At 38.7% G+C, this 72,089-nt stretch overlaps 2 protein-coding genes and 4 long non-coding RNA genes across 6 annotated transcripts; all 6 read right to left on the reverse strand.

The window, feature by feature from the left end:
* Positions 1-27,693: 27,693 nt before the first annotated feature.
* LOC128526507 (uncharacterized) lies at positions 27,694-29,737 on the reverse strand. The gene is made up of 3 exons (XR_008360812.1): positions 29,519-29,737; positions 27,925-28,020; positions 27,694-27,833 (listed from the first exon to the last, which is right to left on the reverse strand). It is a non-coding gene; the product is annotated as an uncharacterized LOC128526507 (long non-coding RNA).
* Positions 29,738-29,789: 52 nt separating this feature from the next.
* LOC128521924 (uncharacterized) lies at positions 29,790-31,818 on the reverse strand. Its single transcript, XM_053495571.1, has 4 exons — positions 31,807-31,818; positions 30,794-31,445; positions 30,511-30,602; positions 29,790-29,807 (listed from the first exon to the last, which is right to left on the reverse strand). The coding sequence occupies exons 1-4, from the start codon at positions 31,816-31,818 to the stop codon at positions 29,790-29,792; spliced, it is 774 nt and encodes a 257-aa protein (XP_053351546.1).
* Positions 31,819-32,718: 900 nt separating this feature from the next.
* Positions 32,719-33,969, reverse strand: LOC128526501 (uncharacterized). The gene is made up of 3 exons (XR_008360808.1): positions 33,882-33,969; positions 33,590-33,790; positions 32,719-32,804 (listed from the first exon to the last, which is right to left on the reverse strand). It is a non-coding gene; the product is annotated as an uncharacterized LOC128526501 (long non-coding RNA).
* A 24,848-nt stretch (positions 33,970-58,817) lies between these two features.
* LOC128526496 (uncharacterized) lies at positions 58,818-61,243 on the reverse strand. Its single transcript, XR_008360804.1, has 4 exons — positions 61,142-61,243; positions 59,561-59,656; positions 59,325-59,469; positions 58,818-58,907 (listed from the first exon to the last, which is right to left on the reverse strand). It is a non-coding gene; the product is annotated as an uncharacterized LOC128526496 (long non-coding RNA).
* A 10-nt stretch (positions 61,244-61,253) lies between these two features.
* On the reverse strand, positions 61,254-62,553 carry LOC128526498 (uncharacterized). Its single transcript, XR_008360805.1, has 3 exons — positions 62,398-62,553; positions 62,115-62,206; positions 61,254-61,321 (listed from the first exon to the last, which is right to left on the reverse strand). It is a non-coding gene; the product is annotated as an uncharacterized LOC128526498 (long non-coding RNA).
* Positions 62,554-64,054: 1,501 nt separating this feature from the next.
* LOC128521940 (putative ferric-chelate reductase 1) lies at positions 64,055-65,561 on the reverse strand. Its single transcript, XM_053495572.1, has 4 exons — positions 65,517-65,561; positions 65,236-65,327; positions 64,944-65,144; positions 64,055-64,159 (listed from the first exon to the last, which is right to left on the reverse strand). The coding sequence occupies exons 2-4, from the start codon at positions 65,323-65,325 to the stop codon at positions 64,055-64,057; spliced, it is 396 nt and encodes a 131-aa protein (XP_053351547.1). The 5' UTR covers positions 65,326-65,327; positions 65,517-65,561.
* Between the last annotated feature and the right edge of the window lie 6,528 nt (positions 65,562-72,089).

Below are 72,089 nucleotides of genomic sequence, written 5' to 3' on the forward strand. Positions count from 1 at the left end.
CAGTTTTAGGTCGTGCTTCCAGGGTACCCGCTTTGTAGATCCAATTAGCTAAACCAAGCCGAGCCCGCAATGTATTCCAGCGCATCATCTATTCGCGGTAACGGATAAGAATCCTTGCGCGTCACCTCGTTTAACCGCCGGTAGTCAAAACAAAACCACCACGACTCGTCCTTTTTACACACGAGCACAACCGGTGAAGACCACGGTCCGGACGCTGGCTCTATGACGCCCGAGTCGGCCATCTCACGCAGCTTCTGTTTGGCGATAGCTTGTTTAGCTAATGGAAGCCGTCTCGGATGTAGCCAAGCAGGAGCTGCATTTCCTGTATCGATCGTGTGCTGCATCAAATTGGTATGAGTGCACTCGCGCTCATCTACCGCGAAAATGTCCGCGCACTCGTGTAAAAGGGACTTCACGGTGTCGGTCTGTGTCTGCATAAGCTCCGCCATTATTCTTGCTTGGTCTGCTACCGGATGTTTACATGGCGGGACCACCGGAAGTTCCGCCCCCCTGGTGCATGCTACTAACACGTCCGGCTGCGCTTTGGGCACTAGCAACATGGCTAACCCGAAGTTACCACACAGAGTTCCGTCAGTGAGATTCAGTTCCGCACCCCACCTTTCCAAAATGTCCAACCCCAAGATACAATCATCCTCAATGTCTGCCACAAAGAATGGATGAGAAAGAATGATTGCATTCGCACTGTGCAACAGGCCGTATCTCCAGACAGCTCCCTGACACGGTGTGAATGTTTAAGGCCGGGTTCGGCAGTGTACAACCACGCTCGCCTTGTCCCAATAATCCCCAACTCAACAGCGAAACTGTAGAGCCAGTGTCTATGAGCGCCCATAGTGAAATGTTGTCCAGGCCACAGTTCACATAGCCCCCCGCGCGATTACCTACATGTCCTGACCGGAAGTTAAATCCAGCAGTTGGGGAAACAAAGATGGCTGTGGGAGGCGGCCTTCCCCTCGGCGCCCCCCGGAGCTAGTGTAACGGCTGTTGGGGTACGCTGCCCTCTGGCCTAAGAACGTTGCAGCGGTAGTCTGACAGTCCCTGGCCTCGGCGTCGTCGCGAAATCTCGGAGGCTTGTCGCGAAGCTCCTCGCACGCTGCCTCCTTACGGCCACCGGCGCCGAACCGGAAGTGGAGTGACTCCCGCAGCTTTGCCCAGTCCTTCCGCTCATCAGCCCGAAGGTCTTCCAGCACCCAGAGTGCTTCGCCCTTCAGCGAGAGGGCCACCCGGACGGCTGTTTCCGCCGGAGACCAGCCCGCAAAGTCAGCGACTAGCTCTACCTGGGCGAGGGACGCGTGGGGTTCGACGGCACCGTTGTAGGAAGGCAGGTGCAGCTGCAGGTCGCCTTGCTGGCTGCGCTGCGTCACCGTAGGGAACCCCCCCGAGGTCCAGTGCCGGGATCTTCTACTTGCCGCTTCGCTCCGGTCGCCGCTCTTTGCTCGCGCTGGCCCTGTCAGGAAGGGTTTTCTTCCTCCTCAATCGCTTTGCTAATTGGAGGTATATATATATATATATATATATATATATATATATATATATATATATATTGGAAAAGGTTGGAAAAGGCAGGAAACGGCAGAAAACGGCATGACCGGCGCGCAGCTGTCAGCGATTTCTCATACTGGCTTTTACTGGTGCGATTTCGAAAATGTAAGCATACAGGGTGATTAAGCTCACAGATCTAGGTTAAGTCACGAAAGGAGGGTCCTGGAATTTGATCGAGTGCGAATTATTTTTTTGTTTACCCAATTGCAGTCAAATAACCGCTGCTCGGCGCTTCTAGTGTTAAACTGCCACATCTGTCTCCAGTGTTGAGTATGACCTTGTATAATATATTTGTTTCTTCTGTCTTTCTAGATACCTCCAGTGTGTGCTCTTTATTTGAGTCTGTGGCACACTCTGACTCAGATTAGATTAGATTAGATTAGATTCAACTTAATTGTTCAACTTTACACATGTACAAGGACAAGGCACTGATGATACTGTGATTCTGTCTCCTTCACGCTCTGAAAGGAAAAATCCATGGCCTGCTGTATTTCCAGCCACTTTCTCACATAACAAAGAGCTGGCTTTGAGTCAAGGGTAATGAGATTTATTTAGGAGATGGCAACCTACTGACATCACCCAGTATTAAAGCGGATATCTTGGAGCGCCCGGCAGAGGCCATGTTTTGCTACACAGCATACCCCAATGATGCCCAGAGATCTGCAGTAGCACAGGCACTAATAGAAAAGCATCCCTGTTTGAAGGAGCCTGGATCTTTTAATGGAATTTATGGGTGGCAACAAAGCCTAAAATACAAATATGGAAACTACCCTACCAAACGTAAAGCATTGGGAAGCCCTAAACCCCTGATAAACTTAATAAAATGCAAAAAAGGAGATGATAGAAAACCTGCTAAAAAATAAATAGGGCAGAAGTAAACTACCTGCCTCAGCACCCTACTGGTGAAACAGACAGCAGCCTTGAAAATGTGAGGCTTGACCTACAGCCGTGTTTCTCAAAGTGTGTGGTGCACCCCACTAATGGGGAATACAGACATGACAGGTGGGGCGCAAGGAACAGGAGGGAATTAGTGGAAAATAATAGGAAAGTACTTATGCTAATTTATGCTTTTCTTTATTGAAAATAAAGATTGGACACTCGAAACTAAACAATCACACGCAAAGAAATGGATCATTAATACAAGTAAATTAAAATAACATCAGAGAAAAAGTGGAACCATAGTGCAACAATAACGGTTTAACGTCGGCATGTTAATTGCAGAGGAACAATATATAAGGAAACATTCGGTATTATTTATGTAATTTTATTTATTCCAATGTGTATGCTGATGTTTCTGTATTTTTGTTAAACATTAATATTTTATCAGGCAGTACTAGTCTGGCATTTCTAGTTTCCAGTGTGGCAACAACAAGGGAAGATTAATATCGTTTTATGCTTTTTGTTGGGATGCAGCATTTTGAGATGATCCCTAAATCATTTGTTGTGCCGTAGAGAATAATTGTGTTTATGCTTTTAAACATGTATAATTTAAGGCGGATGTAGCTTAAAGACAATGTAGAGAGGAAATATATGTGGGTATATTAAATTCGGAGATGCGAATATCAAACTAACTTTACCGCGGACACAAACCGGGTCAGTAGCGTACTGTGTGTAGTGAGCATAATAACGTCAATGGATACATTTGTTACATGGACCACAAAAAAGCAGGCGATTCAGCAATATCAGCCTAATCAACCAAAAAGCCAGCCGAAAGGAAAACATAATGAAGCCTATGTTGTGCTTGGATTCATGGTGGGGATGGTGAGGGCAGAGGAGAGCCCATGTGTGTTTTGTGTCTTAAACCGCTGGCAGCAGACAGCATGAGACCCAACAAAGTAGGAAAACACTTAGAGACAACACACCCCAGTCACGTTAATAAGCAACTCGACTTCTTTGAAAGAAAGCTCTAGATAAGTGACGAAGTAAGTCTGTTATAACAGTTGCACATGTATTTCATCTGTTTTGAACTTAGTGTTATTTGATCTTATTGGTTTAGAAATTGATGTTTCAATAAATAGTAAACTTGGCTGATTTCGTTATCATTTTGTTGAAAAGTGGGGCTTGAAAATTCGCCACATTTAGCTTCAGAAGAATGGAAATGGTTGCCCAGTCCGCAGATGTGGCAAAATTAAAAGAAAGATGGCCTTCCCTCTTTGAAGGCCAGCTTATGTATCGATTTTCTTGGGCTGTAGAACGAATAATTTAAGTTTTTATTATTTCTTATGGGAAAATTAAATTTGGTTTACAAGTGTTTTGGAATACGAGCCTGTTTTCCGGAATGAGTTATGGTCATAATCCAAAACACTTGTAAACCAAATAAAATTTGTCCGATAAGAAATAATTGAAACTTAAATTATTCGTTCCACAGCCCAAGGAAATCGATACATAAAAATAATTAATACAAAATATGAAGTAGAAATAAAACAAATTAACCTGCACTTTACCTTTAACCCTCTGAGGTCCGAGGTGATTTTGGGGCCCTTGAGATGTTTGGACATGCTCTGATATTTGTGCTTTTTTCAGCTACTTATAATATATTACTTGACCAACCTGTATTTTTCTTGTAATCAGCACAAACTGTTCTACAATAATACGTGACCAAAATGAATGTGTTTGAATTTTTTAGGAAAAAAATATTATGTGTGGTTAGTAAGTTTTGTGAAAATAAAAGTAGCTTAAATAAGCCAATGAAACTCATACAGAACATTTGTTCACAAGACTTTTTGAGAACTGGGCTGGTGGACTAGTGTTTTTGCTTCAAAATGATGTGAAAATTATCTTGTTTACTTGCTAACAGAAAACAATATAGTGATTAACATTTTTTAAGTCACTTTTTGAGTGTAAAGGCTCTATGCGAGAAGGCGTGAACTATCATTACTAATGCAGTGATTCACACCTGAGAACAAAAAGGCCTGCATACTGATCTGCATAATGAGCCATCAGACAGGTATGTGACTGAGAGAGGAGAGTTACAAGAAAGAGTCTGAGGACAAAATAAGGTATATATTTTCAGTGTTAAGGTCATTTGAGAATGTATTTGACACAAAAAAACTTGAAGTTAAACAGTTTATTAGGCTTAAACAATTAAAGCTGACTTTTTAGCTGCATTACTGCAGTCACTCCAAAAGAAAATATAGCTGTTATAACAAATTACACATAAATTAGATGTTAAAATATAAAAGTGTAAGAACAGTGCAAAAAAAAACCCTGATGACGCCAATAAGAACTTAAATTACACTTTCAGTTTTAATCGTACAGACAAGATCTATATATTAATCGAATCTGTAAAGTGTCTACTTTTATTTGTATGCACACATGTTAAAAATAAAACTTTGTGCATTAATAAAATAAAGAAAATAAACAGGGTGCGCTGTCTGTCGCTTTGGTCTGCGTGAACTGCAGGAAGAAACACGTCATTAAAATGAACTGAAACTCAGCAAATACTCCACAAAGAGACACAAAATACATATCTATAGAAAGCTTGAACTGTCTACTTTTACATTTACCAATCCAACTCGAAATAATCTGTTTTTATGTAATCTGTATAAAAGTAAGGAGTGGTACAGATTCTCCTGTATCGGCTCATTACCGCTGATGTGATCCCGCCTCCCTGTGCGCGCGCTGTTGATGAAAGGTTCATTTCCATATAAACAGCGCGCGCATTGTTTCGTTCAGATTCCGCTTCAGTGTGTTTCTTAATCTTTCCCTATATATATATATATATATATATATATATATATTTTTTTTTTTATAAAATCGCTATTACTTGACCCTGAAGTTTAGTTTAGCACACAAAAAAACTTAAAAGTCCTTTCTGGTAAGGCCTTGTTTACACGGGCGTTAAAATCGAGCGTTTTTTTTTTCGTTTGTAGCGTCCGGTAATCGCGGATCAAGCGGCGAGTGTTTTCTACACATATGAGTCAATGGGAGTGTTCACACGGGCTTTGGTGACGTGCGTTTGTCCGGCTGCGCGTTTATACGGCATTAAAAAAACGTTACATGCAGCTTTTTCTTGGCGTTCAAAACCCAACGAACGCAAGGAAACCGCTTCTAGTTCGTTTTCTGCGCGTTCATTTTACGCTTCGGAGGACCGGATATATCCCATGATCCTACATGCTATACATAGGGAAATGCGGAAAAGGGCAAAATAAAAAAAAAAATTGTTGAAAAACTTACGCGGAAATTTTTATTTCTTCATAAACCACAAAAAAACTTCCTTTAATCCGACGTTGTGCAGTCAGAGGGTGAACCTGGTAGTGGCGCGCTTTCATATCCAGTTCCCAACACACTGCCCCCACAGGTTAACACACAAACTACAATTTGGGCTGCAGGCTGACGTTAGACAGAGACAAACCAACGCCGGTGTAGAAGTCAATCAAGCGTCACTACAAAATGCAACATAAACGTCTAGGACGTTCAGAGCACGTTCGTTTATCCAAAAACTTAACGCCCGTGTGAACAAGGCCTAAATCAACTGCATATGTAGTTTAATAACAGCAATTCATTAAAAATGAATATACATTGTACAGTACAAGGTAAACACGAGAAAGATTACAAAATGAAAAAACAAACAGTGTCTTCTTTATAAACAGCTTATACTGTGCGTCGAGATGCTGAAATCCCTTGCATGTTGCCCCTCAATTTTGTGCTTCCATTTCAAGTGGAGAGATATTTGACCGACAGCCTAAACAAAAGAATTGTAGGTGTGATCACAACCCCCTCCGAACGACCGTGCCATCAATCACTGACCACCTCAGAAGTTTCCTCCAGTGTATGCTGATGTTTTGCAAGTATTTTTGCAAAACTATGGCACTCTCTTGAGAGGTGGTTGGAATGTGTTATTCATTCATTTATTCTATACAAGGGCACTAACTACACAGATCAAACTGTTACCTTATTGTATTCTTATACTCATCACTGTGCTTGTTGTAACTGAAAAAAACGCTGCAACTGCTTCAGGGGAGGTGTGTGTGTGTGTGTGTGTGCGTGTGTGTGTGTGCGCTGCAACCTGTGCATGAATACGCACAGCCGAGAACAGAGACATGAGGGACATCTAATACCGTATTGTGTAGTGTCCCTTTCTCAGCGGATTTTTCTGCTACCGCAGATCAGTTTATCAACTTGTAATATATTAATTTTAGGAATATATTAACATGTGCAGACATTTAGTTGAGGGGGCGCTGCCCCTCTTGCCCCTGAATAGAGCCAGCCTCGATTACACACACACACACACACCTACACACACACACACACACTCACATATATATAGCATGCATCTTTATACATTTGGAATCTGCATCTACATTTTCTGTTGCATGTATAGAATTAGTTTTAGCTGAAACTCATGATCAATGGTGTTGGGGTACTTATGTAGTGATAATTAGTTTCTGCCAAAGCAACTAGCCTAGCCTAGCCTAAACTACTGCCTAGCAACACTGAACGAACCGAGGCATAATGGTGGTGTTTGCTTCAGTTATGACATAGCATAGTATATTATCTGCTGTGGTAGATCTGATTTATACAAGTTTAATATTGTTTTAGCGATAATTTCACGGAAGCGAGTTCAGAACTAAATCGCTGCTCCGAGACGTTCAGAAGCTTCAAATAGAATGAACAAACTAATAAATTTTCACCATACGATATAAAATTAAGTAGAGCTTTCCTTTTTGTTATAGTACGAAGCCCCTAGATCATAGGTCGGCAATTAGCGGCCCCCGGGCCACATGTGGCCCGCAAGCAAAAACATCTGGCCCGTGAGATTGTTTAAACTAGATAATGAAAATAAATAAATGATATTTTTTAAAAAATCGGACTGACAGTCTCAAAAAAAGCTCTTTGTTTGGAAACCTCATTTTTCAGAACAGAAATATTGCAATCTATCTAAATTCTTATTTGTTATATCTGGATACGAGGGTGAATAAGCGCATCAGCGAGGTGCAGAGCGAACGCTCAACATGCAAAAACAAATGACGTCTTGTTGTGCTTTGCGAGCACCCAGGGGTCCGTTCTTCGTCTGTCTCTAACTCAGTTAGCTGGATTTGATTGATGTGAATTTGTCCTGATCTTGGATTGTTCCGTTCTTTGATGCGCTTCTCGCATTTGCTGTCATAGCAACATATCCGTAAGCTTGAACCTGCTCGGAAACAGGTTTATTTCATGTAAACAGGATTTAGCCTGCGCTCCTGGTGGATTATGATTGGTTGAAATGGTGAGGTAACATCTGATTGGTTAAAAAGCACGACTGACGCGGACTGACTCACGTGGGAAAAGAAAAGTATCTTGCATATATCCTTGCATCTTACACATTTATTTTTCAGGGGTTTGTCATGAATATGCAAATAAATAATTATATATAATAAAAATAAATATTTTATAATGATAAATTATATAAATGAAACTAATTTTATAACAAACAATATAAAAGTATACATGTATTTCAAAAATATTAATATTTCTATTTTTTCATATACAACATATTTATTTTCATATTGCTTATTTTATTTCATTGTCTCATGTAATTTGTAAAGCATTAACCTCTAAATTTATGTTCTAATATAATATTTAATAGCGATTATGTGGGGGGGCAATCCATGGCAGGGGGCATTTTTGCGCATAACACATGTTACAAAAAAAAATGGAGCCGCTCTTTTTCCATTTCGTTAACCAATAGCAGGGCTTGTGATCAGTGAGTAGACAACTCAATCCAGCCATACTAATCATCAACAACAGGTGTGCTCGAAGAACCAAGCTAGCCGGATCGTAATTAGCACGATGATCTCATCTTAGATGTGTCAGTTTATCTCGGATCTGTCATTTTACGAGCGCCTACCATTCATCCTCCCCTATTAATTTAATAAATTAGCCAATGTTTTGGTCGTGGCCCGCCATGTAATGGCTTGGAAAAAATCTGGCCCAAGGCCAAACTTAATTGCCGACCCCTGCCCTAGATGGACAAAGGAGGAGAAAAAAACGACAGAAAAAAGTCATGCCAAAAACTTTGGGTTAGAATGCAAAACATGACTTGTTTTTTTTTCTGCCGTTTTCCCCGTTTCCTTTGTCCCCTTAGAGACTCTGTAGTAGGTTTTTTTCAGTTGAATATAAAAAAAAGATACCGCTGATTATCAACGCGGGAATGAATGGCGCATTGTCCAAGTGCAAGTTGATCTGGGAGCTAAACTATTTGCTCTTGGTGAAAGCGCCATCTAGCGATCATTGTGTGTCAGCAGCAGCTTCCCATTCAAAACAATAGGCGGTCAAATGACCGCTGAACCGCGTTATAAGTAAGTGACACTGGCGCGGCGCTTCTAGTGTTAAAAAAAGTACAAATAAATTCCAACAGATAAGTGTTTCTGTTTGTGTGCGCAGGCGCTGTGTGTGTGTGTGTGTAAACAGCTGCCATAAATCAACCTCTCTCTCCTGCAACACTGTATAGTTTAAGCATAGCTAATGACACTTGTGTGAGTGCATACTTACGGAAACACTGCTGTAAAGTAAAACATACAAACAAATGAACCTGCACTTTACCTTTGAAAAGAATTGCGACAGAGCACAGTTTCTGTGTAGGTCAGAGAGTGTTTGTGTGCGTGAAGCAGAAAGGGGGTGCTTCTCTCTCTCTCTCTCTTTCACACACACACACACACACACACACACACACACACAAAAACACATCAGCTTAGTTGTAATCATTTGACGCTCAGCGTCAAAACAAGAAGCGCATGCTTACTCTTGATACATGATACTCGGTACTAAGACAATGCTCGTTTTTTTAATCAAAATTGATTAAAAATCTTTGCTCTTTTTGCGGAACCCTCGCAAACCGCATTACTCGTAATCCGAGGTTCCACTGTAAATGATTTATCACTGACATACTGCTCACTCAGTTTTTGTTTAAAGGTAAATTATAGTGAATAAGCTTGTTTATGTGGTGCTAGACACACTTTTTGGTGAATACATACTGAAGATCCACCCCACATGTTTTATGGAGTATTAGATTGCATAAGAATGAAAGGTTGCCAATTCTTTACACATCTTGAGTCAAACAATTGATGTATTACAGATAAATGAAGAATTCCAAAGGTGTGCTGCAGTTCCACTAGAATCAGTGTTTATGTCCCAGTTGGACAAGTACATCACAAAACTTCTTGACCTGTTTAGTGCGAAGGGTGGAGCGGCTGGTCAACGCATCAAAAACTTGTTATTGGAACTGATACAGGTGAGGCAAAGGTTGTAACAATGTTGCAGATGCATATTAACACAATAAGTACTTTATTGTACTACAGCTCCTAATTTATATATAATATAAAGCTTTGTTGAATACATAGTACAAAACCACACTGATAATGACATTGTCTGTTTGTTATTATATGCAAGATTCATTTTTTTCATTATTCACTTACCAACTATAGGATCCGAGTACCTCTGTGGTGAAGAAGAGAGACGTGACTCTGAGATGCCTCATTAAATACATGGGTGAGAGTGGGCAAGAGCTCATCTCTGACTACTCTGTAAGTATTGTTTAAAGCATAGTTTGACTTTTTTTGGGGAAAAGCACTTATTCCTCAGAAACTATATCAATCTTATGTCTGTCTGAGTTATAGTATGGAGCTGGTCTTGGGGATTGGTTAGCTTGTCTTAGAACAAATACTGTAATTGGGTGGAAATAGCTAGTCTGGCTCTGTCAAAAGTTCAAAAACATACCTACAAACACCCAAATGTATGCGCAGGAACCAGGATCCAAAATTAACCTTTTGGTCTTCCAGTTGCTTGTAGACTTGATTTAAAAAAATACTGTCACATTTCTCAACTGCAGTTTCACAGAAGTAAAATCCTTGTTTTATATTAATGCAGGAGTCATAATCTTCTTATGATATAACTGTAAAAGTGACATTTTCAATACTTTTTTAAAGTTAAAATGTGGACAACATTAACATTAAAATTGATTACAGAAACTTAGTGCACCCAATTGTTTGTATATGGCAGCTGTTATAGAGTAATAAATGTTGGAAATGTGTTGGATACCTCTCTTTTCTTGTTAATTAAAGTTATGGCAATGCAAACTAATTATTTCAAGTGGATTGAAGAAATGATTTGTCTAAATTAATAGAATAAATTAATTAATTAAAATCAAAAAGTTTAATTTTTTATTTTAAATGTTACTTATTTTAACTAAGTATGATTTGGACAATATGCTGCTCTTTGTCACAATGGGTAAACTCAAATGTTTTGCTTTATATTGTAGACTCTACTTAATTTTTTAGCATACAGTAAAATAAATAATACTGATTTTTACCAACTCAAAATAACAAGAAGTTCACTAAACTTACAAAAAGTAGTTGGAAAATGTTGCCTTAATTTTTTTGAGTTGAATCTAAGTAACAGTTTTTATAGTGCATGCACAACAACAACTCCTGCTGAAAACGCTGGTCATTGTACCAGTACTCATACCCTTAGACCTAAGCGTAATGCTAACAAACCTAGTTGGTTAAATGATTATTTTCCTTAGATCTGATGTATTGCCTGCACTGTGTCTGCATTGCTTGAGTTACTACGTTGTGTTATCCTGACTCAGTAAGTTATAATAATACAAAATTGTTACAACCTGTACCACTGCGGTTACTGAATATGTTTACAGTGTTACATTAGGGGGTTAAAAGCACCTGATGACTCTTGCTTTCAGATTAATAATTAAGGAGTTAAGCAATTAGTCTTGCTGTTTAGTTACTCCAAGGTATGTTCTTAAAAAAAGGGGAAAATGTTGTGTTCACGAATAACATTGCATTGTGACTACTATTTTGAAAAGAGGATTCTGCGCTGTTGTGTCTTTAAATGTAACATGGTACACAAGCACAGTTTGAAAGTTAAATAAAGCAATGACTGTTCACTATTATTGTCTTGTCTGTTTTTATTAATTGTACTGCGAAATACCACAATATGCTTATTGGTTTAAGAATTTTTCTTTATGGAAGTTAAGTGTTTTATCAAATTGCTCATTATTTTAATATCTAATATAATTTGCAGAGGTGGGTAGTAGCGAGTTACATTTACTTAAGTATATATATATATATATATATATATATATATATACACACACATACACACAGTGGGACCTTGGATTACGAGCATAAATCGTTCGGTAGTGGGCTCATATTTACATAGAAACACTCGTAAATCCAAATCTAATTATTTCCCATAAGAAATAATGAAAACTCAAATTATTTGTTTCACAGGCCAAAAAAATAAATGCATAAAAATAAATAACACAAAATATAAAGTAAAAATAAAACAAATTAAACTGCACTTTAATTTAAAAAACGTTTAAAATAAATCCAGACAGATGTGTTTCTGTTTTGTGAATGCAGGCGCTGTCTGTGTGTGAAGCTAAAGTAAGGAGGCCCCTCCCCCTCTCCCCCTTACTCTCATCTTACACAGTTACCCTTTCTTCACGCTTTTCACACACACGTGTGCACACAACAGAAACACTGTTTTATCAGAAAAATAAACAAGAAATCTCTCTAATGACACGCGATTGAAGGACACACTAACGGAATCACTGCTCTAAAGTAAAAATAAAACAAATTAACCTGCACTTTAGCTTTGAAAAGAATCATGACAGAGCAGTGTTTCTGTGTGTGTGTGTGTGTGTGTGTAGGTGTGTGTGTGAAGGTAAAAGTAGGAGGGGTCTGTGTGTGTGTGTATGTGTGTGCGTGTGTGTGTGTGTGTGTAGGTGTGTGTGTGTGAAGGTGAAAGTAGGAGGGGTCTGTGTGTGTGTGTGTGTGTGTGTGTGTGTGTGTGTGTGACGAGCGTGCACACAGACACAAAGAGCAGGCTGAGCCTCGAGCAGAGAAAGAAAATAATTTTTTTTAACCTCTCTAATTCAATTCAATTTTATTTGTATAGTGCTTTTAACATTTGTCATTGTTGCAAAGCAGCTTGACACAATCAAAAGAATTAAAGTCTGTATGGATTGTGAATGTGTGTAAATCAAAATGGTCAGATCGTCCCTAATGAACAAGCAGAGGGCGACAGGGGCAAGGAAAAACTCCCTGAGTTGGTAATTAGAGAAACCTTGAGAGGAACCAGACTCAACAGGGAACCCATCCTCATCTGGGTGATAACAGAAAGAGGGAAAGAGAGAGAGGGGGAGAGAGGGAAGATAGAGAGGGGGAGAAAAAAACAGGAGAGGGGGGAGCAGAAGAGGAGAGATAACAGTTAGGTATGGTCACAGTCACATAATTTATAAAGTGAATGTATATTTAGTTTAGAGTACAAGCAGAGACTCCGGCAGGAGTAACTATAACAGCTTTACTTTTAATTATTAAAAGGGAGAGCCAGAAGGGAACACAGACATGAGGGGGAACTGAGATTTAAAGCGACCAATCACCTTACCGTCAACAAACCTGAGTGATCAATGAGAGTGGGGAAGACAGCATCTAAACATACCAATTCACCATAATACTCTACGTCCATGAGTCCCCCAGATCTGCTCCTTTACCTAAGGCTAATCTATTTATAAAAATGCTTGGCTAAATAAATAGGTTTTTAGCCTGGACTTAAGTCTCCAAGTTATTAGTAGTACAAATGAGCAGTGTTGGGTGTAACGTGTTACAACGTGTACGTGTTACCCACTTTTCACCGTGCGAAACCGTGCAGGTGAAAAGTGTGGAAAAGTATTCTAACTAGTTACTTTTATCAGAAAGTAACACTGTAATGTAACTGATTACTTTTTAATGACAGTAATTTTGTAATGTAATTAGTTACTTTAAAAAGGAACGTTCCCGCAACACTGCAAATGAGTAAACAGACCTTTTGGTAAACGAGGTTTATCTTCTGACGTGGATTGTATCTGCAGATCCTCTAAATCAGACGCTTGAACACAATTTAGTCATGCGCATATTAGTATTGTCATTAAATGGTCTCTACACCACTACCTTTTCTGCTGCATCTGCTTTTCTGAAATAAGATCTGTTTTGTTAGTGTGAGCATCACATTTACACTTTTTAAAGTTCCATGTGCTGTCACCACTGCAAATTACTGTTAGCACCCGATAATGAAATGCCTATCCGTCTACAATAATTTTATATCTGGATTCTGCAGCAGCACTTCGTATTGATCAATCCTAAGGGATCAAAGTTGATTATTAGTTGGTAAAGTAGCAGTGTCTTCTCCTTTGCCTTCTGTAGAAAGGAGAGGTACAGGGTTTAGAACTATATATCTTTTTATAATGAAAGCAATTTAGCTTAGTATCTTAACCACTCTGTTAACGGGGGACAAGGTGGCCCTAAGAACAGCAAGGGCCAGACTGTCCCGGGCCATCAGAGATGTAAAGCAGGCACACGCCCAGAGAATCCACAACCACTTCAGGGACAGCGGTGACACATGGCGCATGTGGCAGGGCATACAAGCCATCACCAACTACAGGACATCATCATCTGCCTGTGACAGTGACGGCTCCCTTCCAGATGCGCTGAACAGCTTCTATGTACAGTTCGACATGCAGAACAACGTGACTCCAACGTGACTCCTCGAACAATTCCCCTCCTCTGAACAACCAGGTGCTGTGTCTCACAACGGCTGATGTGAGGAAAACTATACGCAGAGTCAACCCACGTAAAGCTGCTGCACCAGACAACATCCCAGGCAGAGTGCTCAGAGAATATGCAGAACAGCTGGCAGATGTTCTCACAGACATCTTCAACATTTTTCTGAGCACTGCCATCGTTCCCACATGCTTCAAGTCTACCACCATCGCCCCCGTGCCGAAGAAGTCTTCAGTGTCCTGTCTCAATGACTACCGCCCTGTTGCACTCACACCCATCATCATAAAGTGCTTTGAGCAGCTCGTCATAAGACACATCAAGACCCTGCTGTCCCCCTCACTAGACCGACTGCAGTTTGCATTTTATTGAAACCGTTCGATGGACGACATCATCTCCACCACACTCCACCTGGCACTGACACACCTGTACAAGAAGGACACTTACGTCAGAATCCCGTACATAGATTTCAGTTTAGCATTCAACACAATCATCCCCCAGCCCATGATTGAGAAGCTGAGCCTATTGGGCCTGAACACCTCCCTCTGTAACTGGATCCTGGACTTTCTGACCAAGAGACCCCAGGCAGTGTAGATCGGAAACTAGGGGCCAGGGGTAGCTCAGTGGTTAAGGCATTGGACTACGGTTCGGAAGATCCCAGGTTCAAACCCCACAACCACCAAGTTGCCACTGTTGGGCCCTTGAGCAAGGCCCTTAACCCTCAACTGCTCAGATGTGTAATGAGATAAATCTGTAAGTCGCTCTGGATAAGGGCGTCTGCCAAATGCCTAAATGTAAATGTAAACTATACCTTCAGCATCACCACACTGAGCACTGGGGCCCTCCAGGGCTGTGTGCCCAGTCCCCTGCTGTTCAAACTGCTGACTCATGATTCTGTAGCGACACACAACTGCAAGCATATTATCAAGTTTGCTGATGACACAACCGTGGTGAGTCTCATCAGCAAAAACGAAGAGTCAGCAGACAGAGAGGAAGTGCAGAGGCTAACGGACTGGTGTAAAGACAACAAACTGTCTCTGTACGTCGATAAGACAAAAGAACAGAGGTGTCAAGTAACGAAGTACAAATACTTCGTTACCTTACTTAAGTAGAAATTTTGGGTATCTATACTTTACTTTAGTAATTATTTTTTAGCCGACTTTTTACTTCTACTCCTTACATTTTCATGCAATTATCTGTACTTTCTACCCCTTACATTTTAAAAATAGCCTTGTTACTCCTATTTTATTTTAGCTTGTCATTAAAAAACAAAAAAAAACAAACATCCGGATAATTCGAGCCATACGGATGGAGCGAATTTGATTGTGGTTGGATGAGAGGTAAAAACATACAATTCCGACACCCTATTGGTTGGTACGCGATCCATCGCACCTGCACATGACGTCACGTCACACACTCCAGCAAGGACGTTTGAATAAAATTGAATTTTTGGTTAATAAGGTTGTGATAAGTAGACGAAGATGTCCGTGATAGAGACTCAAGATTCGAGCGAAATGTCACAACCAAGCACCAGCGAGGAAGGTAACAGCACCATGAAGGTAACAGGTATAATATATATATATATATATATATATACATATATACAGTGGAACCTCGGATTACGAGTATAATTCGTTCCAAAAGTGGGCTCGTATTCCAAAACACTCGTAAACCAAATTTAATTTTCCCATAAGAAATAATGGAAATTATTTTTAAACCAAATCGTAAACCAAATTTAATTTTCCCATAAGAAATAATGGAAACTTAAATTATTTGTTCTACAACCCCAAAAAATAAATACTGTGGCGTGGGCGGGGTTTCGATTGGGACCATCATGCTTTGCGGGAGGGGTTGTTGTGTGTTCACCCTGTTGGGAAAGGCTGTTTTGGTTAGTGGCTACGGCCAGGTGTGTGTGTGTGGTTAGAAGTATGTCTTGTGATTATATGTGTAGTGCCTGTGGATTGTCAATGTGCTGTTTGTGTGAAAAAGTGATTAAAATACTCCCAGCCATTTGCATTGGGCCGCAAGGAAACTCACTCGCCTCTCCAAGTTCCTACGTAGCGGTGAAAAACGCTACAATTGGTGTCAGAAGTGGGATGGAGAGTAGCGGGTTAGAGCGCAAGGAAAGGCTGTTGGTCCTGATGACATACCTGTGGAGGTATGGAAGTGCTTAGGAGAGGTGGCAGTAGAGTTTTTGACAAGTTTGTTTAACAAGATCTTAGAGAGTGAGAGGATTCCAGAGGAATGGAGGAGAAGTGTATTGGTGCCAATTTTTAAGAACAAGGGAGATGTGCAAAGCTGTGGCAATTATAGAGGTATAAAGCTAATGAGCCAGACAATGAAGCTGTGGGAAAGAGTAGTGGAAGCTAGGTTAAGGGCAGAGGTGAGCATTTGTGAGCAGCAATATGGTTTTATGCCTAGAAAGAGTACATCAGATGCAGTATTTGCTTTGAGGATGCTGGCGGAGAAGTACAGAGAAGGTAACAGGGAGTTGCATTGTGTCTTTTTAGATTTAGAGAAAGCGTATGACAGGGTGCCAAGAGAGGAGCTGTGGTATTGTATGAGGAAGTCTGGAGTGGCAGAGAAGTATGTTAGAGTGGTGCAGGACATGTATGAGAGCTGTAAGACAGTGGTAAGATGTGCTGTAGGTGTGACAGAAGAGTTTAAGGTGGAGGTGGTCTGCATCAAGGATCAGCTCTAAGCCCCTTTTTGTTTGCTCTGGTGATGGACAGGATGACAGATGAGGTAAGACAGGAGTCCCCATGGACTATGATGTTTGCAGATGACATTGTGCTCTGTAGCGAGAGCAGGGAACAGGTGGAGGAAAATTTGGAGAGGTGGAGGTATGCTCTGGAAAGCAAAGGAATGAAGGTTAGCCGCAGCAAGACGGAATACATGTGTGTAAATGAGAGTGACCCAGGAGGATCGGTGAGGCTACAGGGAGCAGAGGTAAAGAAGGTGCAGGATTTTAAGTACTTGGGGTCAACGGTCCAGAGCAACGGGGAGTGTGGAAAGGAGGTGAAGAGGCGAGTACAGGCAGGTTGGAATGGGTGGAGAAAAGTGTCAGGTGTGTTGTGCGATAAAAGAGTATCAGCGAGAATGAAAGGAAAGGTGTACAGGACAGTGGTGAGACCAGCGATGCTCTACGGCTTAGAGACAGTGGCGCTAAAGAAAAGACAGGAGGCAGAGTTGGAGGTAGCAGAGCTAAAGATGTTGAGGTTCTCTTTGGGAGTGACAAGGATGGATAGGATTAAGAATGAGTTTATCAGAGGGACAACCCACGTTAGATGTTTTGGAGATAAAGTCAGAGAGGCCAGATTGAGGTGGTTTGGGCATGTTCAGAGAAGAGATTGTGAATATATCGGTAGAAGGATGCTGAGGTTGGAACTGCCAGGCAGGAGGTCTAGAGGAAGACCAAAGAGGAGATTTATGGATGCAGTGAGAGCGGACATGAAGTTAGTTGGTGTGAGAGAAGAGGATGCAGAGGATAGGGTTAGATGGAGGCAGATGATTCGCTGTGGCGACCCCTGAAAGGGAACAGCCGAAAGACAAAGAAGAAGAAGAAGCATGTAAAGGGAAAAAAGCTATCGGCCTAAAACAGAACCCTGTGGAACACCAAACTCAACTTGAGAACATCAGGAATGGTCACCATCTAAATCTACAATCTGATAGCGATCAGTCAAATAGGATCTGAGCCATAAGAGGGCCGTTCCCTTAATTCCTACTACATTTCCTAATCTGTAAAGGAGAATACTATGATCAATAGTGTCAAAAGCTGCACTGAGGTTGAGTAACACAAGTATAGGGACGCAACCCTGATCAGAGGCCAATAGGAGGTCATTTACTACTTTAACGAGTGCTGTCTCTGTGCTGTGATGAGGCCTAAATCCTGACTGATACAGTTCATGTATGCTATTCCTATGTAGATATGAACATAGCTGCTGTGATACTACCTTTTTTGGTATTTTAGAGATAAATGGAAAATTTTATATTGGCCTATAATTGGGGGCTGACAGCTGAAAGCTGGTTTCTTGATTAGTGGTTTAATAACTGCTAATTTAAGGGATTTAGGAACATACCCACTGCTGAGTGAACAGTTAATTACTTTTAACATGGGTTCTGTTATTGCTGGAACTATCTGCTTGAGAAAATGTGTCGGTATAGGATCTAATTCACAGATTGACGATTTTGAAGAGGAGATGAGTGAAATTAGTTCTCTGGCTTCAAGGGGAGTAAAGTATTCTTAGGGGTAGGGTCAGGGGTAGCTCAGTGGTTAACACTAGAACTACCAGAGAGGGGCCATTTGGCCCGGTTGTTTTTACCCAATATCCTTAATCATGTGTGAACAGTTGCCTTTGTTCTGTAAATGTGGCAATTACTTACAGAGCGACGTACAAGGTGCTATTGACTTTACAATCAGGGATCACAGTCATCTAGGAGCAATATGTAAGGGGCCATACCAAGGGTACAATTGGTGTAGAAAAAATGTATTCAAAGATTCCAAAGTTCAAAGCGTTCTCCCAGCATAAAAACTACTACCACTAATAGAAAAATATATATATTTACATAAGTGTGCAACATCTGGTGTTTGTGTATGTGTGTGTGTGTGTTTGTGTGTGTGTGAGTGACCAGTATTTTGGCAGTTCATTGGTGTGATCTGTTGGCACATATCTGGCACTGTCACTCAGTTTCCTTTTTGCATTTTCCACTTGTGTACTTGTAGCAGGCTACACAGCGTAAGGTTGCATTATTTTTCTTGCACTGGAAGGTCACCTGACACTTGGCCCTTTCCCCTGGGTGTGGTGTGGCAGGTTGTTGCCAAAGCAGCTGCTCCTTGTCCACCATCCTTTCTTGCATAAACTGCTCAGCAAGCTCAGTTGCAAGCTGCGCCAGGAAATCCACCCTTCTCTCCTTCACTCCAGTGCATGCCTGATACAGCACATGAGCATTCATTGCTGCCATGTCAATCAAGTTGTAAAACACAGCGACTGGCCATCGCCGTGTTCCTGCCCGTACGGTGTACTGTCGAACCTTCTGGTTCATAATGTCCACGCCACACTTCATGGTGTTGTAGTCAGTGACTGTGTTTGGCTTCCTCTTTCTGTTATCCCCAATCTCAACTATGTTGTGCATGGTGCTGAGGATGCCGACGGTCTTCCTCCGCTTGGGCGCATAAACTGTGAGTGTAGTGCCAGTTGTTAAAAACACCTGATAAGTAAGATAAGAATGGTGCCAACAAGGGTAGTTTTCCAGCTGAGCAGTCGTCCAGCAAGTGACAATGAAGTGAAGTAATTGTCAGTGGTAACAGTTCTTCCCTTGTCCATGAAAGGCTCAATCAGCTTCATGACCACATTCTCGGACAGTCTCTCCCCAGAGGGACAACTGGGGTCCTTGCCAAGATAAGGGATAGCGTTGCACATGTATTTTGACTTTAAGTCACATGCAACCCAAAACTTGATTCCAAACTTGTCAGGTTTTGTGGCAATGTACTGCTGGAAAGGACAGCGAGACTTGGTTGAAAAAAGTTGCTCGCCGACAGTGATGTGCTGGCCTGGGTTGTAAGACTTGATGCAGTTAATAACAAACATCTGCCAAACGTTTGAGATTGCTGCGAACTTCTCCGTTGCTACCAGTTGAGTGCGTATGTCCTTGTCATTGAAGCGTAGGTGTCTCATGATGTCCTGGAAGCGGTTTCGGGCCATCGTGCTCTTGACGTGCGAGATCCCCAATGTTGCAGACCATGCATCAGCCAGCGACGGAATTCTGATCACCTCCTTCCAGAGAAGGATGGAGATGAACGCCATCAGTTCATAGACAGACATGTCCCAATCTGCTTCCATCCTGCGGCCATACTCAACTGTACATTTTCTTATAGCGTGAAGAATGTCCCAACTCACCAAAAACAAGAAGCTCTGCAAGCGATTTTTGATGGTTCTTCTGACTTCTCCTGTTGGCTCTCCATCGCATGTATATGTTTCTAGTTGGCCGTGAGGGAGCGGCCTCCCTACTTCTTCCTCAACCCACACTGTGCCATCTTTTGCCGTCTCATAGCTGGAATTCTTCTGTGTGGTCTGTGTCTCCAGCCGACTTTTCTTCTTAAGAGGAGTTCTACTTTTTAACCCGGGACACATCTCATCACCTAAAGACATGTCAGAGTCCGAACTCTCTTGCAAGTGAATGGATACTTCCCCACCATCCGAGTCACAAGAGTCCATGTTTTGCAGCAGAGCCAAAGCCTCAGCAGCAGTGTAATGTCTTGGCATCTTTGCAGCTTGTTCGTACCGATAAGTTCTTGAAGATTGTGAATGCATGTAGTAAACTATCCCTTTTATTCCCAAATATAGCTTGTCATCAGTAAACAGCCCTACCCACAGTCATCCAAAACACAGCCATGTGTGAGGTACTTTAGAGTACACTTCTTGGGGGGAAGGAGAGTGACACATTACATGTCCAAACATCTCAAGGGCCCCAAAATCACCTCGGGCCCCAGAGGGTTAATCACATAAGGCATATTTTAGGTTTCAGACATTTAAACACACATATGTACTGGTAAAACAACACATGTTGAGCTTGTAAAATACACAAAGATGTCTATGGAAGCAACAATAACAACCCATTTAAATCTAATTTGCTCATGTGTTTTATTCATAACAGATACACATAGTGTAAGTAACTATAAAGTTTACTCTATTCTTCACACATATTTAAAATAAAATAGAATGAAATGATGAATGAAGTGTGTAAGCATATAGTGTTTCACCTTTCATGTTTGTTAATTCAATACTGCTGAATACACCTAATCTTCCTGAAAAATAAAAACTTTGTTTTATATTCATATTATGTTTATTTGTAATGTGTATCTATTAGAATAACAAAGATAAATTGACACAGATTTTTATTAGCTCATTCTGCTCTTTGCTTTATTTTATACTTTGTTACCTGAAAGGCTTTCTTTTTATATAAAAAAAAGTCTAATTAGTTTGTGTGTACGTCTCAGACAACTTGCAAAATAGTAAAATCAATGAGAAAGAATCATGATGTAATCCTGATATTTACACACACACACACACACACACACACACACATATATATATATATATATATATAATGTCTTTGACCTTAATTATGTACATTTAAATAATTATATATGGTATGTGGTTTATTTTGATAGGTTAACTGTTTTTGTGGCGTTTAGTGCTCCTCAGCGTGTTCAGAGATAGAGAGATCACATCACACATACGCTTCTTCCACTCAACTCTTTAGATGGATTTGTCCCTGCTTTTTGTTCTCCTCTTCGATTTAAATATGGTTTCCCAGCGTCCTTCAAAGCTTTTCTTACTCTGCCCTTCCATTTGTGGGGGGAAGGGGAGTGACACATTCCAATCGACCACCCATTTACAAATGAATGGGAGTCAATTGTCAGTGATTAAGTTGTTAGTTTAAAACCAAGGGGCCATTTGGCCTACCTCTGGTAGGGCTGGAGGGGTCAGAAAAACCTGGTAGTTCTAGTGTTAAGGCATTGGATTACGGTTCGGAAGATTCTAGGTTCAAACCCCACAACTGCCAAGTTGCCACTGTTGGGTCCTTGAGCAAGGCCCTTAACCCTCAACTGCTTAGATGTATAATGACATAAAAATGTATGTCGCTCTGGATAAGAGCGTCTGCCAAATGCCTAAATGTTATTGTATTCTAGGTTCTAAAATGATGTTTTTTTTTTTTTTTTTTATAATCAGTATCACTTAAATTGTCTGGTTTCAAAGCCTGAATTTTTTTCCTAATATTTATAATTTGGTAATAAAAAAGTTCATGGAATCCTCACTACTGTATGTTGTTGTTGTGGAGATTTCTGCAGTTGTCTTGTTTTAGTTAGTTTAACTATGGTATTAAATAAAAATCTAGGATTATTTTTGTTATTTTCTATAAGAGTGGAGAGATATGTTGATCTAGCTACACTAAGAGCTTTTCTATAGTTCAGGATGCTCTTCTTCCATGCTATTTGAAATTCTAACAATTTAGTTTGACACCATTTACGTTCTAATTTCCGAGCGGTCTGTTTTAGAGTGCGTGTGGTCATTATACACATATTATAGGAGCGAGTTTCTTATCTCTAATCATTTTCCTTTTAACTAGAGCTACATTATCTAAGCTATGACAAAGTGTTGAGAGGAAACACGGGATAGCTCTCGCCCTCCCGACTGAGTGGTAGTAGTAGCCTTAATGTGGGAGCCCCCTAGTGACGGGGAGGAATTGGCTACACGACTAGATTGGGGAGAAAATCGGGAAAAAAGAATTGGACAGGATTAAATTTTTTTTAAATTTTTTTAAAAAAGTGCTTAAGTTTCCATTATTGGAAAAAATCCTTCAACTGGGTTACTAGGTTACTAACTATAAGTAACATCGGTCAAACACTGTTGGGAAAGCTTTTTTTTTTGAGTAACCCAAGTATTGATAAAACAGATAATGTAGGTCTTAAGTCATTGTTTAAAGATTGCCAGAGACACAGCTGTACAGACATCTAGAGGAAGTTCATTCCACCACCGGAATAGTAACCAGAACAGAAAAGAGTCTAGATGCACATCTTTCTCCATCTCTGAGAGATGGTGGGACCACCTAAGCAGTGCTGGAATGTGGTGCAGTAAGGGGTCATTTTTAGCTTGGTAGACGAGCATCAGAGTTTTAAAATTGATGCAGCAGCTACAGTAAGCCTGTGCAGAGAGCAGAGAAGTGGGGTGGTGTGGGAAAACTTAGGAAGGTTGATGATGAGATGTGCAGCTGTATTCTGGATCAGCTGCAGAGGACGAATGGTGGACAGAGACAGACCTGCTAGGAGTGAGTTGCAGTAGTCCAGTCTTAAAATAACAAGAGATAAGCATAAGCACAACAACAAGCTCCAGAGTAGCATGTGAAGAAAGAAATGGACAATTTTTTTCTGATGTTGTAAAGAAGAAATGAACAAGAATGAGTAAGGTTAGCAATATGTTGGAAAATGACAGTCAATTTTTCAGCCATACAATGCATGAATAATGCCACATAATTATCACATCATGCCGTTTAATGTCAAAATTTTGCCTTTTTCTGCCAGAGCCTAGCCCTGCACCACCAGACAGGCCTGGCATCACCAATGTTGTGCTCTGTTCAGTTTTAGCCATGCTTTGCACCCTGTCTGTGAGAACCTGCACTGAGGATGTACTGCTGGATGTTCTTGCAGGTTTGAAAACATTATGCTTTTACTGCTGCCTGGCTTTGAGGAGGTTTTGCCCAAACCACACTCCAGCATTGTTTTGCTTGCTCTGCCGCCTGGATTTGAGACAGCCATGCATGCACTGCACCCTAGCTTTGTGGACATTGTTTTACACCCGAGTTTTATTTATAGCTAATTTTTATAAACTAACTTTTCATTGTCGCCTCTGTCGTTAACCCAAACCAGCAATAGCTATAATTACAGTCATTGGTTGGAACCCCCCCCCCCCACACACACACAACACACAAAGTAATTTAAAAACATAAAAAGAATTGCAACTATCTTTAATTTCTTTACAGAATTTAATTTGCATAAAAATAATAGACAAATAAAACACTTTCAATAATCTTATTAAACACTGTATGGATGTGCAGCACTCAGAATCACAGTATTTCTTCAATAATGAAGAGACTACAAGCCCTCTGAGTGTTTACTTATAAGGATGCATAGCGTAATTATTTAAAAAATTAGATTTGGGCAGACTTTTAGGTGGACATAAACTGCTGACTAATATTAATTCACAAAAATCAAATATATCAGTTTTGACCTAGTCATGGGCACATCCTAAGCCCCCTACTCCAACCTTGCTCTTCGAATATTATGTTTGCATGTCTTTATGTTTAATAAAGAAAATTTTACTCTTACATTTTGCTCATCACTTCATTTACAACACGTGTGATATACCAGTTAATCTTTTTTGTTACATATCAATAATGCTTGTAATCATGTAAAATGTAAAATGTGTTGATATTTAAAATTGGTATTTGGAGTGAAAAAAAAAAAAGCCACTCATTTCATGTCTTAAGTGTTTTTAGCTACTATAGCTCAAAGGATTGGAAGAGAGAAAAGGAAAATTTAGGACAAAACTGAACATTCAGGCCAAAATTACATCTATAACCAATAAACCTGTTTTCACATTTGTGTATTTTCTCAGATGCTCAATTTTACATGTAATCCTATAGGATTAAAAATGATTTTGTCTTTTTGAAAAGGAAAGACATAGAACAAGAAAATATATATAAAAAGAAAATATATATAAAAATATATATGTAAAAAAAAATCTACAAAAGCAGTGACTGACAAAAAAAATGTTTGACCAGTTTTTGTTTATAGTTTTGTTTGTACCTCCCGCCCAATCAGGTCAATGACCTTAGTTTGTGAATTGTTTTATTAAGTGTAATCAGAGTACCTGCTTAAGAACTGGATAAATTAATTAAAATCGTAGTTAATTATAAGGAATTGGACACACAGTATCATTGTATGTGACTTTACCATGTCTCACTTCTGACTAATTACCTTGCCATTCCATTATGGATGCTGCAGAAGATATTCACTGGCAAACTTCCTTTGAAGACAGTTAAGGAAGGTTGGTGGGCGATCGGCAGCTGTTTGGGGTAAATGCCAAACTCCATCTCACTTATTCTTTCTCTCTCCAGCCATCAAATTTCTGTGGAAATCCACTAAATGTATTCAGGAGAGACATTTGAGCACCAACGGTTTCTACTACAATGCAACTAATCACTTAATTTACAAATGACAGGTTTCCCAAAGGTTTTACTATCAGCAACAGTTGAATCATGTGGTTGCACAGTGCACCCCTATAATAAATGGAAGACCTTATCCTAGCCTGTGCATACTGTATGCCAACTCCCCCAGTAGTGCCCCCCCCCCCCCACCAAATTAATTTTAAACTTTTTCCCTTAATGTCTAGATGTGTCTTCAATTCTTCTACCTTTTTATCACCAGGTGACCCTGAGGCCGCTGACAAGCTCATGAATTAAGCCACAGTCACTGAGCCAAATAACTTCATGTTACTACTGTAATGTTATCTCAAGATCCACCACACTATTGACATGGCACTCATCAGGGCATGGCCAAGGGCATCTTAATTCTAGTCTATATACCCTCACAGAACAAATAGACCATGGACGATTATGTGCAAAAAGATTTGTTCTTCCACCACACCTGCCTTCTTCTTTGTCTTTTGGCTGTTCCCTTTCAGGGGTCACCACAGCGAATCATCTCCCTCCTTCTAACCCTATCCTCTGCATCCTCTTCTCTCACACCAACTAACTTCATATCCTCTCTCACTGCATCCATAAATCTCCTCTTTGGTCTTCCTCTAGACCTCCTGCCTGGCAGTTCCAACCTCAGCATCCTTTTACCAATATATTCACCATCTCTCCTCTGAACATGTCCAAACCACCTCAATCTGGCCTCTCTGACTTTATCTCCAAAACATCTAACGTGGGTTGTCCCTCTGATAAACTCATTCTTGAGCCTATCCATCCTTGTCACTCCCAAGGAGAAATCTCTCTACCTCCAACTCTGCCTCCTGTCTTTTCTTCAGTGCCACTGTCTCTAAGCCGTAGAGCATTGCTGGGAGATTATTCTTCATAAAAAAAATAAGGAGTGGGCTGCAAAAAAAAAAAAAATCATGAATCAAGATAAATCTTGTTGTATGTTTTCCTGCATTTATTGTGATAGAAACCCACAAAGTTTAGGCAGCAAAAGGCTTATAATAACCTGGCTGTATAAAATCCTAAAATAATTTGGTATTAAAATATCCTTTTTATTGTCATTATATAATATGTTCAAGTAATTAGACTTTTTCATATATTTATTAATTTTTGTATGTAAATGTAAAATGTCTATGGGAGTAAATGAAATCATCTTTTATTGACTCCAAAAAAGTGACATTTACAAATCACTAACAATGTTTTCTCATGTTCAGCCAACTAAATGTAGCTTCATACATGCATAAACACATGTAAACTAATCAGCATATTACTGATTTTTATATGATGTGGAGAGTCAGAGCACCGAGCAGCACAGCCAAAACTAAGAGAGAGAGAGAGAGAGAGAGAATGTTTCTGTCACAATGATTTAATTAATAGATTATATATATAGATAGCCAAAATTTTAGTATATACACATTTTTGTTTTTTATTAATAAACTATTTTAAAAGATCTGCCAGATTATTGGTAACAGTTTTACTTTAAAAGTTTTTATAAAATCATTGAAATATTCTATAATATGTATTTACCATTAGTGCAGAAGATCGAGATGAGTCTGCTTGTGAGGCTGTTGCTGCCATTAGGATTAGACAGATCTAAAGAATTTCTGCTGTCATATAATGTAGTTGCAGAGCCCAGTTGATTTCCTGTGGAATTGAAATGAACAAACTTTGCTGTAAAGGCTGAATTCCTGCTGCCATTTAAAAGAAAATGCTGAAAGAGCAATAATGTGAAAATGGCGATAGAAAAAGGCTATACAATCTTATCCCAAAAGGGCCTATGTAAATGCAGGTTTTCATTCCAGCCAAACAGAAGCCACACTCCTGCTCCTGCTTAACTGGAAAGAAAACCTGTAATTACCCTGGGGATTTATATCTATGATTGGACACCATCTCCATGATCAGCTGCAGATGTACAGTTAACCTTAAAGTCATTAATGTGTTTCTTTCCTGATACTTTGGATTGCGAGCATAATTCGCTCCATAAATGTGCTTATAATCCAACGTATTCACATAGCATAGCGAATTTTAACTTAAGAAATAAGGAGATGAAACTCTCAGATAAATAATTTCTCACCCCCAAAAAAAATGGAATCACTGCACTGCACAAACAAAATGCTTTATGCACACACACATGGTCACAATATTGCAGTAAACAGTACATGTGTGAACGGTTGTTGACAATACAAGTGGCATATATGCACTGAGACTGAGCATGGAAGACAATGACCCACAATCCCACTGCACATAAGAAAGAGAGAAAGGAAAACTATTGACTCAGTTCTGATGATGTGACGCTGGTCAGACAAAGTGTATATGTACTTCAGTACACGTATTTCAAGACCTGGCTCGTTAATCAAGTTAAAATTTATTTAAACATTTTGCTTATCCCTCAAAACACTCGCGATCCAAGGTTTTACTGTTAATCTTGATTTATGTTCTGCTGTGTGTTACAATTTTTTCATGTTTTTATGGTGTTCTGATCATTAAATTCTGGTGTGTCTTGTTTTTCGAGTAATTAGTAATGCTGGTAAATAATAGTAAAGAGCTTATTTTTTCCTGTGTTTCTTTGTCTATGGGGTTTTGGGTGTGTTAATGATAAACACCACTTTGACTCTATTTGTTTTTGTGCTCGTGTGTATGAAGATGCTGAGTCAGTTTTTAGACACAGTCCATAGATTGTGTATTGTTTTGTTTTGAGCTGAATGTAAATGTATTAATAAAAGATGCCTGCACTTATGTTCTTTCTCCTTTACAATTCCGATTTCACAAACCTGAACTTGTGATATAGGCTACAGTTGAATGTGAATAAGTAGAATGTAAGTGTAAAACCTCACCGTTGGTGGTTCCATTCAGGATGGTGACTTGATAGCTGGTGTCAGCAGATCTGGAGATGATGTTGAAACTGGTGCTGGTGTTGAAGACACACTGAATGAGAGTCTGGCTTTGTGATACTACACCTACAACATTGTATACAGTGTTCTGAGAAAAGAGAAAAATGAATTAATGTGTATTTCCCCCTCTTATTTATTATTTATTTTAAGATTAAGGTATTAATATTTTAGATTCTAACCACAGATACAGGCGTCAAAGTGGTGCCATTTTGAGTAGCCGTTTGGAAAAAGAAAAGGTAATTATTACTGCCGCAGGCGAACACGGTGGTAACTTTCTGAAAAGAAAAGTGTGTGTTTAAAAAAGTGTTTAGAAGCAGCAGGATGTTCTTTCTTATGTTAAATTATAAACAAACTATGAATTTGTTACTACAGCAAAATAATAAAAGATAATAATAATAATAACAACAAAAACATTCTTTTAAAAAGCACAACAAATAAACACTATATGAGTGTGTTTATATATGTTAGGCCTGCTTAGTTAGTCAATTCATCAAATTTAAATCTCAGCGAATAATCATGATAAATAATTGTGATCGCAATATAATTTTTTTAAATAAATCGTTCAGCCCACATTCTATTCCACATACATGCACATATACAGTATATACACACACACACACACACAGTAGCAAGAAAGTATGTGAACTTTTTGGAATTTCATGTTTTTTTTACATTAATTTGTCAAAAATGTGATCTGATCTTCATCTGACAAATATAAGGTGCCAAAAATAATAACACAAATTTTGCCGTGTCTTTCTTGAGCACATTCATTCAACATTCAAAATGATAGTGGAAAAAGTAAGTGAACCCTTGGAATAAATAACTAGTTTTACATGAGATGTAGTGCAGCGTGTTCTTTCCAAATAATTCAGTCTTAGATTCATCAGTACACAAAACTTTTTGCCAAGACCGCTGTGCTCTTTCACAACTTCAGGTGTGCATCAATGTTCATTTTAGTAATCAGTGGCTTCCCTTGTGGTGTCCTGCCATGGACACCGTACTTGTTTAATGTTGTGATCCAGTTCCAAAGATGCCTTCAAATCTTTGGCTGTCACTCAGGGTTGTTTCTTTACCCCAGTGATGAGTCTTCATTCTGCTCTTCGGGTCATTTTGACTGCGTGCCCACTTTTTAGTAGAGTAGCCACAGTCCCAATGTGTCTCCATTATTTGCCCGACTGTAGACTGGTGAATTTCTAAAGACTTTGAAATCACTTTGTAACAATTTCCAGCTTTATGTAAATCAACAATTTTCGATCATACTGTAGATCCGCTGAAAGCTCTTTTTGGTAAATCAACACATTAGTGTATTTTTCTTGTGCAGAACAAAGCAAAAGCTTGAGTGGTTCTTATCAGTCAAAGTAGCTCTAGTCCACACCTCCAAACTCATTTTCTTAACAAGTCTCCAGGTATGCTAACACCTGACTCCAATTAGCTGTTTAGAGGTCATTGAACTCAAGGATTCATATATATACACTGTGAGGTTTTTATGGTTGTTCTCAAGAAGGAAATTAAAAATCAGAATAGTTTTTGTTATTCTTTTAGAATATATATTTGATGTTTGAATACTCTTGATTTGGATAATTATAGGGTTATTTCAATTATGGAATTTCAAAAGGTTGGCATACTTTTTCTATACGTGTGTGTATGTGTGTGTTGGATTATTATAATACAATTAGATAAATTATCTTTCTTAGATAATCAATCATAACACAAGTAGTAATTTAAAATTCATAACTAATCATTACATTAATAATAACATTGATCAGACTTTACATTTTTAGTGAGTGCCAGTGCGACGTATCCAGGCGTTGTGCCACTGAGTTCAAAGAAGAATGCTTGGTTTGCCAGCCGGACTGAGCTGAAAAAGCAGTTGCCATTTCCTGCTGGATCGCAGTTAGACGCACTCGACAAACACAGCTTAGTTTTGTTACACTCGTCACGAGTGATGCTAAGCTAAAGATTAACAGAGAAAAAAATCAGTGTTAATCATTCAGTTCTGTCGATTACTTAACAGTGTTCTGTAAACAGTAAAAATGAGTATTGGTTATTGTAAATCAAATATCTGTGAAGCGAATGTGACACGACACAGATGTTTAGTTAAGCAGTAGACTCAGGAGCAATGATGCCAATCTATATAAATAAAAAAAAGGTTTTGTCTGTTCATTGGTTAGAAATTACTCCTTTAATAATATCTTTACGTTTCATACATTAGAGTGCCTGAAACCAGTCTGAGAATAATGTTTGTCTCTAAAATCAGATTTTGTTACATCATCACTCAAAACTGTCTGGACAGAATTTACTGGGGGGGGGGGGGGTGGTTGAATGAAATAGGGGTTGGGAGAGTGCTTATGATACGTACGGGAAGACCTCTGCATTTAGAGATGGCGTGGGATAATTAATTAAAAACTAAAAAGGGAAACAAAAGAAAGTTGGAAGCAAAAATAAACAAACCTCCCTGTCTATTCGAGAATGGACAGAGCTCAGATAACCAAAAATAAAACTGAGGATACTCTCGGGGCCTGTGCCCTTACCGAGGATTTATTTTAGAGAGAGGGAGAGTTTGTGTTTTTAACTATTAACATAAGTTGTCTTTTTCTCCCTCAACAGCATTTTAGACACTCATCATTCAAATAAATATTCTTTATTTTAAAACAAATATCACTGAAGCAAATGTAAAGTCACTTGATGTCACCAATAATAATAATAATAAATATAATAATAAAACTAATAATAATAATAATAATAATAATAAATAACTCCATTACCGGCACTGGGACTGGAACATTGCTCCTTGGATTTGCCAGGTCCAGTGGTTCATTGGAGCTGAATACTGTAGATGCATTTCCCAGTTGTGTTCCTGTGGGAATAGAACATAAAATCTTTACTAAACTTTGCTGCATCCCTGATATCATGTCATCATCACATTACTTTCATTGACCCAAGTGAAATTAAGCTTAAGTTGTGTGATTTTAATGTCGTGTGCTTTATCTCACAGGGCTCGTGTACAGTACATGTGCATGTGTGTATGATACTAGCATGGACGCTCACCGTTTGTGGTCCCATTAAGGATGGTGATGTTGAAAGGCAGCTGGGCAGGTACACTGAGGAGGGTGGAATTGAGGAGGTCACGGAGGGTGTAACTGGAGAACGGGGAGTTTTGGATGGTAGAATTGAGTAGAGTGATAACGGTGGATCGTGCGGCAGAAGTGACGGAATTGAAGGGGGAATTGAAGAGGGTATAATTGAGGTAGTTAAGAAGGTTAGAAGGGAAGATATTATTGATGGCATTGATTGGGGACGAATCAAGGATGGAGGAAGAGAGATAATAATTTCCGAAGAGACTAGGAATGGGGGAATCTAAGATGCTGGGAGGAGTAAGGGCATTAGATTTGACAAGGTCGAGGAGGGTGTAATTTCCTACAGTGGCATCGATAAGGGAGGAATTGAGGAGGGGAATTATGGTGGTATTAAAGGGGCTGGAATTGAGGAGGGTGGAACTGAGGAGGCTACGGAGGGTGGAATTAAATGGGGTAAAATTGAGGAGGGTGGAATTGAGGAGTTTGGAAAAGTCGAATGTGAAGAAGGCAAGATTGAGGAAGGTGGACTTGAGGTCGATGTTGAAGGTACACTGAGTACGGCTCTGATTGAGGCTCTGGTCTCCCGTTACTGAACCCTGAACATTAGTTATATTTATGATGGGCTATAAAGAGAGACAGAAAGAGAAAGTGATGGGTTACAGATCTGTGTCAATATTTAATGGAACATTGCCTGCGATACGGTATGAACATGATTAATTTTAATATTGGGGATTTATAATAATTACAATGTTTGAAAGGTATATAAAAGGTTAGCATAAGCAGTTATATGTTTATTGGCTTAAGAAACCTTTTTTTCTAATAAGATTAAGTTCTTTATTAACTTCTCAGATCCTCAGATTGTGAGTAATGCGGTTTGCAATTGTTCTGCCAGACGAGCATTTTTTTAAAAATGTTTTTGAAAAAACAAGTCTTGGTTTACAAGTATTGAGTATTATGTATCACGCATGCGCTTCTTGTTTTGACGCCGAGAGTCATGTGATCCCAACTGATCTTGTGCTGCGGAATTGTGGGTAATTGTCTCCCCTGCTGGGTCTTAGTGCGCATCTCTTACTGGTATAATCAACATCCGTGCAGGCGTGTACTGTTTACTATAACACTGTGACCATGTGTGTGTGTAAAACATATTTTATTTTGTGTTTGTACATGTGTGCATGAAAGTCATCCCTGAAAGTCTCATGTAAAGCAAAAGCAAGTGTCATTAGAGAGGTTAAAGATCCATTTTCTCTCTCTCTCTCTCTCTCTCTCTCTCTCTCTCTCATAGCCTGCACTGTGTGTGTGCACATCATTAGACACTGTGCGCCTCCCCTCCTCCTCTCACCTCTCTCTCTCACACACACACACACACACACACACTCTCTAACGGAAAAAGAGTGTGTGTAAGTCGTCCCACACAGTAGTCCTCCCCGCTTCCTTAAATAGGAGAGGAGGAAGCGTTATTGTGTAAGACGAGAGGGGGGAGAGGGGAGGGATCATTTCTTCTACTTCTACTTTAGCTTCACACACACACACATACACAGCACAATACACAAACACACAAACGCACACACAGCGCGTGCACACACACACACACACACACACACACACACACACACACACTTTAAAGGTAAAGTGCAGGTTAATTTGTTTTATTTTTACTTTACATTTTGTATTAATTGTGTATTATTATTTATATTATTTTAAATGTATTCTTTTTATGTTGTTTTTTTTGGGTTGTGGAATGAATGATCTGAGTTTTCATTATTTCTTATGGAGAAAAAAGTGTTTGAATATGCGCTGGATTTTGGATATGCTCACACTCCAAAATTCCACTTTATAATTATGTCACTTTTCACAAAATCAGTCAAACTACTACATTGTCATACCAAGATAGCAGAATACAATGTTGGTCCTTGTTGAAAAGCTGTTTCAAAGAAGGCGTTGGTGTTATTGTTGCCACAGACGAAGACCAACACATTAGATCCCTAGAACAGACAATTATTACAGTTGTAACTCAGTAGAAGTGATGATTTGAACAAGAAAGTAAAATATTTAATTTTCCATGTTTATTACTTGATTATATTGATTAATAAATGACTGGATTTACTAATTGTCTCACTCTTGTGCTATTTTTGCCACTAACATAAATAAACCATATGAACAGATATACACTTGTGGGGAAGTATAGCACATCAAAACACTGCAGTGGTTGTTCATGAATCTACCATGCAACATTAAGCAGTATTTCCACATCACTGTTAGAGCGCTCATCAATACTTGTAATTTTTTCCTTTTAGAACTTTTTTATGTTGTTGTTTTTTCTGCAATTCATCATCTCTGATGTTCAAAATGTATAATTTAATATATTTTTGACAAAACCTTTTTTTAACTGTCATCACCTTTTCATAACGATTTTCAAATTGCTTTCTTATATTCATATATAGACGTATTAAAAAATGTGCTAATTAGATTAGAATATTTAAACATAATGTTATGAAAAAGGTTAAAAGATAACTTACTGTAAAAGTTAGTAATACGATTTAAATTCCTTGCTAATTAAAACCTACAAAACTTCTTTCTTTTAACTCTAAAATTATTTATTGATAACTTTACAATTAAAAGGCAGAAGTACTGTATTGTGAAATTGCGAAATATGTACATTCAATTATTCATAATGTCCTTACTGTAAGACTTATACTACTTACAATTTTTAAATATGTTAGTACACATAGTTAGGTAATAATATGTGTTTCTGAGTAAATGATGTTACCAAATTTAGTAGCTTGTTTTCGTTGTTACTTGCTCCCAACGCCACGTATCCTGAAGTCGTGCCGGAGATTTCCACAGTCAGTACTCCATTACTGACCTGAGTAGAGCTAAAATAACAGCTGGAGTTTCCTGCAGGGTCGCAATAAGTTACACTCGACACACACAGCTTAGAGGTGCGACAGGTGGTATTAGTGATGCTGGTCTGAAGATGAGAAGAGAGAAAATCAATCATCATTAAACCTCCTGACCTGACACGTTTCATTTAGGTCCAGTGATGTTTTTTCTGTTCTTACACTGAGTGCTGACACTGGATACAGCTGGGCTTCAGTCAACTGATAAACAGCGCAGACAAACACAACCACCACAATCAGTCTGGACTCCATGTCTAATAACAAACACATACAGAGATGCATTAACAAACATTTTATACAGATATTTATATATCAATAATTAAATTTCTAGAAGTCGTAGGTTTGTTATTGACAAATAAAATCCTTATATTTAAATGTTGTTAAAGTTAAAAAAAGCAAAACCAACACGTGGACAATTTTTCTTATCAGATAAAATTAATTACCTGTAGTGATTAGATGGGTGATTATGCTGTGAATGACAGACGTTGTGTAAATGCAAAGATATGTACGTCTTTATAAGCTCTGGGGGAGGGTGGATGGGGGGGGGGAGGTATGGGGGGGGCGTGTCATATACATCAACTCTTTTTTTCTTAAATGGAAAAGAGATAAAGTTGACTCACAGGTTTGTAACTGCTGTAAAATACCACAAGCATTACAGGATGAGGAATCCAGGTGACTTTTTTTCATTTAACCATTTAAAACACAGAGTCAGTAAGAGTCAGTACAAAGCAAACTTATCAGGAAACCAATTTCTAGAAATATATATTTTTTATTTTTCCACTCCTTAATTCAATAAATCCCACTCCAAAACCTTTTTTAGCCATTTAGACATGGACATGCTGGTGTGTTTCGGATCATCGTCCTGCTGCATAACCCAAAAGAACACAAATTGATGGTTGAACATCTCCTTCAGGCTTCTCTGCTACAGCGCAGAATTCATGTTTCCATTAATTATGGCAAGTCCTGAAGCTGCAAAGCCCAGACGGCTATATTTTTTAAAATATTTTTTTGGACAGTTATTAATCCCATTCCAGCAATTTCAGGAATCTTTTTAACTGTTTTGAGACGTACTAATAATTTGACTTATCTAAAACACAGTAACATCTTTTCCATGACCAAGGGTTACATCTCTCCACATGATTGGGGTAATGAGAAGCTCCTTATTGCATTAGTTAGGGTTAAAATACATAGTTGTCAACTGAAACAAACTGTATCAGTCTCTGCAGAAATCATTCAATTAAAAGCTCTTAGGTTTGTGTTTATCTAAACCAATACTGTACCTTTTTTATCCTGGCAGCAGATAATCATCTATAGACTTACAGTAGTAGTCTCTTATTTAGGGGGAATAAATTCTATGTTGTACAGATGACCCTCTTTACTGAATCTCAAATGGAAAAAAACCATGTATGGAGGTATGAGTTACTCATCAGACTGGACACTTGCTTGTTTTAGGGAGAGAATTTCAGAGATGAGGAGACATGGATAGTGCCATGCCAACACAAAAAGAATCACAGATGGCATTACCTGCTACTGTCACTTTCACCTACCTCTCTCTGTCTGCAATAAACACACAACCACACCCTCAGTGCCACAAAAGGTTTCATTGTGCCATGTCTAACACATGGACGGAGCAAAATACAACTAGAGAGAACTAGTCTGGGGATTGTAAAAAGGAGCTTTAATGAAGTGTGTGAGAGGAGGTGACGAACTGTACGAAGAGGGAACGAGATTATGAAGTGATTTAAATGCAATGAGGAGAATTTTAAACTCTGTGTGGTGTTAATGAGAGTTTAGGGTGTTTTAAATCGTACTTTAAGTTCTGTTTTGCTTTTTGTACAAAAGATTGTTTGTGTTAACTTGTTGAATTCACGTCACTATTTTTGAATAGTTTTTTCCAATTTTTCAATTTATCTTGTATCTTATCTATCATGTAAATGTTCATTTATTAAAAATCATAAAATGTAATTTTTCCATAAAAGGATGAACAGAAATATAAATGAACTCATTATGTATATGACTGAATGAACAGGACAATTAAAGAAGTTTAATCTTCATAAGATTAAATAAGAGTAATTCAGGTTCAAGTAAAAGAAAGTGAAACTGGAAAAACCCACACTGCAGGATGTATGGAACGCTGTCCTGTAAGAACCACATTTTAATCATAATGACAAACACCAGCCCATCTTTTGTTATTTTCTTAAAATGTTCTATTGCAATGGCATGTGATAAAGCCAGAAAGGTGGGTACGTGGCTTGTCTTTGTGGCATATAAAGAACTTTACTGAATGTAAATAATGTGCTGTCACGAGGTTTCAATACGTCTAACAAACAACATGTATCCACCCACACACATAAATAGGCTTTGTCTGATTAACACAGGACAAATGAAACATATACTTCTTGTTCCTATTTTTCTTAATTACTATTATTTTCATTATAGTTATAAAATCATATCTTATAGGTTCAACAATCCAGTAAACACTATTGGGTCAATAATGAGAAAGTGGAAACCTCCTCAACCGTTTCAACAGCTCTGTGTAGCTGAAGACTGGAAACATGGAAAGGAAGAAAGTTCTGTTCAACAATCAGAGCACCAGAATGACCCAGTGGTGGTGTGTTTCTGTGGGATGAGACCAGGACAAAGAGATTTGTTTGAGTCAAGTGTAACAGGTTTGGTGGACTGGAAGGACGGGAAGCAGACAGAGCCTCAGTAGTGAATTTTATTTTTCCAGTACTTTTAGGGTAAAGCTTTTTAGGGAGAGAGGCAGCTAACAACACACACACACACACACACACACACACACACACACACACACACACACACACACACACACTTTTCAGGCATTACCTGCTACTGTTAGTTTCACCTACCTCTCTCTGTCTGCAATAAACACACAACCACACCCTCAGTGCCACAACAAGTTTCATTATGCCATGTCTAACACATGGATGGAGCAAAATACAACTAGAGAGAACTAGTCTCTAAACTAGAGAGAAAACACACTTTTCAGCAAGAAAATGAGAATAAACACAAGACCAAAGCAATTCCAGAATGATTAATAACAAATATGTGAATATTCTATAGTGGCCAAGTCAGGGTGCAAATGCTGAACCCCACTGAGAAACTGCAGAACCTTTTTAAAATATTGCAATAAACAAACATCATTAAATCGAAACTAAACAACCAGGTAAATCATGTGTCTAACATTTTGAATACTTGTATGACTAAAGCGATGTCAGAATTGTGCAAATAATCTATGATATGGAAGGAATTCATCTTTGTAAAAGCAAACCTGAGATAAGGAGCCTCACCCCTGAAGAATGTCTTGCCCCAGTGATTTTGGGTGCCATCTCAGGTATTCAGGTTAAACACGAATGGCCTTAATTTAACACTTTTGGAATAATAATAATAATAGTAATAATAATAACTAATTTTATTTATAGCCACACCTTTATAGTCACCCATGGTTGCCCTCTAATTCGATAACATGCCCTAACAATCCCCTCCAAATAAATGATATCCTTAAGTAGAAGGTGATATTAAAACCACATTAGATTTGAGTGTGGCCTTAAAATCATGTAGGTGAAGCGCTTTTGTATAAATGTGTTGAGATTTGAATTTGTTTGCAGAAGTAATTTCATAGATGTTTATAGGGAGATAATTTCAGAGATGAGGATCGGTATGGCTAAAGGCTCTAAAGTGCACGGAGGCTGGGTAGGGGCTATAAAAAGGAGCCTTGATGAAGAGTGTGAGAGGAAGTGACGAACTGTACGAAGAAGGAGTGAGATTATGAAGTGCTTTAAATGCAAGGAGGAGAATTGTAAACCCTGTATGGTGTTAGTGATAGTTCAGTGTGTTTTAAATCATGCTTTAGGTTTTGTTTTGCTTTTTGTACAAAAGACTGTTTGTGTTAACTTGTTAAATTCAAGTCACTATTTTTGAATATTTTTTTTCCAATTTTTCAATTTATCTTGTATTCTATCGATCATGTAAATGTTTATTTATTTCCATGATGTAACATTTACTTGAGGTTACACTTACAATGTCAGGACATCGCATAGTGAAATTTTAACATTTTGGCATGTTTTTCACTATTACATGTAAAATTTAATTTCATAAAATGTCATTTTTCTATTAAGGGACGGACAGAAATATAAATTACCTTATTATGTATATGACTGAATTAACAGGATAACTGAAGAAGTTTATTCTTTATGAGATGTTAGGATTCATTCAGTTTAAAGTAAAATAAAGTAAAACTGGAGAAACCCACACTGCAGGATGTATGGAACGCTGTCCTGTAAGAACCACATTTTAATCATAATGACAAACACCAGCTCATCTTTTGTTATTTTCATAAAATGTTCTATTGCAATGTGTCAATGGCATGTGATAAAGCCGGAAAGGTGGGTATGTTTACTGAATGTAAATAATGTGCTGTCACAAGGTGTCATGAAAGGGATCAGCATTCACCAGTGTGATTTACAAGAATCCACGCCTTCATCAACTACTCCTACTACTGTAGGAAAAAGTTCTCATTCCAAAAAAAAAAGAAAAAAAAAAACATTTTAAATATACTGCTTTATAAAGATATACTGTAGATTTCGTTCTACGTAGCAGGTACAGTAGTTTACGTGACGGATTATTACATTGTGAACCAACCATGTAAAACGTTAATATTTGCATAAGTAAACAGATCAGTGATGACACTAAAGTCGCTCTCCCACTAACGTAATCTAAACAAACGTGTCTGGGTGTGTTTACAAGTGACTTATAAAGTTCAATGTACAGTAATTAATCCAGTGTCCTTAAGTTTCTTCTCACATTCCTCACAGATGCGGATTTTATGTTACCACTTCACTTGTACACCACACATGTGGTATGGAGGAATGTGGAGTTCACAGGATAATGAAGATGAGTCTGAGTCAGGAGTCATATAAAGAACAAGGTGCAAGTCCCATCTAAATGATTTTTCATGATTTTTCAAAGCTAAATTTGACATGAGTTGCAAACGTGAGTGTCTGTCACTGCTCAGAAATAAGCTACAGAATGCAGTCTGATACAGATCATAATGTGCAAATCAATTTATATTTATATTCGAACTTCATCAGTGATCACTGACATGACCTGAATGTGAAAACCAAAAGTAAAACATGACTTGTGTCTATGTCTTTCATAGAGAACACTTGGAATGTCAGGCAGTTATGAAGTACAGTGTATGCTCAGTCTACAATTGTGTGACTTAACAAACCCAGTCTTTTATGGGTTGTTTTGTTGCTTTGCAGTTTTGTCCTTGCTCTTTTCAGATTTCTGCTTTTTTTTTTTAGTTCTTGTTTTGTCCTTATTTGCTGAATCACTGCCTTTATTTTCACCTCCCTGAATTACAATGTGATGCTCAATTACAATTAAATACAATTTATTTAATAGAATACTTAATATTAACTTACTTACTAGTTAACTACCAGCAATAACAGAACCCCTGTTGAGAATAATTAATTCTTCACTCAGCATTGGTTATGTTCCAAAATCTTTTAAATTAGCAGTTATCAAACCAATAATTAAGAAACCTGACGTCGACCTCCGTCAGCTGTCCAGTTACAGGCCGATATCAAACCTCCACTTTATCTCTAAGATTCTGGAAAAGATAGTAGTGGAGCAGCTGTGCTCATATCTACATAGAAATGGCATACATGAACAGTATCAGTCAGGATTTAGGCCTCATCACAGCACAGAGACAGCACTCGTTAAAGTAGTAAATGACATCCTATTGACCTCTGATCAGGGTTGTGTAACTATGCTTGTGTTACTCGACCTCAGTGCAGCTTTTGACACCGTTGATCATGCTATTCTTCTTCACAGATTAGAAAATGTAGTAGAAATTAAGGGTACAGCCCTCTCCTGGCTCAGATCCTATCTGACCCATCGTTATCAGTATGTAGACTTAAATGGTGATTATTCTGCATGTTCTCTAGTGGAGTTTGGCGTTCTGCAGGGTTCAGTTTTAGGTCCACTGCTTTTTTTCCCTTTACACGCTTCCTCTGGGCAACATAATCCGTAAGCATGGTATTAGTTTTCATTTTTATGCTGACGATACACAGTTATATGTCTCAGCAAAACCTGATGAGAAAAAACAGCTTACTAAAATTGAGCAATGTGTGCAGGACATAAGAAATTGGATGCTAATTAATTTCCTTCTGCTAAATCCGGATAAGACAGAAGTTCTAGTCATAGGACCGCATACAGCTAGGAGTAAAATTTTAGATCACACTGTAACTTTAGATGGCCTTTCTGTTCCATCAAGTGCGACAGTAAAAGACCTTGTTGTGATTATTGATTCCAGCCTTTCATTTGAAGCTCATGTAGATAATATTACCAGGATAGCATTCTTTCACCTCAGAAATATTGCCAGGATAAGAAATTTATTGTTGCTAAACAATGCAGAAAAACTAGTTCATGCTTTTATCACCTCTAGGTTGGACTATTGTAATGCCTTACTGTCTGGTTGTTCAGCTAGATGCATAAATAAGCTTCAGCTAGTCCAGAATGCAGCAGCGAGAGTCCTCATTAGAACCATAAGATATGAGCACATCACCCCTATCTTATCTTCACTCCATTGGCTCCCTGTGAAATTTCGCATTGATTTTAAAATACTACACTTGACATATAAAGCATTAAATGGTCTCGCGCCGCAGTACCTGAGCGAACTGCTAGTGTCTTACAATCCGCCACGCCTACTTCGATCAAAGGATGCAGGCTGCTTGTCAGTACCGCGTATTATGAAAAATACAGCTGGGGGCAGAGCTTTTTCTTACAAAGCCCCAAAGTTCGGGACTCAGACACAGTCTCAGTGTTTAAGTCCAGGCTAAAAACCTATTTATTTAGCCAAGCATTTTTATAAATAGATTTGCCATAGGTAAAGGAGCAGATCTGGGGGACTCATGGACGTAGAGTATTATGGTGAACTGGTATGTTTGGATGCTGTCTTCCTCACTCTCATTGATCACTCAGGTTTGTTGACGGTGAGGTGATTGTTTGCTTTACATCTCAGTTCCCCCTCATGTTTGTGTTTCCTTCTGGCTCTCCCTTTTAGTTATGATGTCATAGTTAGTCCTGCCGGAGTCTCTGCTTGCACTCTACAGTTAATATACATACACATTATACATTGTGTGACTGTGACCATACCTAACTGCCATCTTTCCTCTTCTTCTCTTTCCCCCACTTTTTCTCTTTCCTCTCTCCTCCTGTCTCCCCTTTTCACTCTTTCTCTCTCTCTGACGAGCTACACATGTCGTTCCTGAGCTGCCAGTGATCCAGACTCCCTCTGCCCTCCGGACCTGTCTGACCCATCCTGGTGCCCCGCTTCTGGCTGAAGATCTCGTCACATGGATGCAACGTGTGTTTCTCTGGGATGTGTCTGGGAATGATTCTCTCTACCTAGAAAATAGTTCTGGTCTTGACTGGTGTTGGCAACTGTTTCTCTGGGGACTTGACAGTTCGATAGTTCATGACTGGAACTTCTTACAAGTCTACCTGGGTCTTCAATAACTACCTGGACTCCATATTAACATCAATTAACATCAATTAACATCAGCTATTATAGCTGAACTGCCTCCCACCCTACACACTGTATAAATTCAGATCATTTACTGCTTTCTGTTTCACCCAGATGAGGATGGGTTCCCTGTTGAGTCTTGTTCCTCTCAAGGTTTCTTCCTATTACCATCTCAGGGAGTTTTTCCTTGCCACTGTCACCCTCAGCTTGCCCACCAGGGACAAACTGACCATTTTGATTCATACAAATTCAGATTTCATACAAACTTAAATAATTCTTTTGACTGTGTAAAGCTGCTTTGCGGCAATGAAAATTGCTAAAAGCGCTATACAAATAAAATTGAATTGAATTGAATTAATATATATCAAGCCAAAATAAACTGCGAAGGGATACTTCAGGAAGCACATCTGGTCTAATAAAGGTCCTGATCAGATGATTCTGGGGAGATCATCAGAAGGTTTATCAGTGTTCAGCACAGTGCACTGCGGTGTAAAGAAATCCTAAGAAATATCCCAAATTTCTTATTGGGGCAGTGGAAGCTCAGTGGGTTAAGACTCTGGGTTACTAATCAGAAGATCAGCAGTTCAAGCTCCACTAGCTTGCTCAGCTGCCTTTGTGGACACTTATGGAAGGCCCTTAACTCTCTCTCTGCTGTATCATAGCTGACCCTGTGCTATGACCTCAGTCCCCAGCTGATGTATTAAAGAAAAGAATGTTACTGTGGTTTAAAGTATATATAACGAATAAAGGTTTAATTTACTTAACCTTAGTGTCAATATAGAAAGCTTTGAGTTCTTACTAGAGTGCTCTTAAAGCCCCTAATACAGAAGGTAAAGCAAATACACTAAAAAGTCTAAATCCAAAGCTGCACACTAAAGTACTAATTTATTTAAGTGTATACTGTATATAGCTTCTTTAGTCACAGGTATCCAAAACACTAGTATCGAGGTTGTTGTTAACTGGTGCAGTTGGTACATTGTAACTGTTACATAATGCCAGTTCTGTAGTGCAGCCCTAGTTGGCATAGTTCATACCAGAGTCCTAGTTGATTCATACAGTAAATAAACTTCAAAACCTTCCTCTTGTGTTAGGGTCAGCACCAACCCATTTTTTAAATGCATAAAACTCTTACATAATTTTGTCTATTGCATCAAGGCTTTTTGACTTTGTCAGGAATCTGTATTTAATTAAAATAAAAACAAACAAACAATTGTACTAAATTATAAAATGCTCTGGTGAATATTATTACCTTTGTGTTGGTAGGGTCAGTTTAACCCAGTTATAATTTAAGGTTATAAAACAATAGTTAGGGTCAAAACAAAAATCATAAAGGCACTTTAAAAGGCTTCTCTCTTTGCCTGTGTGTCTCCTTACCTGAACAAACAAAACAAACAAACAAACAAAGACAGACATGTTCAGACATGCAAGGCTTGCATAAGACAAATTTAGTTTAGCATTAGTGACTTGCAGAGTACACATCTCTTGTTTGCAGCAGTCAAAAATGAGAAGAAGATTTACAGTAAGCAAAGCTCTGGATCATATCTTTTCTGAAAATGAGGCAGAGGGCACAAAACAGCATAGTAATACAGATGAGCCCGAGGAGGAAGACATTGTAAAGTATCTACCAGAAGTCACAGACACATCTGATGAGGAGGTCACCGATGATGAAACTGCACTTACTTCTGCTGAAATGTTTAAATCCAAAAGTGGCAACATCTGTTGGAGCTCAGTACCTCCTGACTTACATGGCAGGGCAGCTGCTGCAAATGTCATCAAAATGACCCCTGGAAACACAAGGTTTGCTGTGATGAGAGTAAGTGACATCAAGACATGTTTTGATCTGTTTATGCCACTGTCACTAAAGAAAGTCATGATTGCAGTGGAAAAGGAAAAAAGGTTCATGGCGACATGTGGAATGACATCGATGAGGAATACCTGGATGCTTATATTGCAAGAACTTTTCAGGTGGAAACTTACCATAGTGAAGGACAGGGCTCCACTTTCTTTAAAATTTGATTTTACAAACACCACCTCGGTTGTTTCATATTGTCCAAAAAAACACCGGAGTGTGATACTTATATCCACCTTTCACAAAGACGCAGCTGTGTCATCAGCAAGTGACAAAAAGCCCATAATTATCTTGGACTATAATAAAAACAAAGGTGGAGTGGACAACCTGGACAAGCTGACTGCGACCTACTGTACACTGGCCAGAGAATGACCAAATGATGACCAATGGTTGTGTTTTATAACATTCTAGATGTCTGCATACAATGCATTTGTGTTGTGGACCCACATTCACCTAGGGTGGAACTCAAACAGAAAAAACAAGCGGATAATGTTTCTTGAGGAGTTAGGAAGTTCACTTGTCAAGGCACACATTGAGCTGTAACAGGTGGTTGCCTAGTTACGGGCTACCAGCCAGCGGGGGCGCTGTGGCAGCTAATCCCATAATGTTAATAAAAGAAGAAGAGAGGCTAGAGCTAGGAAACAGCAGCCATTTCATAGCCTCAAGCTAAATGGTAATAGCTAAAAGCTAATGCTAAAGGCTAATGCTAAAGGCTAAGCATTAAGTAAAATATCTTTGTCCAAAGCGCATGTAAGTACAGATGTGGCCATTAAGACTGCGTGTGTTTTCCCGCGAGATGCCGCAATTTAGAGCGCGGCGGGCAGCGACTTGCCGTAAGCAACTTTCGGGAATTTAAATAAATGTGTTGTGCTTCACAATATCCACCAGATGGCGCATGGAAGGACTTTATCTAAAAGCCGGACGAAGTACTGTACAACGAAGAATTGTATATAATTACTTACCCTTAAACAATATTGTTTCCAATACTGAAGCAAACATGAATTTTATTTTGTTTTACAACAGATCTTTCATGATAAATGTGTGTATATGTGCTTCATATTATTTTCACAATGATAAAATGAGATACCCAAATTCGTGCTTTAAAAGTTTCTTATATAGTTTTTGTAATGTCTTAACAGGGACAAAACAGTGAAAGACATGGCAATGCCTCGGTTTAAATGGTGTTGAAATTAATTTAATTTCCTGATAGTAGGCTATCTGATAGTGTTAACTATGCGAATGTCCTGATTCGTGAATATGCCAACATATCTTATTTAAAACGTAAAAATGTGTCGACATCATTAAAAGACGTGAATGAACAATATAGTAAGTAAATACACTCAACAAAAATATAAACGCAACACCTTTGTTTCTGCTCCGATTTTTCATATGATGGACTTAAAGTTACAGATCTTCCAGATCTTTCCAGATACACAATATTACCATTTTTTCCCAACACTGTTCACAAATCATTCTAAATGTGTGATAGTGAGCACTCCTGCTTTGCTGAAATAATCCATCCCACCTCACAGGTGTGCCACATCAAGATGCTGATCTGACATCATGAGTAGTGCACAGGTGTACCTTATACTGCCCACAATAAAAGGCCACCCTGGAATGTGCAGTTTTTTGCTTTATTGGGGGTCTGGGGACTCAGAACCGGTCAGTATCTGGTGTGACCACCATTTTTCTCATGCAGTGCAACACATCTTCTTCGCATAGAGTTTATCACATTGTCAGTTGTGGCCTGTGGAATGTTGGTCCACTCCTCTTCAATGGCTGTGCGAAGTTGTTGGATATTAGTGGGAACTGGTACACACTGTCGTATACGCCGGTCAAGCACATCCCAAACATGCTCAACGGGTGACATGTCCGGTGAGTATGCTGGCCATGCAAGAACTGGGACATTTTCAGCTTCCAAGAACTGTGTACAGATCCTTGCAACATGAGGCTGTACATTATCTTGCTGAAACATGAGGTGATGTTTATGGATGTATGGCACAACAATGGGCCTTAGGATCTCATCACGGTATCTCTGTGCATTCAAAATGCCATCAATAAAATGTACCTGTGTTCTTCGTCCATAACAGATGCCTGCCCATACCATAACCCCACCACCACCATGGGCCACTCGATCCACAACATTGACATCAGCAAAGCGCTTACCCACACGATGCCACAGAATCTCCATCTTTGCACAAGGCTGGAATGAGCTACAAGACCATGAGCTAGAAGCTTGGTGAAAAGAAGACAGCTGTTGGAGTGATTATTTGCAAATGAAAGAAATACAAAGTAACCATTAATCGCCCTTAGTCTGGAGCTCCATGCAAGATTGCACTTTATGGGGTGAGAATAATCATAAGAAAAATGAGGGATCAGTGCAGGACTACAAGGGATGAGCTTGTGAATGCAGATGTCATCTGTCCTCATCCTCCTGGACCTGTCAGCTGCATTTGACATGGTTAATCACAAGATTCTATTATCTATTCTTACAAGCCTTGGAATTTGTGGAACAGCGTGGCAATGGTTTGCTTCTTACCTAGAAGTTAGGTCATATGAGGTAAAATGGAGGGGATCTACATTTGCACCACGTAGACTCTCTACTGGTGTCTCGCAGGGCTCAGTACTTGGTCCTCTTCTGTTCTCCCTTTATACCGGTTCTCTTGGTAAGGTCATATCATTGCATGGATTTTCATATGATTGCAGATGACACCTAACTTGCTTCCTTTCCTCACTTTCACACTCAGGTTTCCACCTGGATCTCAGCATGTCTGGCAGACATCTTATCCTGGATGGCAGCTCATTGGCTGAAGCTCAATCTGAGTAAAACCAAACTGTTTTTCATCCCTTGTGACTCATCCTTAGGTCAAGACCTTGTTATTTCCCTGGGCAACAACCAAATCACTCCTTCAGCCACCGCCCACAATCTTGGGGTAACAGTGGATAATCATCTGCCATTTTCCTTACACATCGCTAACCTTACTCGCTCTTGTAGATTTCTTCTTTACAATATCAGAAGAATCCGCCCATTTCTTTCTTCACAGGCTACTCAGGTGCTTGTTCAGTCCCTTGTTATTTCAAGACTGGACTACTGCAACTCACTCCTGGCAGGCCTGCCTCTGTCCACGATTCGTCCTCTGCAACTGATCCAGAATGCAGCAGCACGTCTCGTTTTTAACCTTTCCAAGTTTTCCCACACCACCCCACTGCTCCGCTTCCTGCACTGGCTTCCTGTAGCTGCTCGCATCAAATTCAAAACGCTGATGCTTGCCTACAAAGCTAAAAATGGCCCAGCACCCACTTACCTCTCTGCTCTAATCACACCACACACTGCACCACGTTCCCTCCGATCCTCCAGCACTGCTCGCCTCATCCCACCATCTCTCAGGGATCGAGGGCGGCACTTATCCAGACTCTTTTCTGTTCTAGCACGTAGATGGTGGAACGAACTTCCTCTAGATGCCTGTACAGCAGAGACTCTGACTCTTTAAACGACGCTTCAAGACTTATCTCTTTCTGCAGTACTTGGACTAACCCCCCCCCTCCAAAAAAAACCCTTTTTCCCAGTTGTTTGACTAATGGCACTTAGTTATTAACCTAGTTAACCCAGTGTAAGTACAGTGGTGTGAAAAACTATTTACTAGTAAACACAAAATTTAGTTTTTAAATGATGGTTTTTATTATTTAGGGAGAAAAAAATCCAAACCTACATGGTCCAATGTGAAAAAGTAATTGCCCCCTGAACCTAATAATTGGTTGGGCCACCCTTAGCAGCAATAACTGCAATCAAGCATTTGCGATAACTTGCAACGAGTCTTTTACAGCGCTCTGGAGGAATTTTGGCCCACTCATCTACGCAGAATTGTTGTAATTCAGCTTTATTTGAGGGTTTTCTAGCATAAACCGCCTTTTTAAGGTCATGCCACAACATCTCAATAGGATTCAGGTCAGGACTTTGACTAGGCCACTCCAAAGTCTTCATTTTGTTTTTCTTCAGCCATTCAGAGGTGGATTTGCTGGTGTGTTTTGGGTCATTGTCCTGCTGCAGCACCCACGATCGCTTTAGCTTGAGTTGACGAACAGATGGCCGGATATTCTCCTTCAGGATTTTTTGGTAGACAGTAGAATTCATGCTTCCATCTATCACAGCAAGCCTTCCAGGTCCTGAAGCAGCAAAACAACCCCAGACCATCACACTACCACCACCATATTTTACTGTTGGTATGATGTTCTTTTTCTGAAATGCTGTGTTACTTTTACGCCAGATTTAATGGGACACGCACCTTCCAAAAAGTTCAACTTTTGTCTTGTCGGTCCACAAGGTATTTTCCCAAAAGTCTTGGCAATCATTGAGATGTTTTTTAGCAAAATGAATGTTCTTTTTGCGTAAAAGTGGTTTGCGCCTTGGAAATCCGCCATGCAGGCCATTTTTGCCCAGTCTCTTTCTTATGGTGGAGTCATGAACACTTGGCAAGTGCAAGGCAAGTGAGGCCCGCAGTTCTTTAGATGTTGTCCTGGGGTCTTTTGTGGCCTCTCGGATGAGTTGTCTCTGCGCTCTTGGGGTAATTTTGGTCGGCCGGCCACTCATGGGAAGGTTCACCACTGTTCTATGTTTTTGCCATTTGTGGATAATGGCTCTCACTGTGGTTCGCTGGAGTCCCAAAGCTTTAGAAATGGCTTTATAATCTTTACCAGACTGATAGATCTCAATTACTTTTGTTCTCATTTGTTTCTGAATTTCTTTGGATCTTGGCATGATGTCTAGCTTTTGAGGTGCTTTTGGTCTACTTCTCTGTGTCAGGTAGCTCCTATTTAAGTGATTTCTTGATTGAAACAGGTGTGGCAGTAATCAGGCCTGGGGGTGACTACAGAAATCAAACTCAGGTGTGATAAACCACAGTTAAGTTATTTTTTAACAATGGGGGCAACCACTTTTTCACACAGGGCCATGTAGGTTTGGATTTTTTCTCCCTAAATAATAAAAAACATCATTTAAAAACTGCATTTTGTGTTAAATTATGTTATCTTTGACTAATAGTTAAATGTGTTTGATTGTTTCTGATCATCAAACACTCACTTCGAGATGAAGTTAATAGGCTTTAAGTTTTCAGCCTCCTTGGGATACTTCCAAGTGCAGAATCCTGCCGACAATGCCATTAATTGTGGGGGAAATTCTAAAAACACTATAAAGACAAGAAATTTATAGTGTTTCTTCAATTAAAAACAACTAGTTTGAGATTTATATCTGCTTGTCTTTTTTGAACTACACTAGAATCCCCCATCCCACCCCCGCTGTTAAAGAAAGTAACTCTGTAACTTTTACTCTGAGGCACAATTAATACATAGATGAGAATTAACCAAAAATTAAAATGTGATTTTCCCAATACACTGTTTCCAAAAACTTTTTTTTTCATCTATGAGGGGTACTTACATGTTATATACTATTATATTTACATTAATAGAGTTTGCAGAGTTAATATCATGATGCATAATTTATGTGTCAGCGCCACTGTTAATGTTCTCTGTTCCATGTGTGTTGGAATTTGTTGAGTAACTTGATTTTGGCAAACATAACTTATAATACCGTACAAATTTGACATGTTTTACAAAACAATGATTTTTCATGACAAATCTCAAATCCCCCTTTGTCTGAAGTTTTGCTGTTTTGGATGCTGAGCAGTTGTTTGAGCTACATTATTAGCATCACATTGGCCAAATGTAACCAGACCTGGTGCTCCACCAAGTAGCTCCCATCACGCAACACAATGCCTAGGCTATGACACATTAAGCTAAAACGCCTCGGGTTACTTTGCTGTAACCCTGTTCCCTAAAAAAGCAGAAACGAGATGCTTACAGCAAAGTAACCCGAGACGTTCCCTTTCAAAAGCTACACTCAATGCTGCATGAAAACGCTATGGGAACAAGAATACCAATGCCGCCGCACTGCAAGTGTCTGAACCCCCAAGGTTGTGTAGCGTGTGCGCACAAAGGCCAAGGAGGTCTCAAAACTATCTCTGGGAGGCTGACTCGAGGACCCATGAGCCCGGAGTAGCATGAACATCCAGACTATAAAATCTAACAAATGTGTGCAGAGAGGACCAACCTGCTGCATCACACACTTGTTGCAGGGGAATACCTCTTGCCAGTGCAATAGATGAGGCGATACTCCTGGTCGAATGAGCCTTGATTCCTAGAGGCGAAGTGAGCCCTCGCGTCTCATAGGAGAGGGCAATAGCATCTCTCACCTAGTGTGACAAAGTCTGTGTAGTGGCCTTCGCCCCCCGGTTGTGGCCCCCATAGCATATGAAAAGCTGCTCTGACTTACGCCACTGGCTGGTGCGGTGGACGTAAATCTGGAGAGCACGTACTGGACACAGTAAGTGAAGTCTCTCCTGCTCCGGAGCTGTAAAAGGCGGAGGACAGAAAGCTTCAAGAAGAACAGGGTGCATGGTTGAGAATGGAACTTTCGAGCATGAGAGATAAATCCCAATAAGGGACAGTGGTTTTTAGTGGGTGGCCTCAACCGTTTAGCTCCACAAATGAAACAGGCAACTACCGGGTGCTTTCCCACAGAAACTGCATCAATCAGAACATGGCAGGCTAAAATAGCGGCTACGTACGTTTTGAGAGTACTAGGGCACAAGCCTGAGGACAACTTTTCCTGCAGAAACTCCAGCACTGAAACAATTCGGGTCTACATGTTTTGTCATGCACCAACTTTTAAATACATTCTATTTGAGGGCATAAGCTCTTCTAATGGAGGGAGCCCTAGCACTGGGGCTGGAAGACCAGCTCGACTTAGTCAGTCCCGCTCAGGGGCCAAACGTGAAGGTTCCAAAGCTTGTGCTGGGAATGAAATATTGTCCCCTGCGCCTGAGACAGAAGATCCCTCCTCATTGGAATCACCCATGGTGAGCCGTCGAGGAGAGATTTTAGATCCGAATGCCACACTTTGGTCGGCCAACAGGGCGCTATCAATAAGAGGTGCAAACTCTGTTGATGGACACTCGCCAGGACTCCTGGGAGCAGAGCTATTGGAGAAAATGCATAAAGGCCTAATTTGGGCCACGTATGGGCCATGGTGTCCAGACCCAGGGGAGCTGGAAGAGTCAGAGAGTAGTGTAGGGGACATTGTGCTGTCTTGTGGGGGGCAAAGAGGTCCACCGCTACTATAAAGAATCTTTCCCAGATCTGACTGACTACGTCGGGGTGGAGTCCCTGTGTCTCACAGCTTGTCTGGACAGTAAGTCTGCTCACACATTCATGTGCCCCGGAATGTAAATCGCCCTAAGGAACAGAAACTTGTCCTGTGCCCAAAGCAGAACCTGGTTAGGGAAGCGTCTGTCGTTAACATTTTGCAACGACAAGACGGACCTAGAGTGGGACCCAAAGTCAGAAACCAGGGTCTGAACCACATAGAAAGGGTACGAAGTCCTTTGTGCATAACTCTTATTTGGCTTTGGGGATTGGCCCTTGAGTGAAATCACCTGGCTCTTAGCCACAACTGAAACGCTCTCATGTGCTGGAGGCCTAAAGGTATCACCGTGGATCAGCTGCCATGAGGTCTACAGATTTTTGAAAGTGATGTACAGTCACTCTTTGGTCTAGCAAAATGGATTCAATAAGAGCGGGAGACAGCTGTGCCCGCATAATGATCGAGTCCCTTGTGACACCCAAGTATGTTGTCCTCTGAACCAGAAAGCGAACGCTTTCCGAAGCGTTGAGTCTCAATCCTAAATAATGGAGATGTGGTAGGACGACACCCCGATGTTGAAGCGCTAGCTCCTGAGACTGGGCCAAAATCGACCAGTCGTCTATGTAATTTAAAATACGGATGCCCTGGAGTCGCAGGGGAGCCAGGACTGCATCCTTTGCATCCACACTTTGTATATGTGCGGGGTGATAGAGCTAGACCAAATGGAAGGACCCGATACTGGTAAGCTTTGCCCCCGAAAGCGAACCTGAGAAACTTCCTGTGTTGTGGCAAAATTACTATGTGAAAATATGCGTCCTTCAGATCTATTGTCACAAACCAATCTCCGCAGCCCCCTGTTTTTCTTGGAAACCAAGAAATAACGACTGTAGTAGCCTGTCTCTATGTCTGGAAAGGGAACATGTTCTATGGCCCCTTTTTCCATCAACATCTGCAATTTAAGAGTCAGCAGATGCGCTCTTTCCGGTATCACGGAAGTGGAGACCACGCCGTTGAAACGCGGAGGACGATCTGTGAAATGAACCCTGAAGCCTTTTTCTACAGGCCTTAGTACCCAGGGAGATATGTCTGGCAGTAGCTTCCACGCTGTCAGTTTCTCCGGAAGGGGCACAAGTTTTAGCACTTCGGCTGTACGGGGGGCCTGTTCATATAGCCTAGCTTTTCGAAACCTAGTGGCGACGGAATTAACAGCGTCGCCGAACAGGCCAGAAGTCTGTAGCCCGGCGTAATTCTGTAAATGCTCTGTCATCCACAGTGCCGCTCGTGCTCATATCTTTTAGCAGATCAGCCTGGTACGCCTGCAAGACCGCCATGGTGTGCAGTAAAGCCTGACCTGCTGCCTGAAAAGCCTTTCCCACCAGGGTAGATGAGAGTCTACACAGCTGGGAGGGAAGTGTTGGCTTTTTTAGGGAGGATGTTGTCCCAGGAGAGAGATACCCTGCGAGCGTCTCTTCTATCTGGGGCATCATCATATAACTCTGTGCTTTCGCATCAACGATATTCACATAAAACAAAGTCGATGGTACAAAAATACAGGATGAATAGGGCTTGCTCCAAGAACGAGTTAACTCATTGTGGAGGTCGCCAAAAAAGGGGAAAGAGCGGCGTTGTGGTTCCATCTCCTGGCCACCCGACAGACTGTCGTCTAATTTAGAATGCTTGAGGAAGGCCAATCAATGTGCAGCCGTTTGACTGCACGCGTTATTACTTCAAACAGCTTCTCATACTCTCTGTCCTCCTTAGAGGAGCGTTCTAAAATAGCTACTTCCATTTTTGCAGAAGCAAAAGAGCAAGTCTCTTCTACACACCCACAAAAAGCACCGAGGTGCGCTTGTAAACTGGAAGAAGAGACTGCCCAAACAGATGAGAGGGCGAGAAAAAGGAGGGGGGAATCTGTCTCGCACACCTCTGCCAGATCGGCTTGTGAGCCCCAGGAATGCAGCCCGGCTCGTGGTTCTCTGAAAAAAGCGACGTCACCTAACTGAGGTTATATAAGCCAAAATTTGCTGTGTTTGATATACACATGCTTCACAACCGGCAACACGAAAAGATGTTTCCATAGCGTTTTCACGCAGCATCGAGTGTAGCTTTTGAAAGGGAACAATGATTTTGCTAAATGTTCCACAGTTTTGCAGTGTGATTGATAAAGGCTTAGTTCAAAGGCCGAGAGTCACCTTAACTTAGCAAGTTTAGCTCTTGCAATTTGCATGTTTGTGGCTAAGTAGATATTTTACCAAACCACTGCATAAATGTTCATGAGCTTCCAGTGACTTGTTGTTTTTAAACTCTTGTAGAGCGTAAGCACTTATTCCAAACAAAAATCAGGGGATATTAGAGGGGACAGTGCATTGGGTTCCTTCATTTACTGTCCAACTAACAGATCATTTTATTCATGCTATCTAGCGCAAGACATGAAGAACAAAATACAGTGAAACCTCGGATTGCAAGTTACGTGGTTTGTGAGTGTTCTGCAAGATGAGCAAAGTTTTTTTAATAGATTTTGCTTTTAAAAACGAGCAAGTCTCGGTTTACAAGCACGAATATCATGTATCACGCATGCACTTCTTGTTTTGATGCAAAGCATCACGTGATTAATTCAATTTCAATTCACTTAAATTTTATTTGTATAGGGCTTTTAACAATTTACATTGTCACAAAGCAGCTTTACACAATCAAAAGAATTAAGTTTGTATGAAATGTGAATGTTTATGAATCGTGTGTGATCACAACTGAGCCAACGGTTTTTCTTTCTTTTGCACTGCGGAATTGTGGTTAAATCGTCTCCCCTGCTGGGTCTTAGTGCTCGTCTTTCACTGGTATAATCAACATCCGTGCACACGTGTACTGTTTACTTTACCACTATGTGTTATTACCCACGTATGTGTGTGTGTAAAACATTTTATTTTGTGTCTGTAAGCGGGTGTGTACAGTGCACGTGTACTATTTCTTATAACACATTGTGTGCGCACGTGTAAAGCAAAAGAAATTTAAAAAAAAAAGGCTCATTAGAAGGTTAAAAATCCATTTTCTCTCAGCCTCTCTGTTTCAGCCTGTTTGAGCTTATGTGCGCACGTGCGCGTAATTTGACACGGTGCCGGGTCACACACACACTCTCTGCTTTTCACAGACACACTGCTCTGTCGCAATTCTTTTCAAAGGTAAAGTGCAGGTTTATTTGTTTTGTTTTTTTTTTTTACTTTACCGCAGTTAGTATCCGCTCACACGAGTGTCATTAGTGATGTTCCTTGCTATTTTTTTTAACAAAACAGTCTTTCCGTTAATGTGCGTGTATGTGAATTTCAAATAAAAAAGGTTTACTGTGTACTAAAGGATTATTAGAAGGGTAAAAATCTATTTTCTCCCTCAGCCTCTGTTATGTGTGCGCGCGCATAATTTGACACCGTGCTGGTTCACACTCTCTCTCTCGGGACTTGAGGGGCTTCACACACACTCGCACACAGTGCCTGCACACGTAAACGGAAACACTAATCTGTCGGGATTTATTTTTACTTTTTTTAAATGTAAAGTGTAGGTTAATTTGTTGTTTTTTCCTAATATTTTGTGGCAATTATTTTTATGTGTTAATTTTTTGGGCTGTTAAACAAACAAAGGCTGTTAAACAAAAAAAAGAGTTTTCATTATTTTTTATGGGAAAATAAATAATTATAACTAATAAATAAATGAATAATTTGTAATGCGAGCTGCTTCTGGAATGAATTATGCTCGTAATCCAAGGTTCCAATGTAAAAAAAAAAAGAATCCAGGTCACGCTACTTCTAACTAATAAAAAAAAAAAAACAGGGTTCATTATTTATTTTTTAATGTTTGATATGAGCACAAAATATATATATTTTTTATTTTCTTGGTTGTTTTTTAGTTTTACTTTTATGTCAAAAAGCGAAAGAATGAGTGATGGTGAATAGATTTAGATGAACTGGGGTTTGCAGGATATGATAATTTTGATTTATACATATTTTCTCACACATTTTAAACTATATTTTATGTACACTACCATTCAAAAGTTTGGGGTCACTTCCTAACTTCTTGATCGTTCCTGATTTTTATTTCTTTCTACATTGTAAAGGAATGCTGAAGGCTTTAAAAAAATGCATTAATCTCCTTTAAACAGTTAATGGTGAGATGTTTCTGCTACTTCTGCTCTGTAAAGACTTCATAACGCCTCTAATCTGAGGTGCTGTTAATTGGTCATTTTTCAGGCTGATAACTCTAAATGAACTTCTCGTCTGCGGCAGACGTACAGTAGGTTTTGGTCTCGCCCTCCTGGGATGGCCTTCATAAGAGCCAGTTTCATTATGGTGCTTGACGGATTTTGCAAATGCACTTGACAATACTGTTCTTGCAAGAGCTATTACAGAAAGGCCGACCTCTGTGTCTTAAAATAACAACTAACTGTTTTTGTTGTTGTTGTTACGTAATTACCTAATTTCATATGTGTTATTTTACAGTTCTGAAAACCCCAGTATTGTTGTAGAATGTAGAAAATAAATCACTAAACAAAAACAAAGAAATTCCAAAGTGACCCCAAACTTTTGAACGGTAGTGTATGTTGACAAAGAAATGAATGAATGAATCATGGATGGATTGAGTGGTTATTGTGTTCAATCTTAACAATCATTTAGCTCAGCCACAATTGAGGGGGTTTAGTTACATTTCACATGTGTTTAGAGGTAATTTAATTAGTTCCTTTAAATTTAAATGTTTAGTTTCTTTTATACTGAGTCTAAAGCCTTATATACCATGCAACAATTATAAGCTAACCGAAAAGAGTGCAAAGGTGTTCAAGGTGAAGAGGCTTCCCTGTCACATGACAACCAAAGACCAACAAAAAAGGCATGCAAAGGTGTTGAGGGTAAGGATGCTTCCTATGCTATGTAACAACTGAAGGACAACAGCAAACATTACAATTATGTTTAGGGTGAGGAGGCGCACAAAACTGCATTTCAACTAGGCACTAAAGGTGCCATGGTGTGCACAGTAAGGTGAAGAAGACTGCCTAACATCCCCTGCACAAATCAGGAGAGATCAGATTAATAGCCACAGATGTCCCGAAACTTGGAGCTGTACAGTACTATCACACTTCACAGGTCAATCAGGCAAAAGCTTTACTTTAACACATGCGAACAATGACAGGAGGACAGAGTATGCTGAATTCTAGCCTAACTATAAGTATATTTATAAAAGAGATAGGTCTTAAGTTGTTGTTTAAATATTGCCAGAGACACAGCTGTACAGACAGTTTATTCCACGACCGGAATAGTAGCCGAAACAGAAAAGAGTCTAGATGCACGTCTTCCTCCATCTCTGAGAGATGTTGGGACGAGCTAAGCAGTGCTGAAGGGTCGGAGGGAATGTGGTCACTTTTAGCTTGGTAGACGAGCATCAGAGTTTTAAATTTGATGCAGCAGCTACAGTAAGCCAGTGCAGAGAGCAGGGAAGTGGGGTGGTGTGGGAAAACTTAGGAGGGTTGATGATGAGATGTGCAGCTATATTCAGCTGCAGAGGACGAATGGTGGACAGAGACAGATCTGCTAGGAGTGAGTTGCAGTAGTCCAGTCTTGAAATAACAAAAGATAAGCATAAGCACAACAACAAGCTCCTGAGTAGCATGTGAAGAAAGACATTTTTTCTGATGTTGTAAAGAAGAAACGAACAAGAGGGGATAAGTTTAGCAATGTGTTGGGAAAATTATATTCAATTGTTCAGCCATACAATGCATGAATGATGCCAAATAATTATCATATCATCCCATTAAATGTCAAATTTTACCAGAGCCTAGCCCTGCACCTACGACAGGCCTGGCATCACCAATGTTGTGCTCTGTCCAGTATTACCCATGTTTTTCACCCTGTCTGTCAGAACCTGCACTGAGGATGTACTGCTGGATGTTCTTGCAGGTTTTGAGAACATCATGCTTTTACTGCTGCCTGGCTTTGAGAAGGTTTTGCCAAAAGCACACTCAGCTTTGCTGATGTTTTGCTTGCTCTGCCGTCTGGCTTTGAGACAGACATGCATGGCCTGCATCCTAGCTTTGTGGACATTAGAATTGTTTTACACCCTAGTTTTATTTATAAAACATTTTTTGCCACTATTGTGGAACTATTTTTAATATTTTCACAGAATTTCATTTACATATAAATAATAGACAAACAAAACACATTTAATAATCTAATTAAACACTGTATGGATGTGCAGCACTCAGAATCACAGTATTTCTCCAATAATGAAGGATACTACAAGCTCTCTGAGTTTATTTTAATTATTAAAAAAAAATGATTGGGCGGACTTTTACTGTAGGTGGACATAAACTGCTGATTAATATTAATTTACAAAAATCAAATATATCAGTTTTGACCTAGTCATGGGCACATCCTAAGCCCCCTAGCCTAATACTCCAACCTTGCTCTATTCAGAATTATGTTTGCAGGTCTTTATGTTTAATGAAGAGAATTTTACTCTTACACTTTGCTCATCACTTCATTTACAACACGTGATATACCAGTTAATCTTTTTTGTTACATACCAATAATACTTGTAATCATGTAAAATGTAAAATGTGTTGATATTTAAAATTGGTTAAAATTTTATGTCTTGAGTGTTTTTAGCTACTATAGCTCAAAGGATTGGAAGAGAGAAAAGGAAAATTTAGGACAAAACTGAACAGTCAGGCCAAAATTACATCTATAACCAATAAACCTGTTTTCACATTTGTGTATTTTCCCAGATGCCCAGTTTTACATGTAATCCTATAGGATTAAAAATGATGAAATGTTTGACCAGTTTTTGTTTATAGTTTTGTTTGTACCTCCCGCCCAATCAGGTCAATGACCTTAGTTTGTAAATTGTTTTATTAAGTGTAATCAGAGTACCTGCTTAAGAACTGGATAAATTAATTAAAATCGTAGTAAATTATAAGGAATTGGACACACAGTATCATTGTATGTGACTTTACCATGTCTCACTTCTGACTGATTACCTTGCCATTCCATTATGGATGCTGCAGAAGATATTCACTGGCAAACTTCCTTTGAAGACTGTTAAGGAAGGTGGGTGGGGGACCAGCAGTTGTTTGGGGTAAATGCCAAACTCCATCTCACTTATTCTTTCTCCCTCCAGCCATCAAATTTCTGTGGAAATCCACTAAATGTATTCAGGAGAGACATCTGAGCACCAACGGTTTCTACTACAATGCAACTAATCACTTAATTTACAAATAACAGGTTTTCCAAAGGCGCCCTATCAGCACCAACTGAAGCACCCACTGAATCATGTGGTTGCACAGTGCACCCCTATACTAAATGGAAGACCCTATCCTAGCCTGTGCATATGCCAACTCCCCCAGTAGTGCCCCCTCCCACCCCATGAGTTTTAAACTTTTTCCCTAAATGTCCAGATGTGTCTTTCATTTTTCTACCTTTTCGGCACCAGTTGACCCCGAGGCCGCTGACAACTTCATGAATTAAGCCACAGTCACTGAGCCAAATAACTTTGTGTTACTACTTCAATGTTATCTCAAGATCCACACCATTGACATGGCACTTATCAGGGCATGACCAAGGGCTCTGCAGGAGTTACTCTGAAGGAGTTAATCTCATTAATTCTTAAGTCTAGTCTATACACCCTCACAGAACAAATAGACCATGGACGATTATGTGCAAGAAGATTTGTTCTTCCACCACACCTGCTTATGTGGGATTATTCTTCATAGAAAAATAAGGAGTGGGCTGCAAAAACAAAACATGAATCAAGATAAATTTTGTTGTATGTTTTCCTGCATTTATTGTGATAGAAACCCAACACAAAGGAAACACAGAAACAGTTTAGGCAGCAAAAGGCTTATAATAACCTGGCTGTATAAAATCTTAAAATAATTTGGTACAGTATTATAATATAATATTTTTACTGTTACATAATATGTGCAAATACTTAGACATTATATTTCTTTATTAATTTTTGTATGTTAATGTAGAATGTTTATGGGAATGAAAAAAATCTTCTTTTATTGACCCCAAAAAAGTGACATTTACAAATCACTGATGTTTTCTCATGTTCAGCCAACTAAATGTAGCTTCATACATGCATAAACACATGTAAACTCATCAGCATATTACTCTCACACATGTTTAAAATGAGCAAGTTTTTATATGATGTGGAGAGTCAGAGCACTGAGCAGGACAGCCAACACTGAAAGAGAGAGAGAGAGAGAGAGAGAGAGAGAATGTTTCTGTCACAATGATTTATTAATAGATCATTAATAGACTAATACGTAGCCAATTAAAGAGTATATACACATTTTTGTTTTTCATTAATAAACTATTTTAAAAGATCTGCCAGATTATTGGTACCGGTTTCACTTTTAAAGTTATAATGAAATCATTGAAATATTCTATAATATGTATTTACCATTAGTGCAGAAGGTGGGGATGAGTCTGTTTGTGAGGCTGCTGGTGCTGCTGGTGCTGCTGGTGCTGCTGGTGCTGCTGCTGCCTTTAGGATCAGACAGATCTAATGCATTTTTGCTGTCATATAATGTAGTTGGAGAACCCAGTTGATTTCCTGTGGAATTGGAATTACAGAAACAAATTTTGCTATAAAGGCTGAATTCCTGCTGCAATTTAAAGGAAAATGCTGAAGGAGAAATAATGTGAAAATGGCAATAGAAGAAGGCTATACAATCTAATAAATAAAATAAATGCAAAGAGCTTATTTTTCTGTGTCTCTTTGTCTTTGGGTGTGTTGTTGATACACAACACTTCGGCTCTATTTGTTTTTGTGTTCGTGTGTATGATGATGCTGAGTCAGTATTTAAACACAGTCCATAGATTGTAAATTTTTTTGTTTTGAGCTGAATGTAAATGTATTAATAAAAAAGATGCTTTACAATTCCTTTACAATTCTGATTTCACAAACCTGAACTTGTGATATAGGCTACAGTTGAATGTGAATAAGTAGAATGTAAGTGTAAAACCTCACCGTTGGTGGTTCCATTCAGGATGGTGACTTGATAGCTGGTGTCAGCAGATCTGGTGCTGGTGTTGAAACTGGTGCTGGTGTTGAAGACACACTGAATGAGAGTCTGGCTTTGTGATACTACACCTACAACATTGTATACAGTGTTCTGAGAAAAGAGAAAAATGAATTAGTGTGTATTTCCTCCTCTTATTTATTATTTATTTTGAGATTAAGGTATTAATATTTTAGATTCTAACCACAGATACAGGCGTCAAAGTGGTGCCATTTTGAGTAGCCGTTTGGAAGAAGAAAAGGTAATTATTATTACCGCAGGCGAACACGGTGGTAACTTTCTGAAAAGAAAAGTGTGTGTTTAAAAAAGTGTTTAGCAGCAGCAGGATGTTCTTTCTTATGTTAAATTATGAACAAACTATGAATTTGTTACTACAGCAAAATAATAAAAGATAATAATAATAATAACAACAAAAACATTCTTTTAAAAAGCACAACAAATAAACATCATATGAGTGTATTTATATATGTTAGGCCTGCTTAGTTAATCAAATTTTAATCTCAGCGAATAATCATGATAAATAATTGTGATCGCAATATAATTTTTTTAAATAAATCATTTAGCCCACATTCTATTCCACATACATGCACATATACAGTATATATACACACACACACACACAGTAGCAAGAAAGTATGTAAACTTTTTGGAATTTCATGTTTTTTTTACATTAATTTGTCAAAAATGTGATCTGATCTTCATCTGACAAATATAAGGTGCCTAAAATAATAACACAAATTTTGTCATGTCTTCCTTGAGCACATTTATTCAACATTCAAAATTGTAGTGGAAAAAGTAAGTGAACCCTTGGAATTAATAACTAGTTTTACATCAGATGTAGTGCAGCGTGTTCTTTCCAAATAATTCAGTCTTAGTTTCATCAGTACACAAAACTTTTTGCCAAGACCGCTGTGCTCTTTCACAACTTCAGGTGTGCATCAATGTTCATTTTAGTAATCAGTGGCTTCCCTTGTGGTGTCCTGCCATGGACACCGTACTTGTTTAATGTTGTGATCCAGTTCCAAAGATGCCTTCAAATCTTTGGCTGTCACTCAGGGTTGTTTCTTTACCCCAGTGATGAGTCTTCATTCTGCTCTTCGGGTCATTTTGACTGCGTGCCCACTTTTTAGTAGAGTAGCCACAGTCCCAATGTGTCTCCATTATTTGCCCGACTGTAGACTGGTGAATTTCTAAAGACTTTGAAATCACTTTGTTACAATTTCCAGCTTTATGTAAATTAACAATTTTTGATCATAGATCCTCTGAAAGCTCTTTTTGGTAAATCAACACATTAGTGTATTTTTCTTGTGCAGAACAAAGCAAAAGCTTGAGTGGTTCTTATCAGTCAAAGTAGCTCTAGTCCACACCTCCAAACTCATTTTCTTAACAAGTCTCCAGGTATACTAACACCTGACTCCAATTAGCTGTTTAGAGGTCATTGAACTCAAGGATTCATATATATACACTGTGAGGTTTTTATGGTTGTTCTCAAGAAGGAAATTAAAAATCTGAATAGTTTTTGTTATTCTTTTAGAATATATATTTGATGTTTGAATACTCTTGATTTGGATAATTATAGGGTTATTTCAATTATGGAATTTCAAAAGGTTGGCATACTTTTTCTTTACGTGTGTGTATGTGTGTGTTGGATTATTATAATACAATTATATAAAATAGCTTTCTTAGATAATCAATCATAACACAAGTAGTAATTTAAAATTCATAACTAATCATTACATTAATAATAACATTGATCAGACTTTACATTTTTAGTGAGTGCCAGTGCGACGTATCCAGGCGTTGTGCCACTGAGTTCAAAGAAGAACGTTTGGTTTGCCAGCCGGACTGAGGTGAAAAAGCAGTTGCCATTTCCGGCAGGATCGCAGTTAGAAGCACTCGACAAACACAGCTTAGTGCTGTTACAACCATTACGAGTGATGCTAAGCTGAAGATTAACAGAGAAAAAAATCAGTGTTAATCATTTAGTTCTGTCGATTACTTAACAGTGTTCTGTAAACAGTAAAAATGAGTATTGGGTGTAAATCAAATATCTGTAAAGCGAATGTGACACGACACAGATGTTTAGAATGATGCCAATCTATATAAATAAAAAAAGGTTTTGTCTGTACATTGGTAAAAAATTACTCCCTTAATCATATTTTTAAGTTTCATACATTAGAGTGCCTGAAACCATTCTAAAAATAATGTTTGTCTGTAAAATCAGATTTTGTTACATCATCATTCAAAACTGTCTGGACAGAATTTACTGGGGGGGGGGGTGGTTGAATGAAATAGGGGTTGGGAGAGTGCTTATGATACTTACGGGAAGATCTCTGCATTTAGAGATGGCGTGGGATAATTAATTAAAAACTAAAAAGGGAAACAAAAGAAAGTTGGAAGCAAAAATAAACAAACCTCCCTGTCTATTCGAGAATGGACAGAGCTCAGATAACCAAAAATAAAACTGAAGATACTCTCGGGGCCTGTGCCCTTACCGAGGATTTATTTTAGAGAGAGGGAGAGTTTGTGTTTTTAACTATTAACATAAGTTGTCTTTTTCTCCCTCAACAGCATTTTAGACACTCATCATTCAAATAAATATTCTTTATTTTAAAACAAATATCACTGAAGCAAATGTGATGTCACTTGATGTCACCAATAATAATAATAATAAATATAATAATAAAACTAATAATAATAATAATAATAATAATAATAATAATAAATAACTCCATTACCGGCACTGGGACTGGAACATTGCTCCTTGGATTTGCCAGGTCCAGTGGTCCATTGGAGCTGAATACTGTAGATGCATTTCCCAGTTGTGTTCCTGTGGGAATAGAACATAAAATCTTTACTAAACTTTGCTGCATCCCTGATATCATGTCATCATCACATTACTTTCATTGACCCAATTGAAATTAAGCTTAAGTTGTGTGATTTTAATGTCGTGTGCTTTATCTCACAGGGCTTGTGTACAGTACATGTGCATGTGTGTATGATACTAGCATGAAGGCTTACCGTTTGTGGTCCCATTAAGGATGGTGATGTTGAAAGGCAGCTGAGCAGGTACACTGAGGAGGGTGGAATTGAGGAGGTCACGGAGGGTGTAACTGGAGAACGGGGAGTTTTGGATGGTAGAATTGAGTAGAGTGATAATGGTGGATCGTGCGGCAGAATTTAGAGTGACGGAATTGAAGGGGGAATTGAAGAGGGTATCATTGAGGTAGTTAAAAAGGGTAAAAGGGAAGATATTATTGATGGCGTTGATTGGGGACAAATCAAGGATGGAGGAAGAGAGAAGATAATTCCCGAAGTGATTAGGAATGGGGGAATCTAAGATGCTGGGAGGAGTAAGGGCATTAGATTTGACAAGGTCGAGGAAGGTGTAATTTCCTACGGTGGCATTGATAAGGGAGGAATTGAGGAGGGGAATTATGGTGGTATTAAAGGGGCTGGAATTTAGGAGGGTGGAACTGAGGAGGCTACGGAGGGTGGAATTAAATGGGGTAAAATTGAGGAGGGTGGAATTGAGAAGTTTGGAAAAGTTGAATTTTCTAAGGGCAAGATTGAGGAAGGTGGACTTGAGGTCGATGTTGAAGGTACACTGAGTACGGCTCTGATTGAGGCTCTGGTCTCCCGTTACTGAACCCTGAACATTAGTTATATTTATGAGCTATAAAGAGAGACAGAAAGAGAAAGTGATGGGTTACAGATCTGTGTCAATATTTAATGGAACATTGCCTGCGATATGAACATAATTAATTTTAATATTGGGGATTTATAATAATTACAATGTTTGAAAGGTATATAAAAGGTTAGCATTAGCAGTTATATGTTTATTGGCTTAAGAAACCTTTTTTTTTCTAAAAAATTAAGTTCTTTATTAACTTAACTATTTTATAGTATAGTAGATCCTCGGATTGTGAGTAATGCGGTTTGCGAATGTTCTGCCAGACGAGCAAATTTTTTTTAAATAAATTTTGACTGAAAAAAACAAGTCTTGGTTTACAAGTATTGAGTATTATGTATCACGCATGCGCTTCTTGTGTGCACTGTGTGTGTGCACATCATTAAACACTGTGCCCCCCCTCCTCCTCTCACCTCTTACACACACACACACACACACACACACTAATGGAAAAAGAGTGTGTGTAAGTCGTCCCACACAGTAGTCCTCCCCGCTTCTCAAATAGGAGAGGAGGAAGCGTTATTGTGTAAGACGAGAGGAGGGAGAGGGGAGGGATCATTTCCCTTTTCCTCTTACTTTAGCTTCACACACACACATACACAGCGCGTGCATGCACAAACACACACACGCAAACACAGCGCGTGCACACACACACACACAGCGCGTGCGTGCACAAACACACAAACGCACACACAGCATGTGCGCACACAAACACTAACGAAAACTCTTGTCTGTCTGGATTTATTTGAACTTTAAAGGTAAAGTGCAGGTTAATTTGTTTTATTTTTACTTTACATTTTGTATTAATTATTTTTATGATGTTGTTTTTTTGGGTTGTGGAATGAATGATCTGAGTTTTCATTATTTCTTATGAGGGAAAAGTGTTTGAATATATGAGCATGCTTTCATAACGAATTATGCTCGCAATCCAAAATTCCACTTTATAATTATGTCACTTTTCACAAAATCAGGCAAACTACTACATTGTCATACCAAGTAATCAGGATACAATGTTGGTCCTTGTTGAAAAGCTGTTTCAAAGAAGGCGTTGGTGTTATTGTTGCCACAGACGAAGACCAACACATTAGATCCCTAGAACAGACAATTATTACAGTTGTAACTCAGTAGAAGTGATGATTTGAACAAGAAAGTAAAATATTTAATTTTCCATGTTTATTACTTGATTATATTGATTAATAAATGACTGGATTTACTAATTGTCTCACTCTTGTGCTATTTTTGCCACTTACATAAATAAACCATATGGACAGATATACTCTTGTGGGGAAGTATAGCACATCAAAACACTGCAGTGGTTGTTCATGAATCTCCCATGCAACATTAAGCAGTATTTCCACATCACTGTTAGAGCGCTCATCAATACTTGTAATTTTTTCCATTTAGAACATTTGTCCATGTTGTTGTTTTTCTGCAATTCATCATCTCTGATGTTTAAAATGTATAATTTAATATATTTTTGACAAAACCTTTTTTTAACTGTCATCACCTTTTCATAACGATTTTCAAATTGCTATGTTATCTTTATATATAGACGTATTAAAAAATGTGCTGATTAGATTAGAATATTTAAACATAATGTTATGAAAAAGGTTAAAAGATAACTTACTGTAAAAGTTGGTAATAAGATTTAAACTCCTTGCTAATTAAAACCTACAAAACTTTTTTCTTTAAACTATAAAATTAATTATTGATAACTTTACAATTAAAAGGCAGAAGTACTGTATTGTGAAATTGCCAAATATGTACATCTAATTATTCATAATGTTCTTACTGTAAGACTTATACTACTTACAATTTTTAAATATGTTAGTACACATAGTTAGGTAATAATATGTGTTTGAGTAAATTATGTTACCAAATTTAGTAGCTCGTTTTGGTTGTTACTTGCTCCCAACGCCACGTATCCTGAAGTCGTGCCGGAGATTTCCACAGTCAGTACTCCATTACTGACCTGAGCAGAGCTGAAATAGCAGCTGGAGTTTCCTGCAGGGTCGCAATAAGTTACACTCGACACACACAGCTTAGAGGTGCGACAGGTGGTATTAGTGATGCTGGTCTGAAGATGAGAAGAGAGAAAATCAATCATCATTAAACCTCCGGACCTGACACGTTTCATTTAGGTCCAGTGATGTTTTTTCTGTTCTTACACTGAGTGCTGACACTGGGATCAGCTGGGCTTCAGTCAACTGATAAACAGCGCAGACAAACACAACCACCACAATCAGTCTGGACTCCATGTCTAATAACAAACACATACAGAGATGCATTAACAATCATTTTATACAGCTATTTATATATCAATAATTTAATTTCTAGAAGTCGTAGGTTTGTTATTGACAAATAAAATCCTTATATTTAAATGTTGTTAAAGTTAAAGAAAGCAAAACCAACATGTGGACAATTTTTCTTATCAGATAAATATAATTACCTGTAGTGATAAGATGGGTGATTATGCTGTAAATGACAGACGTTGTGTGATGCAAAGATATGTCTGTCTTTATAAGCTCTGGGGGAGGGGGGGGCGTGTCATATACATCAACTCTATATTAAATGGAAAAGAGATAAAGTTGACTCACAGGTTTGTAACTGCTGTTAAACACCACAAGCATTACAGGATGAGGAATCCAGGTGACTTTTTTCATTGAACCATTTAAAACACAGAGTCAGTAAAAGTCAGTACAAAGCAAACTTATCAGGAAACCAATTTCTACTCTTTAGTTCAGTAAATCCCACTCCAAAACCTTTTTTAGCCATTTAGACATGGACATGCTGGTGTGTTTCAGATCATTGTCCTGCTGCATAACTCAAAAGAACACAAATAGATTGTTGAACATCTCCTTCAGGCTTCTCTGCTACAGCACAGAATTCATGTTTCCATTAATTATGGCAAGTCCTGAAGCTGCAAAGCCCAGACGGCTATATTTTTTAAAATATTTTTTTGGACAGTTATTAATCCCATTCCAGCAATTTCAGGAATCTTTTTAACTGTTTTGAGACGTACTAATAATTTGAATTATCTAAAACACAGTAACGCCTTTTCCATGACCAAGGGTTACATCTCTCCACATGATTGGGGTAATGAGAAGCTCCTTATTGCATTAGTTAGGGTTAAAAAAAAATTTTGTTAACTGAAACAAACTGTATCAGTCTCTGCAGAAATCATTCAATTAAAAGCTCTTAGGTTTGTGTTTATCTAAACCAATACTGTACCTTTTTTATCCTGGCAGCAGATAATCATTTATGGACGTAGTAGTCTCTTATTTAGGGGGAATACATTCTAATGTATGTTGTAGGGATGACCCTCATAAGATTCTGAATAATGAACACATGAGGTGAAGGTGATGGTCTTTAGCTTTACTGAATCTCAAATGGAAAAAATAACTATGTAAAGAGGTATGAGTTACTTATCAGACTGGACACTTGCTTGTTTTAGGGAGAGAATTTCAGAGATGAGGAGACATGGATAGTGCCATGCCAACACAAAAAGAATCACAGATGGCATTACCTGCTACTGTCACTTTCACCTACCTCTCTCTGTCTGCAATAAACACACAACCACACCCTCAGTGCCACAAAAGGTTTCATTGTGCCATGTCTAACACATGGACGGAGCAAAATACAACTAGAGAGAACTAGTCTGGGGATTGTAAAAAGGAGCTTTAATGAAGTGTGTGAGAGGAGGTGACGAACTGTACGAAGAGGGAGCGAGATTATGAAGTGATTTAAATGCAATGAGGAGAATTTTAAACTCTGTGTGGTGTTAATGATAAGTTTAGGGTGTTTTAAATCGTACTTTAAGTTTTGTTTTGCTTTTTGTACAAAAGATTATTAGGATCGAATTTAAGCAAAGTAAAAGTTAACTCAGTGAGCCTTTAGATTTTATCATGTGTAATTAGAAAAGCTACGCATGTATGTTTTTTGTCATCTTATGTTTTGTGTTCTTTAAATTTGTAGTAGATTTATTAACTGAAATAAACGAAAATAAATTACCATAAAAATTAAAACATTGTCAGGCCGTGCTACTGCGTCAGCAAATGTCGATGTGTTTTTGCGTTATTATAAGAATTAAATGCAGTAGGCTGTTATGATCATCATAATGTTCTTTAATAAATAATGAAAACATTTTAACAAATTACATTTTCACATCCCAGCACCGCCGTTGCGCTGTACTGTAAAATTACAGTACAAATTTAGAACTTCAATATAGGGGTTTCTTAGTTCCATCGAATTTAAGCAAAGTAAGACGTAAACGTGGGTGAGTCACAGGTGTTGTCAAATTAATGGGCAAAAACTATATAATAAACCTATATAAGCTACATAGCCTTTATAAGACTCTACTTTTATTTAAGTGCATGCACAATGACGACAAAACGTTATTCTAGGAGCCATATTTATCTTTCATAATTTTTCTTCATATTTACTTGAATATTTTGTTGCTGTACTGTTAATTCTGTTAATTTCTTTGAGTGTGTGCCCTCTATAGGTGAGAGGGGAAAAATGTTTAAAATGAGATGCCACCCCTAACAGGAGGGGGGCGCTGGTGCGAGAGCACACAATTTCTTGATCGTGCACATGGAGCTTAGAGGGCATGGTGCAACAAGCCAGCAAGCAATTCTTAAGTTGTTTGTTTTTGTCATGTTAGAAATCATTTTTACTTTGATTTAATAAACTTGAGTTATTGTTTGGAACACTATCAAGCCTTTCTCTGGATCTATTCATTCAACTTGCACGCGTCAGAATATTGCATCAACACCTCTCACAGTGGCCAAGAAACAAGGGACAAATTGGACATTGAAACTTGGTTTTACCACTACAGTTATAATGTTGTAAAATAATGAAAGCAAACAGGGATACAGCGCTATTCTGTATCGGTTTCCGTGAACTTGAGCGCGTCAGAAAATAAACCGAAACTCCATGTATACTCGCCTCACAGACGTGAAAAATATATACTTACAGAAAGCAAAATGTCTGCTTTTATATAAACTAATGGGGGAAAAAATCAGCTCATGTAATTCGTAAGAAACGTGGATTAGTACAGCGCATCCACTCACAGCCTAAACGAAAAGACATCAACTTCTCAATAAATATTAAAATGGCCAGTCAGTTTCCTTGCTGTTTTCCCCGACGCATTTATAATCATTAGTCTAGTTTTGCCGGTGCGGTGTTTCTTATCCCCACCCCCGTTAAAACGGTGTATTCAGAGGCTCGCCCGCGAGAGGTTGTGCGCGCGCGGTCCACTACACAGCTAAAACATATTTGTATATTATGACTGAGATAGGAAGGCGGCTCACATCGGCGTAAGTTTCGCACAGCGCCGCAAAGACAGCGCTTATTTAACACGTATAAATGTGTGTTTGTTATATTTCTGGGAAAGAGAAATATCTTATAAATGTCTCATTTGGGTTTACACGAACATTTTACATTCACTAAAAGATTAATTCACAACCACATTTCGGCCATTCACACACATGCATTGTGCTATGTTGTTTGTACACACTTTTGCTTTTCCCCTTCTAATCTTCCCTTTGATCAAAATGCTCTCGATATGAGCCGACACGAGCTCATATCGTTTCATAAAGAGAGGGGACATATACTTGATTAAACACTACATTTTTTAAAGTAAAAGCGCGTGCAATATGAGCAGAAATCGATTGACTGAAGTGCTTGTGTATCGATTGACATTTTTACTGTTATTTAATCACTGAAATGGAAGAGATAGAAAGTTTCTTTATCAACACGCTTTGTATTGTTTTTAATCGCTCTATACACAGTAACAGTAACTTGTCTTTTGAAAATCATATTTCCAATATCACAAAAACAGCCTTTTTCCATCTTAGAAATATTGCCAAACTTAGGAGTATCTTATCCGTATCTGATGCAGAAAAGCTAGTTCATGCATTCATGACCTCCAGACTGGACTATTGTAATGCATTACTAGGTGGTTGTCCTGCATCCTCAATAAACAAGCTACAGTTAGTCCAAAATGCAGCCGCCAGGGTTCTCACTAGATCCAGAAAATATGATCATATAACCCCAATATTATCATCCCTGCACTGGCTACCTGTTCAGTTTAGAATTAATTACAAAATAGTACTACTTACATACAAGGCTTTAAATGGTTTAGCTCCCTCATACCTAACCAGTCTTCTGATACGCTATAATCCACAACGTCCCTTAAGATCACAAAACTCCGGACTTCTGGTAATTCCCAGAATTTTTAAATCTACAAAAGGGGGCAGGGCTTTTTCATATTTGGCTCCAAAGCTTTGGAATAGCCTTCCGGACAGTGTTCGGGGAGCAGACACGGTTTCCCAATTCAAATGTAGGCTCAAGACGCATCTCTTTAATCTGGCATACGCATAACTCATTCCATAACCTCATACTCCAGTACACCTATCCTGAATGGCTGGAGCTACACATCCTGCTCCTGTGCTTCCAGTGATCTGACCCCATCTGCCCTCTGCACCTACTGCTGAACTGAATCTACACAACTTCTGATATATTGAACTTTCACCTGCACAACACACTTGATGTTATTTCTATCTGTTATCACCCAGATGAGGATGGGTTTCCTGTTGAGTCTGGTTCCTCTCAAGGTTTCTTCCTATTGCCATCTCAGGGAGTTTTTCCTTGCCACTGTCGCCGTCACCCTTGGCTTGCTCATCAGAGACATTTCATTCATCATTCATTCATTTCATTATTATCACACTTCCAAATATTTTCTTTTCTTTTCTATAAAAAAAAAAAAAAAAAATCTTTAATTTTTTTTTTTTGTGAAGCTGCTTTGGGACAATGACCATTGTTAAAAGCGCTATATAAATAAAATTGAATTGAATACACAACCAATCTTTTTTAATGCTTTTTTACAAAGGAAAAAATACAAATAGAATATATTTATTTGGTTTATTTTTATTTTTTTAATAAAATCTAAAATTAAAACATTGTAAAGTAATTAAAAACAGTGTAGAGTGATTAATAACATGCATGTTATGATAAGAAAAATCTCATTCCAGGGATTAAAAACGGTCACAATGTCAATTTTAGATAAGGCGGCTCACATCGGCGGCGCTTATTTAACACGTACAAATGTGTGTTTGTTATATTTCTGGGAAAGAGAAATCTCTTATAAATCTCTCATATCGGCGTGCGCGCGCTGCGGGTTCACGCGAACATTTTACATTCACTAAAAGATTTATTCACAACCATATTTCGGCCATTCACACACATGCATTGTGCTATTTTGTTTGTACACACTTTTACTTTCCCCTTCTAATGCTCCCGATATGAGCCGACACAAAGAGCTTCGAAAAATCAGATTATTCATCTATCATAAAGAGAGGCAACATATACTTGCTGATAAAACACTGCATTTTTTTAAGTGAAAGCGCGCGATGTGAGCAGCATTAATCATTAATAATTAATTAATTATTCAATGCTGGACATAAACAGCTTAACTCAAAATGAATGTTATTCTTTAGATTGTTATTATCTTGTTTTTCTGCTGTTTTGGGTTCAGCGTTAAATGATTATTTGAAACCGATGCGCCTCTTGTAGATTCATGCCACTTTATCATACAAAGATTATTATGTTGTGCTCGGACCACTGACTCCAAAATTGACATATTAACCGTTAAAAATAAAAATGTTTTTACAAACCCTTGAGCTGTTGTTTGTGCTATTTTCTTTAATAATAACAATAACAGTAGACATTACTGTAGAGAAACATAGAGTCTGTCTAAACAAAATTAATTGCAGCCGTTTGCAAAATGTCCCCTGGCGGTCATTTCACAAATTACTTTGAATTGCTACTGATTTATTTTGGCTGTTGCCGTTTGCCGCGACAGAGTGCATGGCAGTCATAGACATTCCGTGTGAGTAACCACTGTATAAAGTAATTTAAATGCAAGGAGGACAATTTTAAACTCTGTGTGGTGTTAATGAGAGTTTGGTGTGTTTTAAATCGTGCTTTAAGTTTTGTTTTGCTTTTTGCACAAAAGACTGTTTGTGTTAACATTGTTAATTGTTTGTGTTAACTTGTTAAATTCAAGTCACTATTTTTGATTTTTTTTTGATTTTTCAATTTTTCTTGTATCTTATGTATCATGTAAATATTCAATTATCAAATCAAATTAAAATTTTATTTGTCACATACACAGTCATACACAGTACGATATGCAGTGAAATGCTTATACGACTGCTAGTGACCTTAAAGGAAAAGCTTATACATAAGAAATTAGAGAATGAAAGAAATACTTTAAAAAATAAAATTAACTAGTAAAATATGCTGTACAAAGTATAATAAGAAATGAAAGAAATACTTTAAAAATAAAATTAACAAGTAAAATATGCTGTACAAAGTAAAATACACTGTAATAAGAGAAATACGTTAAAAAAATAAGATTAACTAGTGCAAATGTACTGTAAAAAGTAATAGTAAAATAAACTTTAAAAATAAGAACAAGATATCTATAAAAAAAAAAGCAAAATATCAATATATCAAGTTTATTCACATGATGTAACATTCACTTGAGGTTACACTTACAATGTCAGGACATCGCATAGTGAAATTTTACATTTTGGCATGTTTTTCACTATCACATATAAAATTTTATTTTATAAAATGTCATTTTTCCATAAAAGAATAGACAAAAATACAAATTAACTTATTATGTATATGACTGAATTAACATGACAACTGAAGAAGTTTAATCTTTATGAGATGTTTAATTTAGTTAAAGTAAAAGAAAGTAAAACTGGAGAAACCCACACTGCAGGATGTATGGAACGCTGTCCTGTAAGAACCACATTTTAATCATAATGACAAACACCAGCCCATCTTTCGTTAGTCTCTCAAAAGATTCTATTAAAATGTATGAATGGCATGTGATGAAGCCAGAAAGGTGGGTATGTGGCACGTCTTTGTGGCATATAAGAAAGTTTACTGAATGTAACTAATGTGCTGTCATAAGGTTTACAGGAAGGGATCAGCATTAACCAGTGTG

Source organism: Clarias gariepinus, chromosome 1, assembly GCF_024256425.1.
Source record: "Clarias gariepinus isolate MV-2021 ecotype Netherlands chromosome 1, CGAR_prim_01v2, whole genome shotgun sequence".
In the NCBI taxonomy this organism is placed as follows: domain Eukaryota; kingdom Metazoa; phylum Chordata; class Actinopteri; order Siluriformes; family Clariidae; genus Clarias; species Clarias gariepinus.

Excerpts from the sequence above, each read along its gene's own strand:
- LOC128521924 (XM_053495571.1), bottom strand. Across the intron at positions 30,603-30,793 it reads CCTTAATGGGACCACAAACG|GAACACAACTGGGAAATGCA; the intron begins GTGAGCGTCCAT and ends CTATTCCCACAG.
- LOC128521940 (XM_053495572.1), bottom strand. The coding sequence starts at position 65,325 with ATGGAGTCCAGACTGATTGTGGTGGTTGTGTTTGTCTGCGCTGTTTAT. Across the intron at positions 65,145-65,235 it reads TCCCAGTGTCAGCACTCAGT|ACCAGCATCACTAATACCAC; the intron begins GTAAGAACAGAA and ends TCTCATCTTCAG. Across the intron at positions 64,160-64,943 it reads AAAACGAGCTACTAAATTTG|GGATCTAATGTGTTGGTCTT; the intron begins GTAACATAATTT and ends TGTCTGTTCTAG.